General features: G+C 38.1%; 3 protein-coding genes, 1 long non-coding RNA gene and 1 pseudogene across 9 annotated transcripts; 3 read left to right on the top strand and 2 right to left on the bottom strand.

The window, feature by feature from the left end:
• The first annotated feature begins 930 nt into the window (after positions 1–930).
• LOC145099752 (uncharacterized) lies at positions 931–1,548 on the top strand. Its single transcript, XM_079037265.1, has one exon. It carries the CDS (start codon positions 931–933, stop codon positions 1,546–1,548), a length of 618 nt encoding a protein of 205 aa, XP_078893391.1.
• Positions 1,549–20,176: 18,628 nt separating this feature from the next.
• LOC145099751 (UDP-glycosyltransferase 83A1 pseudogene) lies at positions 20,177–21,620 on the top strand (annotated as a pseudogene).
• Positions 21,621–28,218: 6,598 nt separating this feature from the next.
• On the top strand, positions 28,219–30,292 carry LOC145100762 (UDP-glycosyltransferase 83A1-like). Its single transcript, XM_079037905.1, has 2 exons — positions 28,219–28,792; positions 29,234–30,292. Exons 1-2 carry the CDS (start codon positions 28,312–28,314, stop codon positions 30,118–30,120), a joined length of 1,368 nt encoding a protein of 455 aa, XP_078894031.1. The 5' UTR covers positions 28,219–28,311; the 3' UTR covers positions 30,121–30,292.
• A 5,827-nt stretch (positions 30,293–36,119) lies between these two features.
• LOC145097691 (UDP-glycosyltransferase 83A1-like) lies at positions 36,120–37,815 on the bottom strand. Its single transcript, XM_079035326.1, has 2 exons — positions 37,234–37,815; positions 36,120–37,099 (listed from the first exon to the last, which is right to left on the bottom strand). Exons 1-2 carry the CDS (start codon positions 37,718–37,720, stop codon positions 36,216–36,218), a joined length of 1,371 nt encoding a protein of 456 aa, XP_078891452.1. The 5' UTR covers positions 37,721–37,815; the 3' UTR covers positions 36,120–36,215.
• Positions 37,816–41,970: 4,155 nt separating this feature from the next.
• On the bottom strand, positions 41,971–45,277 carry LOC145097690 (uncharacterized). Of its 6 annotated transcripts, none has more exons than XR_013704469.1 (5): positions 44,984–45,277; positions 43,001–44,433; positions 42,723–42,840; positions 42,451–42,524; positions 41,971–42,363 (listed from the first exon to the last, which is right to left on the bottom strand). It is a non-coding gene; the product is annotated as an uncharacterized LOC145097690 (long non-coding RNA). The 6 variants fall into 6 exon arrangements; XR_013704467.1 differs by lacking the exon at positions 44,984–45,277 and adding an exon at positions 44,558–44,594; XR_013704468.1 differs by lacking the exon at positions 44,984–45,277 and having other exon boundaries at positions 43,001–44,038; positions 44,134–44,551.
• Positions 45,278–72,089: the final 26,812 nt, after the last annotated feature.

The raw sequence follows: 72,089 nt of genomic DNA, 5'->3' as shown, positions 1-72,089 counted from the left end.
TACCCTCTCAATATTTTTAATATTTGCAGGCAATAAGCATCCAGTATAGCTTTATACTGTCGGAAGTAATAGAATAGTTTATATTATTAATTTTGTATTTAAGTTTTAGTATGTATAAAATTTACAATATCATGGGTAGTTATGTAATATATAACTTTTTGTAATAGACCGTTTGTATCCAACTTTGTAACCGTATTATCAATATAAAATATTATTTTTTGAATATGCATGTAGCATTTTGGAGTAATATGGTATTGGAATTTATGAAAGTACCGAGTTTGGGTCTTTCAATCATGGTATCAGAGCGGTAGTTTAAGTGAACTAAATTCCATGGATTTGAATTTAGACTTAAACTATTGGAAGTTCAATATATGAACTAATTCATTGTTAATATATGGATACAAACCATAGGAAAGACTTAAGTAAAGTATTAGGTTACGATAAATCCTAATATTCTAAATTATAATATTACTCCAAATTTTCAGAGTAATGGCTGAAGCAGTAACTAGTCATACACTAGAGATGGGTGGGGATCATCATGTTGATGAAGCAGAAACTCCAGCATCCCCTCGTGAGGTGCCACTCATGGATAAACTAACCGGTGTTATCCGACAAACTCTTGAAGAGAATAAGAAGGATAATAATAAAGGCAAAGAGAAGGTCACTGGAGAATCTTCTGGTGAGAAAGCGAGACATCCCTCTTTCAAAACTTTTAAGAGCAGCGGTGCTACAGAGTTTGCTGGTGTCCTAAATCCTATAGTAGTTCTTACTTGGATTCAGAACACAGAGAAAGTATTCCGTATTTCCCATGTGGATAACGAAGACAAAGCCAATTATGCATCCGCAATGCTCATCGGAGAAGCCTTGGTCTGGTGGGAAGCAACATATGATGCTCTCAACGGGTATGACCAGGAGAACATATCCTAGGAGATGTTCAAAGCCCGTTTGTTAGAGAAGTATTGTCCTCTGGACATGAGGAGGAGATTGGAGAAGGAGTTCCTTGAAATCAAGCAGGAAGGAATGACGGTATATGAGTATGAGACTCAATTTAATCAAAGAGCACGATTTGCTACAAAGTATATACCAACTAAAGACGATAAAATCCAGTTATTTCTGGAAGGATTACAATATGAAATCCGCGATTTCGTGATAAATCGGGATGTTCTATCATTTAATAAGACTGTAGAGTATGCTCGAAAGCGTGAGCATGACTTGGAAATACGTAGTGCTACTCTTTCTGTTTCAAAGCACCCACGTATTGATCAATTTGTTGTTGTTTCTTCTATGCCACCACCTCGATCTGTTCGAGCTAATTCTAATTTAAGAATGCAATCTCAGGGTGATTTTCGTGGTCGCGGTCGATCACAATCTTTTTCTATGCAATCGCAGTCATGTCGCATTTGTGGAAGGAGTCATCCGGGTCCATGTAAAATTGAAAAGGGATCCGTTGTTTGTTTTGGATGCGGAGAAAAGGGTCACATAAAGCCATCTTGTCCTAGGAAAGATGTTACTTGTTTTGCATGCGGTATTACTGGCCACAAGAAGTAGCATTGTCCTACTCTTACTAGACAAATGATGAGGAGTCAAGCTTCTGTTCAACAACCTAGGAAGACTCCAACTCAAAAGGAGGAGGTGCCAAAAGCTAAAGGCCGTGCATTCCAGATTACTACTGAGGAAGCACATGAGGACCCTAATGTTGTGAAGGGTACATTTCTTGTCAACTCTAGACCTGCTCACATCTTATTTGATTCTGGTGCCTCAGATTCTTTTGTATCTCATGAATTTGTGCATTCTTTCCAAATTGCTTGCTATGCACTTGCGCAACCATTTCACGTAGATACTACGGAAAGTATATCATTACTTGGTGATAAAGTCTATACGGATTGTGTCATAGAAATTGAAGGCCATAATTTTATTGCTAATCTGATTCCTATCTCCTTGCCCAACTTCGATATTATTCTCGGCATGGCTTGGTTGTCAAGGAATCACGCTGAACTCTTATGCTATGAAAAGATGATACGCATTCCTATCGAAAAGGAGGATCCTATTTATGTCTATGGTGAGCAAAGACTTAAGGTCTTGAAGATAATCTCTTTCCTGAAAGCTCGTAAATTTATATCGAAAGGATGTTCTATCTATTTGGCCTATACAGTTGATACCTCGAAAGAGGAGAAGAAAACTGTAAATTTTAACGACGTAAATTTTCAAAACAATTTTTCTTTTTTAAAATGTAATTTCATTTGAGAAAAAACCATAAATCCAATGTAATATGGTCATTATACAAAACATATCAAATCCCAAGATCAAAACATATCCAAATCCGTCTGTGTGTACGAGTCATGCCGGTGCCTTCCCACGGTCCTCACTAGTACCTGAAACACATTACACATAAACACTGTAAGCAAGAAGCTTACTGAATTCCCCATATACCACATACACATATACGCCTTTCCAGGCCATACTCTTCATGACCTTCTGGTCCATGTGTCTCAGGGGACTTCCGTCCCAGTCTCGGTAGACCTTCCGGTCCTACCCATACCGAACTTCCGGTCCATGACTCCCTGACCTTCCGGTCCATGTCATAATGCCTTCTGGCCCATATCATACATAGCATACATATCACATACATAACGCAATCAGCACATGCAACACATAACATACATTACATTCATCTTATAGCATATAAGACCTTCTGGTCACACATAGGTACCCTTCCGGGTACAGTATAATGAGAAGACTCACCTCGGGTAAATCTCGGAAATCTCGGACTCTGTGAGATAAGATCTAGACTCCGCCTAATCATAAAAAACACTTCTCATTAATACATTTCCCCCAAGGCTAGACTCTTTCCTTTCCTATCATTCTCAGAAGGGTAAAAGACCATTTTACCCCTAACATGGCTCAAATACCCTAAAGTTGACCAAACCCTAAAAGTCAACCTTCCGAGGTACGCGACGCGTACCAGACCTATACGATGAGCGTACCCGGAGGCTTCACAGAATCGGGGTACGTGGCCCCTTACGTTGCGCGTACTAGGATTACACCCAACGTAACTCCCAGCTTTCTCCTTCTTTTCATTCAGGTCCTAATCGGTTAAGACTTGAGTCCAAAATCCAGATCTGACTTCTCTAGTACGACTTAATCCATAAAGTTGGTGACTTTAAGCCTTTGCATGGTTGTGGAAGTCACCAACACCCAAAACATTCCATTTCAAACCTTAAAAGGTCCATATCTCATGCATGAACAAACTTTAACAACCAAGACTGGATTTTTATCACATAACAACACTAAATGAGATACTATGGGACAGATCTCGGCTTCTATAAGCTCAACTACTCAAAAAGCTATGAACTTGGGGACCAAAAACCCTAAAACTTCTCTCTACAAAGCATGAACAGAAAAGATGCAAAGCTTGAAGCTTTTTACCTCAAAATGAAGCTTCTTTCACTGCTAAACTCGGATCCAAAAGCTTGAGCTCCAACCCTTCCTCTTCGAAGGCTCTCACTTTGCTCCAAATGGCAAAGAACACAATACAAAGCCCTCCTAGACACTCCCTTGCTATATGAACGAGATTTATGGTTTTGAAATGGTAAAGCTCTGGAAAAGGTGGCCAACAAAAGGGCCTTAAGGTTGCTTAAATAGGGAGGCTCAACATATTAGGGTTTCTCTTCTGGGCCGGGTACGCCCCGCGTACCTGGCGACCCATCCCGATCAAGACGCAGACGAGTACTCTGAGCGTACACCCCAGTACGCCCCGCGTACTCGCCAAGCATGCATTTCCTTAACAAGGGCCAAATGTTCTAACTGCTCAAAGATGAAGGTTCATAAGGTATACCTGATTTTTGGGATGTTACAATTCTCCCCCACTAGAACCAGACTTCGCCCTCGAAGTCTCATGCTGTGAACAACTCCGGATGCTGCTCCCGCATCTCCGACTCCGGCTCCCGCATCTCCGACTCCGGGTTCGAGGTCAGCTCAGACCCTTTCCGATGTTGCCACTGGACTTGCACCAGGGGCACTTCCTTGTTCCTTAGAACCTTGATCTTCCGATCCAAGATTGCAATCGGCTTCTCAGCATAATTCAGACTCGCGTCCAACTGGATATCCTCTAATGGTACCACTGCCGACTCATCGACTATACACTTCCTTAGCTACGACACGTGGAAGGTATCATGAATTTGGTCTAACTCCGCAGGTAGCTCCAAACGGTATGCTACTCTGCCCACCCTCACGATCACCTTAAACGACCCAATATACCTGGGCCCCAGCTTGCCCCTCTTCCTGAATCGAATCACTCCTTTCCAAGGAGACACTTTTAGGAGAACAAAATCCCCAACCTGGAACTCGAGCTCGGATCGTCGCCTATCCGTATAACTCTTATGGCGACTCTGAGCGATCAACAACCTTTGTCTAACCTGCTGTATCTGCTCTGTCGTCTGAAGCACTATCTCCGTACTCCCCATCACACACTACCCTACCTCACCCCAACAAATGGGAGTCCGACACCTCCTCCCATACAACAGCTCAAAAGGTGGTATACCAATGCTCGAGTGATGGTTGTTGTTATAGGAAACCTCACCCAAGGAAAAATATGTGTCCCAGCTCCCTCCGAAGTCCAATACACATGCCCGAAGCATGTCCTCGAGCGTCTGAATCATCCGCTCACTTTGTCCATCCGTCTGTGGGTGGTATACGGTATTAAAATGCAGCCTCGTACCTAACTCCTCGTGAAACTTCTTCCAGAATCTGGAAGTAAAACACACATCTCGGTCTGAAACAATCGAGATCGGTACTCCATGCCGCGATACCACCTCCCTCATGTACAACTCTGCCAACCTCTCAGTAGAAGAACTCTCACTGATAGCAAGAAAGTGAGCGCTCTTCGTCAACCTGTCCACAATCACCCAAATCAAATCGACACCTCTCGCAGTCCTTGGCAATTTGGTGATAAAATCCATGGTAATCTGTTCCCACTTCCACTCGGGAATCTCCAATGGCTGAAACTTACCATGGGGACGTTGATGTTCGGCCTTAACCTTGTGACAGGTCAAGCACCTCTCCACGAATCATGCGACATCTCTCTTCATACAGGGCCACCAATATTCCCTTTTCAGGTCCAAAAACATCTTAGTGGCCCTGGGATGGATCGAGAACCTCGATCTATGTGCCTCCTCCATCAAGATGGTACGCGTTCCGCCCACAAACGGTACCCAAATCCGACCTTGAAAGGTCATAAGTCCTCGACTATCGGTAACGAACTCCGATACCTGCCCGATCACCCGCTCCCTTTTGCGGTTCTCCGGTCTCACGGCCTCTGCCTGGGCCCCTCGGATGGTGTCCAACACCGGAGTCATCACTGTCAATCTCATGCAAACGTCTCGTATCGGGGCGCTCTCCGCCCTACGGCTCAAGGCATCGGCTACAACATTAGCCTTGCCTGGGTGGTACAGGATCTCACAATCATAATCCTTTACCACATCCAACCATCTCCTCTGGCGCATATTCAGGTTGGGATGATCCATCAAGTACTTCAAACTCTTGTGGTCTGTGTATATGGTACACCGAACCCCATACAGATAACGACGCCAGATCTTGAGGGCGAGCACCACAGCCTCCCCAGCTCCAGGTCGTGGGTGGGACACCTTGTCTCATGAGGCTTCAGCTGCCTTGATGCATATGCTATCACATGCCCGCTCTGCATAAGCACTGCTCCTAACCCGGATATCGATGCATCACAGTACACCACAAAATCCTCCATCCCTTTCGGGAGTGTGAGCACCGGAGCTTCGCACAATTTCTGACGAAGTGTCTCAAATGAGGTCTACTGCTCCGGACCCCAGGAAAAAGGGACACCTTTCCGGGTCAACTTGGTGATTGGCACGGCAATCTTGGAGAAATCCCTAATAAATCTCCGATAATAGCCTGCCAATACTAGAAAGCTCCTGATCTCGGTGGGCGATCTCGGCACCTCCCACCTCATGACCGCCTCAATCTTGGCCAGATCGACCAAAATCCCACTCTAATTGACGAGATGCCCCAAGAACTGGACCTCTCGTAACCAGAACTCGCACATGGAGAATTTGGCATAAAGCCTCTCCGATCTCAGAACCCCAAGGATCTCCCTCAGATTCTCCTCATGCTGCTCTCTAGATCTCGAATACACCAAAATATCATCGATGAACACGATCACTGACCGATCCAGCATCGGCCTACACACCCTGTTCATGAGATCCATGAACGTTGTTGGCGCGTTGATGAGCCCAAAAGGCATCACCATGAACTCGTAATGCCCATAAAGAGTTCTGAACACCGTCTTCTGGATATTTTCATCCCGAACCCTCATCTGATGATAACCCGACCTTAAGTCTATCTTGGAGAACCAAGACGCCCCCCGAAACTGATCAAACAGATCATCGATCCTCGGTAACGGATAACGGTTCTTGACCGTCAACTTGTTCAACTCCCGGTAATCAATGAACATCCAGTGTGAACCATCCGTTTTCTTGACAAAAAGGATCGACGCTCCCCAAGGCGAGCTACTCGGTCGAATAAACCCCTTCCCTAGCAACTCCTGAAGCTGCGAGGATAACTCCTGCATCTCTGGCGGCACGAGGAGGTAAGGCGCCTTGGCGATAGGTGCTGATCCCGAAACCAAATCGATACGAAACTCCACTTGCCTCTCGGGAGTCACACCCGACAATTCCTCAGGAAAAACATCTGGGAACTCGCACACTATTGGAACCTCATCAATAGAACTTGGCCTCCCAACGGCCACTCGCGTGTCCATCACATAGGCTACGAATCCCCTGCAGACTTTGCCTCGCCCTGGCAGCCGAACAAAATGCTGAACCACATCGGGTTCCCTTGCCATACACTGTAAGTACTCCCCCACAAGGGTCTCGTATCGTCACCAACTGACGCTCGCAGTCTATGACAGCTCCAAATCGGCTCAACCAATCCATGCCCACTATAACACACACGTCTACCATCGCAATCGGGACCAGATCTATCGGGAACTCCACACCGAAGATCTCAAGGATACATCCTCGAATCACATCCGTAGCATACACCACTCGCTCGTCAGCTATAGAAACTCGCAGAGGTCGACTCAACGCCTCTCGACGGATACTAATGTGCTGACTAAATGCCAAAGAAACAAATGACCGACTCGCACCCGAGACAAATAACACCAAAGCAGGTACAGAACTCACAAGAAAAGTACCTACGCATATCATCATATAACCACAATATCTCAACACAAAAAAAGATAAATACAGAATACATACCAGCCACAACATCGGGCGCTGCGCGGACCTCCTCCGCAGTCAACTGGAAAGCTCTCCCATGAGCCTTCGGAGCCTTGGCCTTCACTGGCCGAACCTCGGTAACCCTAGCAGCATACACAAATCCCTGTGCTGACCCCTGATGCAACTGCGGACACTCGGCCTTCCGATGGCCAATCTGGTTGCAATGAAAGCAAACCATAAATCCCTTGGGGAAATCCTTGGCGATATGCCCCTCCTTGCCACATTTGTAGCAAACACCCGATCGACAGACCCCCTCATGTCCCTTTCCGTACTTCCCGCAAGTGCGGCCCTTCTGGCCTCCAGTCCTCGAATCAGCGGACTTGGTCCGCTTGGCTGCTAGCTGAGACTAAGCCGGCCACCAATCTATCCTCTGAGACTCGGCCTCCTCCCTGTCCTGAGTCTCCAACTTAATCTCCATCTTCCGGGCATTTTCCTGGAGCTCAGCAAATGTCCGGTACATCGAGTTCGACACGAACTCCCAAATGTCTCTCCTCAGAACACCCAAATACCGGCTCATACATGCCTTCTCAGTAGACACCTGCTCAAGGCAGAACATCGCCCTCTCATGAAACTTCCTCGTAATCATAGTGACTGAATCAGTACCCTGCTTGAGGGTGAAGAACTCCTGAACCAACCGTTCCCTCTCCACCAAGGGAACACACTCATCTCTGAACATGGTGGTGAACCTCTCCAAGGTCACCTCTGAGATCTTTGCAACTGTAAAGCTTGTTGTCACGAACTTCCACCAGTCCTTCGCTCCCAAGCGAAGCTGGTTCAATGCGAACCGAACCCTCAGATGCTCCGAACATGAACACGTATAGAAGCATCCCTCAATATCATCAATCCATCTCATCGCAATGATCGGATCCTACGTCCCATCAAAATCAGGTGGCTTCGTGTTGCTGAACTCCCGAAACAACAACGAGTCACCTCCCTAAGGCCTAGCAGCAGCCACAGTTGCGGTAGCTACAGCGGCTGCAACCTCAGTCACCACGACGTACCGCTCATCGAAAGTCTCAATCAGTGTGGTCTTGATAGACCCAAACATCTCCGGAATCTCGGCCCTGATCACCGCCGCTACCTCATCGTGGATCATCTAACGAAGCTCCTCGTCATCACACCGCTCGCCTCAGGTTTGTGGCGTGTCCCAACCATGATGTCTCTGAAATATAACATAATAATATCAAAGACTCATTCGAGCATGCTCGCACTCGATAACTCAACCCTACTTGTTCTTTAGTACCCAAAGGATTCTTACTTAGAGTGCGCACTGCTCCGGTGTCTTTGGTAGTACGGGCCCTTATACTACTGCCTACACCGCATTAGTATTCATCCTAAGTCCTCCTCCTTGGATCCCAGATCACAAGTACTCTATGTCTCACCGGCATAGGCTACCCTTCGGTAGACCTCTTATCAGCCCCTCACTGCTACCTACTCGCTCTCAAGCATCACATAGTAGCACAGTCCTTCCTAGGCTAAGGCATCACAAAATCAGGCCACTCTAGTCCTAATATGAATACATAGGCAGTTCTAGCATGCATAACATAACATGTCATATCTCATAACACATAACGTAAGGGCATTTTGGGGATTCACCGTCCGGGCGCTGGCTGACCGTACACACTGCTCCGCTCTGGTTGTCTCAAAATTTCTTGCTTTTTAGAAAAATTAGTTTTGATCGTTTGAAAATTTTCTCAAATTCTCAGTTTGAGTTCAGATACGCCCGAGGGTGCATCCGAGTCCCTCAAACCAAGGCTCTGATACCAACTCGTAACGACGTAAATTTTCAAAACAATTTTTCATTTTTAAAACGTAATTTCATTCGAGACAAAACCATAAAATCCAATGTAATATGGTCATTATACAAAACATATCAAATCCCAAGATCAAAACATATCCAAATCCGTCTGTGTGTGTACGAGTCACGCCGGCGCCTTCCCACGGTCCTCATTAGTACCTGAAACACATTACACATAAACACTGTAAGCAAGAAGCTTAGTGAGTTCCCCATATGCCACATACACATATACGCCTTTCCAGGCCATACTCTTCATGACCTTCCGGCCCATGTGTCTCAGGGGACTTCCTTCCCAGTCTCGATAGACCTTCTGGTCCTACCCATACCGACCTTCCGATCCATGACTCCCTGACCTTCCGGTCCATGTCATAATGCCTTCCGGCCCATATCATACATAGCATACATATCACATACATAACGCAATCAGCACATGCAACGCATAACATACAGTACATGCATCTCATAGCATACAAGACCTTCTGGTCACACATAGGTACCCTTCCGGGTACAGTATAGTGAGAAGACTCACCTCGGGTAAATCTCGGAAATCTCGGACTCTGTGAGATAAGATCTAGCCTCCGCCTAATCACAACAAACACTTCTCATTAATACATTTCCCCCAAGGCTAGACTCTTTCCTTTCCTATCATTCTCAGAAGGGTAAAAGACCATTTTACCCCTCTCATGGCTCAAATACCCTAAAGTTGACCAAACCCTAAAAGTCAACAAAAGTCAACCTTCTGAGGTACGCGGCGCGTACCAAATCTGTACGCTAAGCGTACCCGGAGGCTTCACAGAATCGAGGTACGTGGCCCCTTACGCCGCGCATACTAGGATTACACCCAACGTAACTCCCATCTTTCTCCTTCTTTTCATTCAGGTCTTAATCGGTTAAGACTTGCGTCCAAAATCCAGATCTGACTTCTCTAATACGACTTAATCCATAAAGTTGGTGACTTTAAGCCTTTGCATGGCGGTGGAAGTCACCAACACCCAAAACATTCCATTTCAAACCTTAAAAGGTCCATATCTCATGCATGAACAAACTTTAACAACCAAGTCTGGATTTTTATCACATAACAACACTAAATGAGCTAGTATGGGACAGATCTCGGCTTCTATGAGCTCAACTACTCAAAAAGCTATGAACTTGGGGACCAAAAACCCTAAAACTTCTCTCTACAACGCATGAACAGAAAAGATGCAAAGCTTGAAGCTTTTTACCTCAAAATGAAGCTTCTTTCACTGCTAAACTCGGATCCAAAAGCTTGAGCTCCCACTTGGCTCCAAATGCCCAAGAACACAATACAAAGCCCTCATAGACACTCCCTTGCTATATGAACGAGATTTAAGGTTTTGAAATGGTAAAGCTCTAGAAAAGGTGGCCAACAAAAGGGCCTTAAGGTTGCTTAAATAGGGAGGCTCAACATATTAGGGTTTCTCTTCTGGGCCGGGTACGCCCCGCGTACCTGGCGACCCATCCCGATCAAGACGCGGACGAGTACGCTGAGCGTACACCCTAGTATGCCCCGTGTACTCGCCAAGCATGCATTTCCTTAACAAGGGCCAAATGTGCTAACTGCTCAAAGATGAAGGTTCATAAGGTATACCTGATTTTTAGGATGTTACAATTCTCCCCCACTAGAGCCAGACTTCGCCCTCGAAGTCTCATGCTGTGAACAACTCCGGATGCTGCTCCCGCATCTCCGACTCCGACTCCCAAGTCAGCTCAGACCCTTTCCGATGTTGCCACTGGACCTGCACCAGGGGCACTTCCTTGTTCCTCAGAACCTTGATCTTCCGATTCAAGATTATGATCGGCTGACTAAAAGCGCACATTTTCTTGCTATGCGTGAAACGGCTCCAATGGAGAAATACGCACAAGTATACTTAGATGAAATCGTCGCGAGACATGGTGTGCCATTAAAGATCATTTCCGATTGTGATACTCATTTCACTTCTCATTTTTGGGCGAGTATGCAACGTGAATTGGGATCTTGAGTTGCTCTCAGCACAGGTTATCATCGCCAGACAGATGGTCAGACGGAAAGAACAATTCAAACTGTAGAAGATATGCTTCGTGCATGTGTCTTCGAGTTCGGTGGTAACTGGGATAAGTATTTACCGCTCGTTGAATTTTCATACAATAACAGTTACCATGCTTCAATCAAAATGCCACCATATGAAGCATTATATGGTCGTAGACGTCGTACTCCATTGTGTTGGCGTGATGTAGGACATAAAATCCTTGGAGGCCCTGAAATGATTCAAGATACTACTGATAAGATCCAAATTATACGTGAAAGAATGAAAGCGGCCTAGGATCGACAGAAGTCCTATACGGAAAAGAGAAGACGACCAATAGAATTCCAGGTGGATGATTTCGTAATGTTGAAGGTATCCCCGTGGAAAGGTCTTATGCGATTTGGAAAGAAAGGAAAACTAAGTCCACTACAAGAAAAAAGGCCTTTTACGACGCTCATTGCGCGTCGTAAATGGCTCAGACGACGCGCAAATGCGTGTCAAGGAAGGCCATGTCATAAAGATAGACGACACGCATTTGCGCGTCGTCTAGAGACGACGCGCATTTACGACGCGCATTTACGACACGCATTTACGACGCGCGGTTACGACACGCAATGCGTATCAAGGAAGGCCCTGTCATAAAGGAAGACGACACGCATTCGCGTGTCGTAACCTTACGACGCGCGTGTTAATGACACGCAATGCGTATCAAGAAAGCCCCTGTCAAGAAAGGCCATGTCATAAATGAAGATGACACACATTTTTGCGTATCGTAATTTTAAATTTAAAAAAAAATTATTTATAGATTTACTTATTTTCATATTAAATTTGCATTTTATGTCACATAATGGAAAATAAAATACCATATAAAAATAATACAATGCATTGCACAAAAGTTAATGTTATACAAATAATCATTCGAATAGTAGACAAATGTAATACTACAAATAATCATTCCAAACACACTACCTTATTTAAAGTAACTATGACAGACTCATCACTTCACTCGGTAAAAATTGTACACAAAACCAAAAAGCTCTCTTACTTCATCTGAACTGTCTTCTAAATCAGACGCATCACTTCACTTGGCTTTCTTGGTGGCTGCAGCAGCACCATTCTTGGCAACAGCAGCTGGCTTTTTTGGCGCCTCCTAAATTACATAAAAGAATACTTAGAAAAGTGGAGAACAACATGTTTCATGTAGAGAATGCTGCTAAAAAGTGACAAAATTAATGTGAAATTAGACAAACTGTATCCAAGTGCCAAGAGATTTACACTCTGACTCACTTCTTCATCTGATGAATCACTATCATCCGATGATTCAGATTCAAATTCAGATTCATCTGAACTACTTACAGGTTTACTAACAGTTTTTTTATTCGATCCAATTTTAGCTGTAGGAGCGGACTGTTTCTTAGGTTTAGGTTCCTGCAACATGTTAAAAAGGCTTGTAGAAGGGTGAAGAATAAAATAAACGAATTTTTTACAACATGTGATAATGACTTCATATTCAACTTCCCTTAGCTGATCAATGGCCTCTGAGATCTCTTCTTTTAAGTTCTAATTCGCGACTCCATCACTTGAAATTACAAGCTATCCACCAACAGAAGATAGCTGAAGATCATGAATAAATAAAAGTTGTTAATAAAACACACAACATGCAAAACATGATATGAATTTGTGTTGTGTGTTTCTTTGAGGGTAGAAGAGTAATTTTACACATACCGTGCCGACAAGTGCGTAAGCTACAACCAAGGGAGGTGAAGCCAGGTAGTTGGCTCTTGTTAGTGGGTGAACACGCCCTTCAAAGTTTCTATTTCCCGAAAGTTTCTATTTCCATAATTTAAGTCAAGTATGACAAAGGGTACAACTGTTAATAATAAAATAAGACACATTAAAATTCCCTAAATGGATGTGTTCAAAATTTTCAAATCTATATTCTCTTAAGAATAATAATATTAATTACCTGCTAACAAATCCAATTGTGTAACTCGATAGGATTACAAGCCTTAGCAAACTCTACACTTTGAAATTCTCCAAAAAGATTTGTTCTCATTTTGATGAGAGACTAACTCTCTTCCCTTCCACAATAAACTTTTCACTGCGTTCAAGCTATAGTAAAAAAAAAATAACAGAAATTATTAATATCAGAATCAAATGCAACCATATTCTATATAGTGTGACCAGAAAAAAAAATCATACCTTCTGTCTCAAAAATTCAAGATTATCAGATGCTTCCACCAGCTGTGCTTCCACCACTAAACCATAAAAATAAAGCATAACATGAAGTACATAATTACCTTGTGTTTCAGGATTATCAGATGCTTCCACCAGCTGTGCTTTATTATAAATATGATCCCTATGATTTCTGATTTTTACTTTGTTTCACTCCAAAATTGGAACTTGGAACATTTTTTTTCAATTTTGGTCCCTAGAATGTTGAAATAAGGACTAAAACTGAAAAAAGGTTTCATGTTTGGACTAAACAAGGAAAAAGCAAAAATTACAGGGACCATTTTTGTAATTTACTACATATAGTGCAGCCATGGCCTACTATGCTGAATCCCTACTAGTCCAAGTACTTTTGCAGGCAACTGTATACATGAGGAAAGTTATAAAAATGGAAGGCAAAGAGATTAAAAGATAATCAAGGACAAAATCATAATTTTACCTCTAGAGCAAGTATTTTGTGACAACCCCTGAACCAGGCAAATAGATGCCCACCTGCCAATAATCATTGTCACAAATTATTATATAAATAAATAACTAAGCCTACATCTCATAAAACCACTATAGTTTAATGAAAGAAAAAAGGCTGAAAGAAAAAAGATAAAGAAAGGCTGAAAGATGGGTTGGTGAGAGGTGAGCCAATTGTCAGTAAATCATCTTCTACTTGATTTCCATATACATTTATTGCATCAAAAAGGCTGAAAGAAAAAAGATAAAGAAAATACAAATGAATGTTGTTTTTTTTTCAAATATTGTTAAGATAAGAATCAGAATATAAGATATTTGGTAGAATAGATAACTGATAACCTGCTGCCTCTTGTCATGATAGAGGCGGGATCAAACCGAAATCCATCGACATGCATCTTTGTTACCCAATATCTGTAGGAAGGTTTCATAAAGAAAAACTTAATTTACCAAGAATCAGGAACACATGTATGATTGTAAATTACAATTTTGGTCCCTGAGTTTAGCACTCTTTTTCGGTTTTGGTCCCTAAAGGGATCTGTTTGCAGTTTTGGTCAAAGGGCAAGATGGTCAGCTGAAAAAATATCAACAACTGGGTGTTAGATTAAATGCTCCAGATATCAAAATTATTATGAAACAATAAAATAAGGGCAACGTCTTCCAAACAAATTCCTTTTGGGACCAAAACTAAGTAAGTGCTAAACTCAGGGAGCAAAATTGTAATTTACTCTTGAAATAATAACTGAAAACAGGGGATAGGTAAGTAGCAACTTATATACCTCAAGGAATCTACTATGAATTGGCGTACAATAGGATGGTTGCAGTTGAAGGTGTTTCCACATCCTGAATAGTTGTAGAACTCTCCCTACAAGATCATAAAATAAATGGTACCTTAAAGTGAGAAAATGACCATCATACCCCCCTTCAACTTCATGAGAGAAACGGGTGTTGGTTGGATGGAATTAAACGATGAAGAAATGCAATATATAGGTACATGGTAACGGAATAAGCAAGATAATGGAATTATGCAATGTAATCAACAATTCCAATACATTTGTCATCATATTCAATCCAACCAAAATAGACCCTTAGTGTACCATAAGTATTAAGAAAGATTGCATCACTTACCTTGAGCCCCTACATTTTATGGAAGCTGTTATAGGTGAAGCTTCATCTTCCAACTCTTCCTTTGGCAAAAGCAGCAGCATGCCATTATTTACAGGAGGGGGTAGGTTCATTTCGGAACGATCCGGTACGGTATACAATTTAGTATGGTACAGTGTACCAAATTCCAAAACCAAAACATGAACTTTGAGTAAATTCGGTGAAATAAAAATAGAACAAAAACAAAAGAAGAATAAGAAGAATGAAGAAGGAGAAGAGTAGAAGTGTAGAGCAGATTTGGATGATGGAATTCAATATGTATTTGTAGGTATACATACATGTTAGTGCTAGTCTGGTACGTATAGACTTTGTAGAAATTGGGAATTGGAACAGTGGTATAGAATACACAAACAATCATTCTAGAAGATGATTTCAAATTGAGTAATATATACACAATTATAGTACCTAGAATAAGAAATTGAACATTAGTGTGTAAGATGGTTCAGTGAATTAGAAGAATTAAGAGTCGATGTGGAAACAGTCGGCAGTTTCGCGCCATTCCAAAAAATCGGGATACCAATATCAGAAATTGACGTACTAATTTCAGAAATTGAACCCAAAATCGTGTTTTGGAACTATTGGATTACTGAATCAAACTTGTTCTAGATTTCGATTGGGAACTATCTCGACACCGTACCGGTTTGCGATCCAGGTCACGTTCGGAACGCTTTCGTACCCGATTGGGTACGAAACGATTTGGTACGCAATTTGTGGCCTTCTGAGCGAATCTAAGGGGTAACTATGAGAGAAACCTTTTCATATATATAAGCATCTGATTTAGGTAAAACCTACACTGGAAAGAAAAAGAGGTCATCGTGATCAAGATCTTGTAGTTTTTTTTGGGGGAAACCTAGAACTGTAAACTGAAAAGTAATAGAAAAGCTATATAGGGGCAAAGAGGAAGGAGATGAGAAACGCGAGGCCATAGAAACATATAGACAAAAGGGAGAGAAAATAATCGTTGATGATAGAGCCTTAGAAGGATTAGAAGCGAATCTAAGGGGTTGACCCCAACCATCGTTGCATCTTCATTCCCCACAACCACCGTCTGGCGTCTTCCTTCATTGGAGCCACCGTCGCCGCCTCTTCTTTCCCTCAAGCCAACATCTCAAACCTTTCTCAAGCAATTTGATTCTTGAGAGAGAGAGAGAGAGAGCAATCACACCGACAACTGTTTTTTTTGTGAAGGACCTGAATATCATACACAATAAAGCACCCACACAAAACCTTGATTAGGGTTTGCACATAGAAGGAAGTGAAAGTCGATCGGAGAGGAAGGGGTTTGCAGAGAGAAAGAAGGGAGAGAATGAAGTCGATTTTGGCGGGTGTAGAGAGTAGAGAGGAAGAGGAAGCGGGTGTTCAAAATTTTAGGGGATTTAGTTTCCCCCCTTACCTATCAAGGAGTCCAGAAACGCGCGTTTATTAAAATTATAAAGCGACATTTGTAGAGGACGCCCGTTTTATTATAGGTGCCCTCCGTGTTTTTAATATTTTTACATGAGACACTAATTTAAGGACACTCAGTAATGCGCGACCTAAATTCTTCAAATTTTTTAAGAGATGACACTTTTTTAATGTCGCTCTCTAATGCGTAACATAAATCAAAGAGCGTCGTGTTTTGCGCGTCGTAAAAGGCCTTTTTTCTAGTAGTGGTCCCAGATTTGTTGGTCCTTTCAAGATTATCCAGAGAATTGGTAAACAAGCATACCGCTTGGAATTGCCTGAAGATTTGGCAGGTATTCATGATGTGTTTCACGAGAGTTATCTGCGCAAATTCTTAAGCATATATGATGAGACGGTTCCATTTTCCGAGGTGAAATTGGATAATAAGTTAAGATACGTTGAAGAGCCTGAAAAGATCATTAATGAAAGAACGACTGAGCTACGTAACAAAGAAGTAGAATTGGTGCTTGTCAAGTGGAAACACTATCGAGGCCCAAATTATACTTGGGAAAATAAGAATGAAATAAGAGAGAAATATCCCCATTTGTTTTAATCGATGTAATTTCGGGGACGAAATCCTCAAAAGGAGGAGGTATTTGTAACATACACGTTTTGAAATCGTGTATTGTAAATTATAAGAGTGAATAATATTATGATATATTATATATTATTGAGTGTTGAGTTCTAACTATTGGTTTTTACTAGAAATGATGTAAAACTATATTTAGAATCACTCATAAAATATTGGAAGTCTTATGAGATTCCGGTTAATAGCTAAATAGTGAAATTTAGCTAAAGTATAAATTTTCAAATAAGTAAAATTTTATCATTTGATGTTGTAGAAAATCTCGTTAGAAACATTTAGACGAAAACCTCGTAGAAATCCGAGTTATAACGAAGAAGTTATGACCAATTGAAGATCCGTAACAAATCCGACAAACGCTATTTCACGTAAAAAATGAGTTTTCGATAAACTACTTTTTAGCCTTAGTGATCTAAATGAAAGTTGTAGAAGTCGTAAAAATAATAAACTTTCATATAAAGAACTTTTAAATCTGAATTCGTATGAGGAAGTTATGATTTTTCTAAGTTTCGGAATACCGGTAGACAGGTAAGAACTCAAAATAAAGATCGAGCGATATTTAGCCAAAACAACCTAAAAGAGAATTGAATGTCTCGTAAATAGTAGTACAACGGTAAAAAGACTGACGAAAACGGACATTAGATGAAGAAGTTATGAATTTTTAACAGACTTTTCATGTACCGGTCTGTTAAAAATATAATAATAAAAATGAATTCAAAATTAACCGATGAAGTCTAAACGAAAGTTGTAGAGTATATTCTTATCTACGCGTGCATATAAAGAACGTCAAAAACAGAGTTCATATGTGAAATATATAAATTTTTGAAGTTATTAAATAAAAATAAATGAAAAATCGAAGTATTATCCGGAGCCATACGCCCCGCGCACGTGAGAGTTACGCCCAACGTACTGCGCACATAGATGATCCGGTGTCAGCCACGTCTACCTGTCTTCGGATGATCGCCACGTAGAAGCCCGAGATCCGAGCTGCTGCCACGACTCGTACACCCCGCATACATGAAGACTACGCCCAACGTAGTCAGCAGCTTCGGACTCCTATAAATAAGGTGCGAGGCTGCCTGGTTTTGTTTAGAAAATTTTACAATCTTTCACCCTCTACTCCCATTTTTAGCCACTTTTAACCCCCAGAAGTCCCGTTATCATTCCTGACATTTGAAGCAAGCTGTGACGCCCCGAAGTTCCTGAGAAAATCTTATTTTCAAGTCGAAACTCTGCCCGAGTAAAGTCGGGTTTTCAACTAAAAACCCCGGTTTCGCCCCACAAAGTCGTATTTAGAGCTGAAGTGCTGCTCAAATTACTATGTTAACCCCCAGTTATTCCAAGGTGAGTTCAGTACATAGGAACAATTGTATGTTATGTGTTATATGTGCTATGTGCTTTTCAGTATTATTATTCCGGGTTATTTTCCCGTGTTAAATTTTATTCGCTATTTTGCTAGCAATTGTAATACCTTTGACCATGTGATCATTGAAAGGACTTAGATTCACATTGGTACTGGTACGAGCCTCTGACAATGTAGAACAGGTCTCCGTAAGAGAATGATTTATATTCTATGATATTGACTGATGGTTAATCAGGGCGTGAATACCTGAAATCTATAACCAAATATTTATCCGAAATTGTATGTCTTCTGTGCCATTTGGGTTGAAGCGTTATTGATGTTTATCAAATATTGAAATTGTTAAGTCTCTTGACTGTATATCATTGAATAAAGTCTTTGATTGATAAGAATGCCTATTCAAAGTCTTGGATTGATATGAACGTCTATCACATGATTCACATACATCTTTGTTGTTTCTCTTTACTTCTGTCATATTGATGTATATATATGGCATAACGTTATATTGTATCTATTATTGAACTCACTAAGCGTCACCGCTTACCCTCTCAATATTTTTAATATTTGCAGGCAATAAGCATCCAGTATAGCTTTATACTGTCGGAAGTAATAGAATAGTTTATATTATTACTTTTGTATTTAAGTTTGAGTATGTATAAAATTTACAATATCTTGGGTAGTTATCTAATATATAACTTTTTGTAATAGACCGTTTGTATCCAACTTTGTAATCGTATTATCAATATAAAATATTATCTTATGAATATACATGTAACATGTTTTGGAGTAATATGGTATTGCAATTTATGAAAGTACCGAGTTTGGGTCTTTCAAATTACGTGCAATACATTTACAAATTGAATTCATTGGGATGATGATACCAGTCTCGGTAAGAATAGGCTTTCTTTTGCTGCATTGGTGCTTACTATGATTTGGAACTTCCGTAATGAGATGTTTGGATCACAAAAGCCGAGTTTTTTTTGAGAAAATCGTCTCCCAATCAATTTTTTGGATTTTTTATGGGGAGTTCCGAAGTTAAAACTTAATTGAGTTGGTTGGTTACAAGATCCCACCTTTTTATTTCCTTTTCGTAATGTTTTTATTTATTTATTACTATTATTTAACACCTTACTAGTTTAATAAAAGTTTGGTGAATCAATTTTATTTTATAGGATTTCCCATTTTCAAATCGTTTATTAACCAACTTGTAATGTTTGAATAAAATGATACGGTTCTCAATATCTATTTGAAGACAAATAATTAGTTAGCAAAAATCAATTTGGGGGTAATTACAACAAAATTGATTATTGTATTGAAAACAAAGGGTTATAATATTTTCCATTTTTTAAACTCTAAACCAATGGCTTCTTAAAGAAACTAATTCAATGATATATGAAAATGTCATTTTAACCATTTTATCTATTAATTTTTCTAACAATCAGAATTCGCGAAATCATTAAACAATTGATAGTATCTGATTATTAGAGCTTGAAATAAATTAATAAAGCATACACAAATGTAACAAAGTGACTTGCGTCATCACATAGACAAATGATACAAAACAATGAAACTAATGTAACTAACATCAAGACAAGAAAATAAGACAAATGTATGATACAAACATAGTACGCCTGCTGTATAAATCTAACACAAGATAGAACTAAGAAGATGATACGAACTAAGTAGGCTACATGTAAGAATCTAAAAGGAGTAGGCATGACAAACATGAACTACAAAAACTTAACTATATAAATAACCATAGAATCATAGATCTTAATACGTACAAATTAAACAAAACTAAATATGGGAAAGCCACATGCAATTCTCGTACCTTATCCAGCACAAGGTCATGTAATCCCCATGATGGAGCTCATGCAACGACTAGTCAAACATGGAGTCAAAGTCACATTTGTGAATACAAACTTCACTCACAAATTGGTTACAGACGCATTGTCTGAAGATGATAAGTTGAATGATTTAGCAAGTCTTGTGTCAATACCTGATGGTTTGGAAGCAGGAGATGATAGATTTGAGTTGGGTAAGCTATCGGATGCAATCTTTCGAGTCATGCCTGGAAAGCTTGAAGAGCTGATTGAAGAACTTAATGGAAAAGGAGATGATTGTGAGAAAGTTACGTGTATTGTTGCTGACACGTGTATGGGTTGGTCGTTTGGAATTGCTCAAAAGATGAAAATAAGAAGTGTAGCTTTTTGGCCTGCTTCAGGTGTGGTTTTGGCCTCATTGATTTGCATCCCAAAGTTGATTGAAGATGGATATATAGATGAAAAAGGTTAGTTTCATTTAAGCTCTAAAGATTCAGACTGTGTGATATAAATTTATAATTGAAATGTTTTGAATTGCAGGGACTCTGATGAAGAAACAAATGGTTCGACTATCACCAACAATGCCTGCCATAAGCTCTTCAGACTTCACATGGCTTTCAATCGGCGACTTAAAGACACAACAAAGTCTTTTTGACTTAATACAAAAAGCCAATGAGTTCATGAAGCTTGCAGACTACTTAATTTGCAATTCAGCTTATGAACTCGAGACTTCAACATTCACTTCATTTCCTGATATTTTACCAATTGGCCCATTATTAGCAAGTAATCGAGTAGCCAAACAGATTGGCCATTTTTGGAAAGAGGACTCCACGTGTCTGACATGGCTTGATCAACATCCAATTGGGTCAGTCATCTATGTCGCATTTGGTAGTTTCACAGTTTTTGATTCTAGACAGTTTGATGAGCTGGCAGTTGGACTTGAAATGACGAATATGCCCTTCCTGTGGGTTGTACGTCCTGACATGTTTGAAGATATGAAGAACGAAGGGTTTGATGATAGAATAAGCAAACGTGGGAAGATCGTGGGGTGGGCCCCACAGCAGAAGGTTTTGAATCATCCTTCGGTGGGTTGCTTTGTGAGCCATTGTGGTTGGAATTCTGTGTTGGAAGGTGTTAGTAGTGGTTTACCATTTATGTGTTGGCCTTATTTTGCTGATCAGTTTATCAATCGGGTGTATGTTTGTGAAGTTTGGAAGATTGGGTTGGAGTTTGATAAAGATGAAAGTGGGATCATTACAAGAGAAGAAATCAAGAATAAACTCGAGAAGCTTCTAGAAGACGATGAATACAAGGTTAGGGCTGTGGATCTTAAAGAAATGGCTGCGGTGGCTGTTGGCACAGGTGGCCACTCTGATAAAAATTTCAGCAGCTTCATTGATTTGATAGAGGAGAGAGATACTTAGTCCGTATCGTCGACTAAAAGTGTAATGAAACAATGAAACAAGGACCAAAAATGAAAAAGTATTCCTTTTTCCACCATATCCAAAAAAATTGATATAGCATAGAGACCAAAAGTGTAATTTTCTCTAAAATCTATATCAGTTTCTATGCTTTCGAAGTGATGCATATCATACTGTCATTGTGGATGGTTTGAGCCTCCCTAATTCCAAAATGATCAAAGATCTCACATTTAGACACCGACAATATCTATAAAACTAAGGCCTATTATAAGGCGTATAAAATTCCCCTTAAAAGATTTCATTGTATTCAATACTATATATAATACTGAGAGTGCAAAGATAACATAACATAATATGCTAAAATACAAAGACTAGATAAATACAATAAATAACTATGCTTTATGGCTAATACCCCCCGCAAGCGCAGAGGTGGGGGACCAACACGCAGCTTGGCTCGAAATTTCTCAAATAGAGGCTTTGGAAGACTTTTGGTGAAGATGTCCGCTAGTTGTAAAGAGGTGGGCACAAAACGTGTGTATAGCCGTCCAGAAGAAATGAGCTCACGAATGAAGTGATAGTCAATATCAATATGCTTAGCTTTTTTGTGTGAAATTGGATTCTGACCGAGAAATAAAGCACTTTTATTGTCACATAACAACGTAGGTCGATCAGGAGGAAGAGCAAATAGTTCACGTCATAAATGAGTTATCCACACTATTTCAACAGTTGTGTTTGCCACGGTCCGATACTCAGACTCACAACTAGACCCGGAGACAGTAGGTTGTTTCTTAGCACTCCAGGAAACAAGATTACCACCAAGAAATATTGAATAGCCATAGGTGGACCTACGAGTCTCAATACACCTAGTCCAATCCGCGTCCGAATAGCCAAGAATTGAAGATGATTGTGGATGAGTAAAGTACAGGCCGTAAGTTAGAGGGTCATTAACATGTCGTAGAATTCGATTAACTGCTTGAAAGTGATCGATAGTTGGAGCATGCAGGAACCGATTGACTTGATTAGCAACAAAGGACAAGTTTGGACAAGTGATGGTGAGGTATTGTAGGGCACCAACTAATGATCGATATGTAGTAGGATCCGAAAATGGAGAGCCAGTGGAGACAAGTGCCTCGGAAGTGGCTAAAGGCGTAGAAAATGGCTTAGAGTCAAGCAGGTTGGCTCTAAGTAAAATATCATGGGCATACTTGGCTTGTGTCAGAAATAAACCATCATCTATGTAGGAGACTTCAAGACCCAAAAAATAATTCAAAGTTCCAAGATCCTTAACAGGAAATTCAGAGAGTAATTTGGAAATGAATTTGTGAATGAGAGAAGGATCATTACCTGTGAGTATAATGTCATCAACGTATACCAACAGGTACAAAAGATATGAGTCACGTTTAAAAACAAAAAGTGAGGTATCTGCTCGACTGCAAACAAAACCAAGGCTGATAAGAAAGGAGCTGAGACGCTGAAACCAGGCACGTGGCGCTTATTTAAGGCCGTGGAGAGCTTTGTGAAGTTGACAAACATGATTAGCCGTGCGTCAGAGAAGAATCCTGGGGGTTGTTCCATGAAGACTATTTCCTTAAGCCTCCTATTTAGAAAGGCATTGTTAACATCTAATTGGTGTAAGGGCCAACGATGCATGACAGCCAAAGAAAGAACAATGGGGACAGTTGCGGCCTTAACCACAGGACTGAAAGTATATGTATAATCAAGACCAAAAATCTAACTGAAACCTTATGCAACTAAACGTGCTTTGTAACGTTGGACTGTGCCATTAGAGTTATACTTAATGCGATATACCCATTTTGATCCAACTACATTTGAGTTGAGTGGACGAGGAACCAAAGACCAAGTGTTATTAGAGTGTAGTGCATGCATTTCATCTTCCATAGCGGATAACCAATGTGGATTTTTAGAGGCAGACTTAAAACCACGACGCTCTTTAGCAGAAAAAAGTAATTGATGCAATGGTGATTGTTGGAGATAAGCAAGATCAACGAAATGCTTAGTTTTGAAAATACCTTCCCGAGATCGAGTCACCATAGGCGGTGTGGAAGATGAAGGTCTGAAAGTCACCGTGACTAAAGGTTGGTCTGCGTTAGCAGGATGTACAGGTGGTGCTTCATTCTCTATCGAGGATGAAGGTTGTGACGGTATGGCTACAACAAGTGGAACAGTATTCGAAGGAGTGGGGGCCGCTGATGGAGAGCATAAGACACATGGAGATACCGGAGCAGAAGAAATTGTAGCCGATGATGGTTGTGAAGTTGGTTCCTCGGGAGGTGGATCTAGAAAAAGTGACGAGGCAATGTCATCAAACCGAGAAAATACCAAGGTGGCCTTATCAAATAGAGAAGTGAGGCCACTAAATGTAAATTGGGTTTCATCAAACATAGCATGGCGTGTGGTATAAATTCGACCAGATGTCGGATCCAGACATCAATATCCTTTATATTGAGAACTATAACCGATAAAAATACATGGATAACTTCAAGGTTGCAATTTATTTGATGCATAAGGACGTAAATAAGGAAAGATAATGCACCCAAAGGCTCGAAACACATTACAGTTTGGAGATGAACGATATAGAAGCTCAAATGGGCTCTTATAATCAAGAATCTTAGAAGGCAGTCTATTGATAATATAGGTTGATGAGCTGAAACCATCAACCCACAAAGTTGTTGGAGCTTGTGCATTAAATAACATAGCGAGACCCATTTCAGTAAGATGATTGTGTTTCCGTTCTGCTTTGTCATTTTGTTGAGGAGTATAGGCACACGAGAGCTGATGATGAGTGCCATTAGTGGCAAGAAGTAAGCGGACCCGATTATTAACAAACTCAGTCCCACCATCACTCTGAAAAACATTTATTTTGCAAGAGAACTGAGTTTGTACAAAGGCTAAAAATATGGTAAAAGCATTGAATAAATCAGACGTTAACTTTAGAGGATAAAATCACGTAAATCTTGAGAAGTCATCAATAAAAATGCAATAATATCTATAAACATCTGCAGATTCTGTGGGTGCAGGTCCCCAAAGATCACAATGGACTAAATCTAGTACTTGTAGTGATCGTTTGGGATTGATTGGAAGTTGTAGTTGTTTGCTTTTAGACAAGTGACATGAAGAACAAACATGAGGTGTAGGTCATAAAGATGAAATAGACAAAACACCTGATTTATTAAGTAAGGAAATAATGTCAAATGAAACATGCCCTAAGCGATTGTGCAACAATTTATATGATGCACTTATTTTGGAAGATTTTAAAGTAGAAAGAAAAACTTGAAGTCCTTGCTTCAACATATATAATCCGTTCTCACATTTTCCCCTTGCCAGTATTTCCTTTGTTACCCGATTCTGAATTACAAAAAATGGATTAGAAAATAAAACATCAAAAAGAGCATCATGAGTAAACTTGCTAAGGCTTAGGAGATTCTTGGTTATATTGGGGATAACAAGCACACCAGATAACTTGATGGCTGGAGATAGAGTTTTTGTGCCACTATGGGAAATAAAGGAAGAGTTACCATTTGCAAAGATGACCTAATTAGCACCAGCATAAGGAGTAGTGGAGTCAAGATTCGTGGAATTGGATGCCATGTGTGATGTTGCCCCAGAATCGACATACCAATCAGGAGAATTGTTGGCGACAGGACATTGAGCTTGAAAAGCTTGAGCAAGATTGGTAAGTCGATCCTTGATTTTCAAAAGTGCTCAATTGGGGACAAGAGTTGGCATACTGGTCATTTGTCCTACACAACTAACAATGAGGAGGGCGACGCCCCCTTTCCTGACCACCATTTTGAGCATCCCTTCCTCGTCCTGAGTATCAGCCACCAGATAAGTTACCACGAGAGGAAGCAGTAGAGGACGAGGACTGGCGAGTGGCATTGAAAGCAACAGTGGGAACAGTAGTTCCATGGATCGTTTTTAGAGATAATTCATGAGATTCAGCTTAGGATACGAGGGTATGAAAGCTTGGAGCTGGTTTGAGAGCACGATAAGTAGTGGAGAAGGTTTCAAACGAAGCTCCAAACCCACATAAAAACCAATCAACAGGGCTGCCAATAGCGGCTAGCTGATCACAGATGGATTTGAATTTTGCACCAAACTCTTAAACAAAAGATGATCCTTTTTGAAGTTGATGCAGGCTGTCACGAAGAACATGCATACGCTCTTGAGAATCTTGTCGATAGGAAACTTGAAGAGTATTCCATACTTCATGAGATGTGGTAAGACCTAGGGTTTTGGCCATTGCAGCTTTGGTGAGAGAAGCTTGAATGATGAGGAAAGCTTTCTGATCTGCTTCGAGCCAGGAGGCGTACGCAGGGTTTAGGTTTGGGCAGAGACACCAACAACATCAAGGGCTGAAGTTTTTGAAGGTGCGACTGTGGTCCCATCGATGTGGCCCCATAATTTTTGATAGGCGAGAAGGGTGAGAAGCTAATTGTGCCATAGTAAATAATTTGTGGGGGATAGTTTGACAGTGATCATGTGGATAATGGTGTTAAGAGAAAGAGAAGAAGAATAAGAAGATGGGTTGCCGCCGGTCATGGTGAGATAAAAAAGACATAATCTGATACCATATAAGGCATATAAAATTTACCTTAAAAGATTTCATTGTATTCAATACTATATATAATACAGAGAGTACAAAGATAACATAACAGAATAGGCTAAAATATAGAGACTAGATAAATCCAATAAATAAATATGATTTATCGCTAATACCTATAGTCCTAACATTAGCTTCAGACCAATTTAATAATACTAAGAGAAGCTATCGTGAATGTCAGGTTTTCATATGACAAACACATAACTAAATATGCAAACAAAATAAAGATGACAAAAGATTTATGTTGTTCATGCGCAGTAGGATAATCATGCTGTGTCTAGAGGCAAAAACTGACTAATATAGATTTTGACCACAAAACTGTATATGGGCCTTGGCCATAAAACTGCATATGGGCCCGGGCCACATGCAATCAATCTACAAAACTTAATAATGAGTCGTTTCATGGCGAGAACAATAATATAACACAAGAGGGATGGTTGGGTCTAGTGGTGCTGGTTCAAGATCCGAACCGGTCAAAGAACCGGTAAACAGGTTTATGCTGAATCGGTCCACAGTGAATCGAACCGGTTTGAGAACTGAACCACTGGTTTACACCCGTTCGAGAATTTTTTCATTGAAACTGGTTTAGAACCGGTGTATGTCGAGTGAACCGGTTTCGGTATAGAACCAGTCGAACCGGTTTAGAACCGATTGAACCGGTTTAGAACCGGTTTATATAGGTTCGATTAATTTCTTGAGTGAACCGGTTTGAGGCTGAACCGGTTTTCCTTGGCTATGGAGTGAACCGAATCGGTTCGGTTTGAAAAAAATTCTGGTTTGTGCATGCCTAGTTGGGTCTATAGAAATTTAATTTGGTGATTGTAAGATCAAATGTCTATGTTCTACTTCCTAGGGTCATGATAAATTATAAATTTTTAGATCTTAATCCTTGATGTAAATCATATTTACTAGGTCAGTGATGTTCATATAGTATGAATAAATGGAAGGAAATATTATTCTTCTTTGAATTCCTTTTTATCTTCTTTGTATTTCTTCAATACCATTCATCATTATAGTTTTGGTTAGAATTTTTGTGCTTGAGGTTATTGGCAGTTTTAGGTCAGACAACTAATATTTATATCACTTGAATTTGTGAAAATCGTAAACAGGATCATAAAGGGTGTCAGAGTAACTCTCTCTCTCTCTCTCTCTCTCTCTCTCTCTCTCTCTCTCTCTCTCTCTCTCTCTCTCTCTCTCTCTCTCTCTCTCTCTCTCTCTCTCTCTCTCTCTCTCTCTCTCTCTCTCTCTCTCTCTCTCTCTCTCTCTCTCTCTCTCTCTCTCTCTCTCTCTCTCTCTCTCTCTCTCTCTCTCTCTCTCTCTCTCTCTCTCTCTCTCTCTCTCTCTCTCTCTCAATTAACATAGCCGATCACGTGTGAACCACATAAATAGCATGTTCTTATTTTTAATTTCATCAATTACTTAAAATCGTTGAATCATTTGTTGAAATGCTTAAAATCCTAACATCATCATCATCTTATTTTCACTTTAGTAGTTCTTGTGGGTACCTGTTTAGCTAAACGTTGGTTAAAACTAATTAACCTTAGCTGGGGTAAGTCATAAGTCATAACATGATTATCCCCCAAAAAAGTTATCACTTCCACAAGTGAGCCACACTCATATGCAAGGACGTCATGGGTAGAATTTTTTTGGTAACATTGGTTTTGTACTAGACCTAAACCATAGGTAACTAAAACGATTTATACAATGGAAGAGCACATTCAGAATACATATATACTAACCTTGGTGGTGATATTAATTAGCTAAAATCCAAGAGTGTAGACACAAGTTGATCCCAAGAAGACAAAACAGAAAACTAGTTATAACAGATAATATGAAGCAATTGGCCATATGTAGTACTAAGTACTAGCCTCAAGGAAAGCGTAGCAATAAAGATATAGAGACAAGAAAATAAGACAAATGATAAAAACACAAAGATGATACAAACAAAGTAGGCCTGCTATGTAAATAAATCTAACACTTAGGCATTAGAAGTCTTGAACAAACTCGAGCTTCAAGAGCTTAGCTATAAAAGCTCACTAGATATTAACATAAACAGATGAAAAAATAGAGATGGGAAAGCCACATGCACTACTTATACCATATGCAGCACAAGGTCATGTAATCCCCATGATGGAGCTTATGCAACGATTAGTCAACCATGATGTAAAAGTCACATTTCTTAATACAGATTTCACTCACAAACTGGTTACCAATGCTTTCTCCACAGATGAAAACTTGAATGATTTAGCAAGCTTTGTGTCACTACCAGATGGCGTGGAAGCAGAAGAGGATAGAAAGGATGTTTGTAAATTAGCAGAAGCAATCTTTCAACTCATGCCTTCAAAACTTGAAGAGCTCATTAACAAACTTAACATAAATGAGGGAGAGAAAGTTACATGCATTGTTGCTGACACGTGTATGGGTTGGGCCTTTGAAGTTGCAGACAAGATGAGAATCAGAAGTGCAGCTTTTTGGACTGCATCCGCTGCAGGATTGGCTTTGTTATGGAGCATCCCAAAGTTTCTTGAAGATGGAATCATAGACAATAAAGGTTAGATTCACTTATTAGATTAATACAGTTTGTTTTTGAAGAGGAAAAATATCTTCAGTCTTGTATAAGGAATAAGATATGGACTAAAAGTATTTTTCCATGTCTTAGTCTTTATAAAAATATTGTTTGGTTTTTAAAGTCTCCATAAAAAAGACCGATGATGTTGATGTTGGTAGAAAAAGAAATATCACATCAAGTTAGAACTTCGAAAATGTCGTTTCAAAATCAGTGAAACAAAAGTTATTTTTTTTCTTCTAGAAAAAGAGGTCAAAAAGACTTTTTAATATCTTGTTTTTTTTTAAAAAAAAGTCTTTTTTTTCTACACAGACATAACTACATAAGAGGTCAAAAAGATTTTTTTGATAAAAAACAAAAGCCACCATATATAGTGTTTTCATGTCATTAGATAACGTTAGTTGTTTCTCAAACCTTTAAATGTAGGGATTCTCATGAAGAAACAAATGGTTCAGTTATCACCGACAATGCCTGCTATAAATTCTGAAAACTTTATGTGGACCCGCATTGGTGACATGAAGACGCAAGAAACTGCTTTTCATTTCGCAATAAAAACCAATGAGTTTGTGAAGCTTGCAGACTGTGTAATTTGCAATTCAGCTTATGAACTCGAGACTTCAACATTCACTTCATTTCCTGATATTTTACCAATTGGCCCATTATTAGCAAGTAATCGAGTAGCCAAACAGATTGGCCATTTTTGGAAAGAGGACTCCACGTGTCTGACATGGCTTGATCAACATCCAATAGGGTCAGTCATCTATGTCGCATTTGGTAGTTTCACAGTTTTTGATTCGAGACAGTTTGATGAGCTGGCAGTTGGACTTGAAATGACGAATATGCCCTTCCTGTGGGTTGTACGTCCCGACATGTTTGAAGATATGAAGAATGATGGATTTGATGATAGAGTAAGCAATCGTGGGAAGATAGTGGGGTGGGCCCCACAGCAGAAGGTTTTGAATCATCCTTCTGTGGGTTGCTTTGTGAGTCATTGTGGTTGGAACTCTGTGTTGGAAGGTGTCACCAATGGGCTACCGTTTTTGTGTTGGCCTTACTTTTCTGACCAGTTTATTAATCAGATGTACATTTCTGATGTTTGGAAAACTGGATTGGAGTTTGAAAAAGATGAAAGTGGTATTGTTTCAAGTGAAGAAATCAAGAATAAAATTGAACAGGTATTAGAAAACAAGGAATTTAAGGTCAGGGCTATTGATCTTAAAGAAAAGGTTGCAGTTGCTGTAGGCGCCGAAGGTAGCCACTCTGATAAGAATTTCAGCAACTTCATTGACTGGATACAAGATACAAATAATTAATATCACTCTAATATTGGTGTTTTTGTTTTTATTTATTAAGATGTAAAATAGTAAACACTAAACTCAAGTTTGTATCATATTTTAACTTTTATATTCTTAAAGTTGGCTTAATCTGTTTGTATTATATTTCTAATTTTATCTTGTGTCATTTTTATCTAATCTCAAGTTTGTATTAGGGCAAGAGTGTTTGGTTCATATAGCAGGCCTTCTTTGTTTGTATCATACATTTCTCTTATTTTCGTGTCTCTATGTCTTGTATTGATGCCTTTTTAGGTGAAATTAGTACCACTTAAGCTCCATTGCTTAATATTTGTTCCCGATAAGATTACCCATCTTCTTTCTTCTTCTTTTGTAAGTTCAGCTAGTAGACTACGATCTTGTAATGTAGCTAGTATTACCACCAAGGATTATATTCTGTGAGGGCGCTTGGGATTACTTTTCAAAGTGATTTTTTTGGATTTTTCAAAAACTCAAAAGTTTAAAAAAATGCTTGGCAATGCCAAAAATCCTTTTAACAAAGGTGTTTTAAAAGATAGGAATTTGTGACTTTTGGCTTTTTGACTTTTTTTACTCTTAAAAGTTAATCCAAACACATTTAAAAACTCATTTTAGAAAAAATTCATAAGTCAAAAAGTCATTTTGTCAAAACAGACTTTTTAGGTTAAAAAGAATCCCAAACACCCCCTGCATTTATGCTTCCATTCTATAAAACATCAGGCTCCAACATTCGGCTCCTGTCTCGTTTCCACGAATCATACAAATCCGGCCCATACAAAAAATGGGACATCAATCCCGAAAGTACTTACATTGAAGGCTTAAATTCACGATTAAAAGACATGGGTTGGGAGAATTTAGATGAAGAAAATTTGCAGAATTGTCAATAAAAAAGAAACTGGTAGATTGAATTGTTAGGGACCAAATGTTCCTGTTTTTTGTTTGTGATTGAGTGATCTGTGTTTGATTTTGAGTTAAATGTTTCTGTCTTTTGATGTCTAGCATGTAACTTTTGTTGTTAAGTGTCTAAATTTAATGAATGATATTTGTTTTTGGTAATTTGCAATTCTGCATTTTGCTAACTGTTTACAATATGTTGCTGATGGCTCTTGGTCATTATGTGCATATTTTATACCTTCATGGTGTAAATGTCCATATTCTTGATGCAGTCATTTTTCTAAATATATGTGTAAGTTCTTTTATCAGAGACTACTTTCAAATTTCATCCCATAGTCCATATTTAATGTAAACTATACCACATATGCAGGCCTTAAAAAAAGTTTTATCAAATTTTTTGCAATTCTGCATTCTGTTGACTTGCTGGTAATATGCATTGATATTCAATACAAATCAAATATTTATATTGAATCTGATTTTGAATTTGCAATCAGGTACATTATACCTGGATATATCCTCCCTCTGTGAAAAATGTCTTCAGGCAACCCTAAGTGAGAAAAGTCCATTTTAAGCCCATAAGAGTGTTTTGTGGGTATGTTGGAAAAAGAAGAAGAAGGTGGTGAGAAGAGATTAAAGCTTGGAAGCATTTTGGATATGAGATTCCCTTCTTGTTTGCAACCTCCAGAAGGTATAAAGCTTGTAACTTTATCACTCCATCTTGTAAATCTAGACATTTCATTCCATTAAGTTACTTTTTGTCCCTAAATGGTGATTCTTAAGCATGGCATGTTCTTGACCCAATAAGTCGTCCTTTTAGACCTCAGGAAGGGTTTTAAGTCATAAAAATGTTGTTTTGATGGTTAGTTTTTCTCCATGCATTCTTTAGATGGTCTTAATGCATTAAGATGTTGTACTTTGGGATATTGATCACTTGATGGACATGCAAAGTCATGACTCTTGAGGATAATTTAGCCTTCGATCTGAAAGTGGGACGTAAGAGCTTAAGACATTAAGCTCTTAATGAAGATTTGAGAAGTCTGGGCGTACGCCCTGCGTAACTTGGAGTACGCAGTGCGTTCGCGGTCAACATTCTAGTCTGCGGTCAAAATTTGAGTACGACCCGCTTACGCATTCTATGTCGACTCAGCTGAGTTGACTCGGTTGGGTTGACTCAGTCGACTTGTTAATTCTGACCAAGTTTGACCAATGGTAGTTTAGGAAATTGTGATTATTTTATTAATAGGAAATGTTTGGATATTTAGGACTTGGGTGGAGCCAGTATTCGTGATCAGAGTATTGACCAGTTTTCGTCAAGCTGTGAGGTGAGTCTTCCTCACTGTACTTATGGGTCAAAGGCACCAAGGCCGGCCTATTAGTTTCGATATCATGTCATATGATAGTATGCGATAGATATGTTTGATCGGTATCCTAGTATATAGGATATTAGCATGCGGTAGTGATCTGTATATTTGCCTGTTTTCTGTTAACTGGTTATATGTTTATCTGTTATGTATATGTCGACATGTTATGGTTGGTTGGGTTGAGGCGGTCCTATTTTATGTTGAAGGCCATGATACTTGGGGCAGTCCGGATAGACTATAGGCCCTGCGAGACGGTCCAAGCAGGCCGAAGGCCCAACGAGCGATCAGGATAGGCTATAGGCCCTACAAGGTGGTCCAATCATGCCGAAGGCTCAGGAGCAGTCTAGATAGGATGTAGGCCATGCAAGGTGGTCCAATCAGGTTGAAGGCTTAGTTTTGTATAGTGTTTGTTGTTATGTTCATGTGGTGGTACTTTAGGGGAAACTCACTAAGCTTTGGCTTACATATTTTAGTTATTGTTTCAGGTACTTCTGATGATCGCGGGAAGGCGAAAACGTGACCGTACACATCCTTTGTTTATGGCTTTTATGATTTTGGGATACTCTGATATGGATAAACAAATTGCAAACAATGATTTATAAACATTTTATGACTATGAGTTATTTTTAGAAGTTTAAATTTGTTGTGATTTCTGAGTTGTCACAGGGATGATGACATAAAAGACTTAGAGACAACATTCATATAGGTCCCCGGTGTACCATATATTATCATCTCTTATCTACCATCACCGAATACATATTTATAAGTGGTCCTATCTACCATCACCCAATACATATTTATAAGTGTACAATACTTGTATGACTAAATCAATTAAATATCATCTCATAATATTTTATCTAACACACAACATTTTCGGCATAAATAATAAGAAAATAAAGCATGTAATTATCTAGATACTTCGAGGGTGTTTGGGATTACTTTTAAGCATCAAAAGTCCTTCTTGTAGAAAGACTTTTTGAAAAAGAAGGTTTTTAAAATGTGTTTGGATTGACAAAAGGACTTTTGATTTAACTTGTAAAGGTGAAACAACAAAAAGTTACAAAAAGTCATGATTTTGTGACTTTTAGAAGCTCCTTATTTTCTTCTTACCAAAAGTAATCTCCAAAAGATCTTTTGAGCTATCCAAACATCTTTTGATATTTTTTAACTTTTTGAAAAAGTTAAAAGCCCAAAAGTTATTTTAAAAGCAATCCCAAACACGCTCTTCATATGTATGTGTAAGATGAAATTAACTATACACTCACTTGATGAAAATGGGTAACTAACAATTTCGGCAATGCTTCACTTAGTACTTTGAAAATTCCTAGACACATTAAGTACTAAGCCTTAGTCTAGTTTGGTAATTGTGGTGACTATAATAATAATAGTCTAGATTCCCCATTAATCCTAATGTCTACATTAAGATCTGTCAAGTAAGGATTAGCCAGGCATGACAGTTGGGAGGCAAGACCATTTCGACATGTAGCATTTCTGAAATCCAACAACCCAGCTAACATGACCATTATAGACACCTCTCCCATAAATATATCAATCAATATAACGACATGAAATTACTTATAAATTTTATTTATAGGCTTATAATAACGACTATGACTATAAATATAAGTTACATTGAAAAGACTAGAGTGTAGCTTAACTTACAGGTGTTCTTATTAAAAAAAAAAAAAAAAAAAACCCCAGATTCTAAGCGGGCAGAATACTAAATCGGGAACTCCTATTCGAAGGTTACAACACGCTAAGTATTCAGGGGTGTCGCAGGGCTTCCCTGCAGGCCAGAAACGCAAGAAAATAGGCTAAAATTGAGTAAAACTCGAGAAAATCGATTTGGAAGATGTGGGGAACAAATGGAGGCTCAATGGCTAGTTATAGGAAGAAAACTCGGGATACGTGTCATGCAAGGGTTATTCGTGCCACACACATGATCGATGTGGCTCCTCAGGTGCGCTGACATGTGGCACATATATAATGTCAATTTAAAAGTACCTCATCATTGGGATGTTACAATCCCCTATATTTCCAACATCATTCATAAAGTTCACAACTAGAGTGTCACTTGTATCATTAGAATTGTCCTCAATATTTCTAAGTGACATGCTACTAAATTCTGAGTTGGGCTCATCAACTCCAAAGTCAATGTTTGTCTCACATATATCATCATTAGGCAAAGGAAATGGTACTTCAAAATTACGGAAGAGATCTACATAACCATTGTTTGTAGGTGGTATTATTTGTTCTACGTCGGCATAAATTTGGCCACAATAATTTTCATCATTCTCAACTAAATAATACATCATGTCTAAGGATGAATCATTTAAGAGCGGTGCCATATTTGATCTCCTATAATATTTGTAACATAGTGACAAATTCAACTATAAGCAGATTTTTCGACTCCAACATGTATATAAATCAAATCTTTAAATTGTTCATATTGTATTGTGCCTAAGAAGTTAATCTGATGTAGACAACGTTGATTGATCACCATCCCAATATAAAATGATCACAAAGGGACAGTTTGGCACCATAACAAAATATTAGAGAATTTAACTGCAAATCATAAGACAAATGACACAAATTAATATCTTAAATTTAATCTTGACATCATTTATATATGCAATTTATATAGAAATAAATACATACTTATGTTTGATATAGGAAACAAAAACTAATAATACAAAGATGAGAGAAGTATGGAAATTGATGATGCAAGGAGAGAAGAATTTGAAGGATTGATGAGAAAAACTCAATTCGGTAACCGGAATTTATAGGATAAAAAAATGAAATGCATTTGATTATAAAGAAGTGACAGGACATTTCATTCACGGTAGAGTATGAGATGTACAATGACATTTTTGGATTCTTCAATCATTTTGAAATTGCTTTTACAGACATTATTATTGATTGGACAATTCCTATATAAAATTTGTACATTCATTTATTTTATGTCTACTTCTAATAATATCCATATAATATTTTAATATACATAATTTTAATAATATTTAATACTGATGCTAACTGGAGTTGCAAGAAAATTTGTAAGTGATAAAAATTATTAAGGTCTTTGTATAAAATTCAATAACATATTTATAATAAAAAATGTTATGTATAAAGTTGATGAAGGTAGAAAATAGAAATAGAAAATATAAAAAGAAAAATATATAATTAAGAATGGTAATGATATAAAACTAAAGAACCCTTTATGTAATTACAACTCCATACACGTGTATGGATGAAGTGGGGCTAGAACCCCTTTTTACAAGTTAATTTGAAACAACCTTATTTTTAGGAACAAATTTGAAAAGGAATTTTGGAAGTGTTCGCTTCTCACTTCTATACACAATCATATAATATGTAGGCGTATCTTCTCTTGGTGCTTATAGGCTTTGTGTGCTATTATCATTTGTTAAGTTCTATATATTAATTTAGTTTGTAGCTAATGCAAGGCCTGTAAGCTTCGGTTACTGCTCTTTGAGTCTTTGTTACCCATTTCTTTGGACCCTTCTAATTGTCTTTATGATTGTGCGAGCATTCAAGATGACAAAATTTCTTTGGAAGCATCGAAGCTGATATAGATATTTTAGTAAATTTAACTTTTGGTCCTTGTGCTAATTTGTATAACGTCCAAAAAGAAATATATTTTTTTTCATTTTTTCTTTCCGTTTCACTATTTCATAACGTCCAAAAAGACTCATACATACAAGCCATAATAGAGAACAAAGATAAACAACCTTTAATACTCCAAAACCCTTTACTATAAATAACTATATATATTTCTAACTGGCACTAAACCCATGTAAAATGACCATTCTCTAAACCTCCCACAGATTAAGTACCTTTTTCCTGTATCCAGTCAATGAAGTTGCTGAAGTTCTTATCAGAGTGGCCACCTTTGCTTACAGCAACTGCAACCTTTTCTTTAAGATCAATCGCCCTAACCTTGAATTCATCATTTCCTAGTAACAGCTCGATCTTATTCTTGATTTCTTCTCTTGAAACAATACCACTTTCATCTTTATCAAACACCAATCCAGTCTTCCAAACATCAGAAATGTACATCCGATTCGCAAACTGATCAGAAAAGTAAGGCCAACACATAAATGGTAAACCACTACTAACACCTTCCAACACAGAGTTCCAACCACAATGGCTCACAAAGCAACCAACAGAAGGATGACTCAAAACCTTCTGCTGTGGGGCCCACCCCACTATTCTCCCACGACTCTTTATTCCATCATCGTATCCGTCATTTTTCATATCTTTAACCATGTCAGACCGCACAACCCACAGGAAGGGCATATTGGTCATTTCAAGTCCATGTGCCAGCTCATCAAATTGGGTACGGTCAAAAAGCGTGAAGCTTCCAAATGCAACATAGATGACTGAACGTGCTGGCTGTTGGTCAAGCCATGCCAGGCACGTTGAGTCCTCTTTCCAAAAGTGGCCAATCTGATTGGCCACTCTATGGCTTGCCAGTAGTGGACCTACTGGCAAGATCTCAGGATATGAAGTAAATGTTCCTTTCTCCAATTCATAAGTTGAATTGCAGATTGTGAAGTCTGCCAGTGTCACAAACTCACTGGCTTTTACCATCAAATTAAAAAGTATTTCTTGTGTCTTTAAGTCGCCAATTCCCAGCCATGTAAACTCTAAAGAGCTTATAGCAGGCATGGTTGGTGATAGTTGAACCATTTGCTTCTTCATGGGAGTCCCTGCAATTGAAATTTCACTTCATATCATTTCTTGAATTTATGTATACATATAATATATATCATGGCTTTTAAGCATAAAAAGCATGTAGTGTTATGTATCGATATGGAAACATATTAGGCTAAATGAAGCTAACCCTTGTTATCTATGATTCCATCTTCAAGCAACTTAGGGATGCAAAATAGTGAGGCCAAGCTTATAGCTGCTGCAGGCCAGAAGGCTGCTTTTCTTATTTTCATCTTTTCAGCAACTTCAAACACCCAACCCATACAAATATCAGCAACAATACATGTAACTTTCTCAAAATCATCTCCTTTTGCATTAAGTTCTTTGATCATCTCTTCAAGCTTTTCAGGCATGACTCGAAAGATTGCATCTGGTAGCTTACCAAAATCGTTTCTATCCTCTCCTGTTTCCAATCCATCTGGTAGTGACACAAGACTTGCTAAATCATTCAACTTCTCATCTTCAGAGAACGCATCTGTAACCAATTTGTGAGTGAAATTCGTGTTAACAAATGTAACTTTGACACCATGTTTTACTAATCGTTGCATAAGCTCCATCATGGGGATTACATGACCTTGTGCTGGATAAGGTACAAGTATAGCATGTGGCTTTCTCATCTCTATTTTTTTTATCTGTACACATTACTATCTACCGTTGTTTTTATAGGTAAGTTCTTGAACCTCAAGTTTGTAGTGCCCAACTCCTTTTATATTTTTATAGCCGGCCTACTTTGTTTGTGTCATCTTGGTGTTTTTCTCGTGTCATATTTATCTAAGCTCCTTGTCCTTAGTGTTATATTCATATAGTAGGCCTACCATGGTTGAATTATAATTTACACATTTGTCTTATTTTCTTGTCTCTATCTCTTGTATTAATGATGCTTTTTGTGAGGTTAGTACTACATAGTACATGAGTTGCTTGCTTCATATTTTGTATTACATAGCTCAAAACCAAGAGGTTGGGTTGTTTATGTGAATTAATAACAATATAAAGAGAACTAATAATAATATATAGAGAGAAAACAACTAAGATTACATTGTTGATGGAAAACGGCTAGAGTTACATTGTAGATGGAAAACTTTGAAATACAAAGAAAGGCAAATAAGACTATAAATAGAAAAGTTATCTACGATTAACCTAACTAATAGGCTAAACATAAGGCCGAATACAAAAAGATCCCAAATAAGTTATTATGTTAACGCCAAAAACATGGCGCGAAATACGAATACCACCAATAATTGAAACCCTAAAAAAAGTCAAAATCAAACAAATAAAACAAAATAAAATATAAGAAAATCGTACCCAAGATTGCAGCAAGACTCACAAAATATCGATCAAAATGTATTTTTGCGGCGCGATAGGACCTATCGCGGCGTGAAATCATCGAAAAATAAACAAATCAAATCAAAAAGTGACAAAGTAACAACAACTATACTCTCAAAGCGACAAATTCGAACAAATCAAACCAAAAGAAATACAAAAACAATTAAGAAAAACATACACGACTCTGATACGTGTGAACTAATAACAATATAAAGAGAACTAATAATAATATAGAGAGAAAACGAATAGGGTTACATTGTTGATGGAATCGGCTAGGATTACATTGTAGATGGAAAACTATGTAATACAAAGAAAGACAAATAAGACTATAACAAGGAAAGTTATCTAGGGTTAACCTAGTTAACGGGTTAAACATACGACCTAATAGAAAAAGAGTCCAAATAACTAATTATGCTAGTAGTTTAATTAATCGGATCGACGTGTTTAATTATATGTAAGCTTTAATCAAGTTTTTTTTTCCCATCTAGTACCTAGTTAGTTCAAAACATATAATGTTCACTTCCGATTATCTATATATATATATATATATATATATATATATATATATATATATATATATATATATATATATATATATATATATATAATCACGATGCTATTCTGTGAGAATTACTAAAAGAATAAGTAGATGAACAACTATTGTGTGGACACATGCACGATGCTATTCTATGAGAATTACTAAAAGAATAAGTTGTTTAGTAATGTGAATACGTTCAACCTCACTCAATTATTGTCATTTCATGCATTCTCACTAATTCTTATTCATTTTTGTTTTCACACATCGTTTTTCATTCATTTTCATTCTTACAGAATACGACTCAATAAATTTCCTGACAACATTCTGACAGAATGAGAATAATAATAATAATAATAATCTATAATAACCTTATAGAAGATTTAATTGGTGACAATGCATGATAATAACAATAGTTATGTAAAATTGAACATATTTACATTATCAAACAACATATTTTTTTGTCATTCTCACATAATAGCACTGTCCACACGTCCGCACAATAGATATCAATCCACATTTGAACCTAGCTCTCTCTCTCTCTCTTTATATATATATATATATATATATATATATATATATATATATATATATATATATATATATATATATATATATATAAAAGCTTCCTTTTAAGTTTGTTCCGCCAAATGTACCCTAAATCGGATTACAACTACCAACTAGAATTACCTCCCCTTAGGACAATTTCGTCCCCCAAAATCATAATATCAAGGAACAAGTATTTTATCTAATCTTTGTTTTCCACAAAAACGGTTGTCAAATAAAATATGGGTCTAATTCTCTGTATTTCTACAAAAGTGGATAATTTCTTGTCAAGAAATACTTTATAGTTAGTCTAATCGCTCATTTTAATATATACTATTTGATTCTCTAAATTCACATAATACTCTTGACGGTATGAATCAACATTCTTTGTTCGTACATGAATTTATAGGTCGTTGATTATACCAACCTCTCTTATGAGTGAAGCAATGGTCACATTAGGGCAATAAGCCGAAAACACCTTTTACTTTTATATATTTAATCTTGCCTACTTACAACATCGAGCACCAATGAAAGGTGTGTACTTATTAGATAACGAAATGCTCATATTTACATGTCTTCAAAAGACCCAACACTACACCATAGACTAATTCTCACATGCATCCTACGGTGACTTTACATCTCGACTCTTGTTATATATCATTATAAAGCCAAAGAGTTTGTCCTCGAAATCACATAGTATATACGCAATTTATCTTACACCTAATTCCTCCCTAAATTCAGGACACAAATCCTAAAGAATCTTCAAAATAGTCCAAAACACCTGGTACAAATCCTTAAGTCATAATGTGATGTTCAGGTTCGTGACTAGGGTTTAGGCAGAAGTTCCTTAGGGTTTAGCCATTACGATTTAACTATTCTATATATATTCCTATGTAATTATCATTTGAGTAATCAAACAATCTGAGCCAATATCTTTTACACATGTACCTTAGTATTTAAGACTTATACACATTTGGTACTCAAGTACTTCTCTCAATTGTTTCTCTCATCTCCCTCAAGCTTGACTATACCTATGTCTATATCTTTATATCTATATCTATATCCATATTTATATTTATACTAGGTGTGAGACCCATGTATTACATGAGTTTATTTAAAAAAAAAATTAAATATAAAATTTTAACAATTTGAAAAGTTTGAATTTATAAGAAAAATAAGAAATTTTTTGAATTATTAAACTTAATGAGACTTTAATGTATTGGATATATTACATATATAAACCCTTTCTAATAAATACCTTACATGTATATTTACCTTACATATTAAATGTGGAATTTTAATTTAATAAAATGAAAAATACAATAAAATGACAAGTGGAAAATAGAAAATTTAAAAATGTTAGAAAATAACATATGTCCAAATGAAGGAGAAGATGACATGTGGCAAAAAAAAACCTTCATTTATTAAAAAAGATTTATATTTATGTTTGTATTTATATCCATTTAGGTTATCCAGGTAATATGGTTCCAGATAGTTCTCATTCATGCATCACATTCATTTAAAAACCCCCAAACATTTCAACTTATCTATTAATTACTACATCTTAAATTTATTTATTTATTTATTTATTGTAAATAATAACACTAGAATTTTTAAAATGAAATGTGTTATTGGTTATAATATTTTATTTGAGTTATTTATATTTATAAAAATACTTATTAAAGTTATATAATATAATCTCTACATAACGATAAACAATATACAAATAAAAATAATGTAATTAGTTTAATTTAATTGTATAAATATCTATATTATAACAATTATACTATATGGGTTATTTATTTAATTTGTTTGTTAGTTATTAAAGTAATTATTAGTTTTTAGAATCTAAAAATCATTGAAAAAAAGATTACTAACATACTATTTTGTTAAAGTCGATTATATAATTTTAAAAAGTTTTAAATTCAAGAAAATTTAATAAAAAGAATGCCCTATAATTTAATGTAATTAAATCACACATCAAATAACACAATTATTTTAAAACTATAGTTAGTTGATACTTTTATATATCAATTAGGGCCTTTAATCAGTCGAGTCAACCTAGACAATATTAGGATCTTAACGTGGCTAACATGTTACATTAGCATTCTACATATTATACAACATGTATAACACCTGACCTTATGGGTAATTTAAAAAGAATTATTTGACATATTTTGAATTTTGATCATAATGATTATTTCAAATAAAAAATGGTGTTTTTATTGTAACTAGATAGGAAACCCCGCGCTGCTAATGTCAAACAAAACTGACGGAAGACATTATGTTAAAGATGGTGTCATCGTTTACCAGTCGTTCGTCATGCAAGTAGGATGCTATAGTTGGTTGACTATAAACGTATGATGCCTAAAAATGAAATAAAGTAGAAGTAAACTGAGATCTATTCTCTTTTTAAAACACATATGTTGGATTCTTAAAGCTACACAGATAAACAAAAACACATTCAGAATTTAAGTATCATGATTAAATAAGGAATCATTTGAAAACAAAGAAAAAAGCAAAGTATAACACGAAAATGACACCGAAAATTAGCCTCATTTACACACTGTGGGTATGTTGCTCATCTTATCCTTGTTCTTCTATCGTTTTTGAGCCTTCTTAAAAAAAATTCTCAGAAACAAACAAATATGTACCAGGATTGAATTTATGCTGTGTTTTAATATTCGATGTTTGTCATTGATCTGTGATGGTTTAATTCAGATCAATCACTATCATAGTCTTGTGTTCATGTGCTTTAGGTCCAAACCATTGACCAACAATTTCTGCAATCTCCTTTGGTGACTTTGAAAATTTCCCACATCCATTTTCCATTACATAGGGTACATTTTCAACTTCCTGTACAATATCAGATTTCTAAGGTGTTGAGACAAAAATGGCCATTTTACCCTTGAATTCTGAAATCAACTTTAATAACAAAATTACCTGGTCAACAATGTAATCGTTTAGAATGATGGTGAGATCGGGATCATGGCTTTTGTAATTGTGCCTCGACCAGCCTATGAGAAATAAAAAGGTCAATGGAAAAGTCAACGTTGACTTTTGAATTTTTAAGTGTCAAAAAAGTAATATTATAAGTTCGAAATTGGAAAGAATTATCTTATCTGTGCATAGACAATTGATTTGACTAACGGTTAAATGCTTATTTATGCAACGATATTTCACTTTTTTACCGGTTTATAAAACAACGATATTACCTTAAACCTTGGTTTTGCAAGTCATTTCAGCATACCCGAACCATGGTTTTGCAATTCAATGCATGGATATGAGTCCTAGAAACACATACAATTGTTCCAACAGCATCCAGATGTAAACCTAATAAGAATAATTGATAGTCAAGTTGGGATGCAAATTGAACAATTACATATCAAATCCAGAAACCATGGCATGCATTGGAAAATAAAAAGTGAAATATATTTTAATGGCTAGTAATGTTCAAATAAAATGGGTTTCAATAGATCCATTAAAATGTTACCTCCATTTACAACCAAATTCATGAGGTGGAAGCCATACTCAACAATTCTAATTTCAATCCATACTGAAAATACATCCAGTAGCATAATTAATCATCAATAAAAATAAAAGGTTCTAATAAACCATAACAGCTATTTTTTCCCATTCTAACCCTTCAACATCTTTTAGAAGGAGGCTTCTAGTCTATATATTACCATCACTCCAAAAAAAATTCTCATATCTGTCAAGATCAACTCTTTTACTCCAACAAAGCCATGATAACAATAAAAAAAACTCATCAAAGTGCAATTCTATAATTTATAGAATAAGTCTGCTAAGTTTTTCTCATTAAAGACACACATGCATCACTATTTTACCAATTTTAAAAAAATACTTAGACATTACTGTTTGTGATAAAAAGGAATATTAAAACAAAAAAGGTATATGATAGTTTAAAAACAGGGAAAAATCTTTTTATCATAAACCAACGATTATTTTATCCAACCATTTTTCAACTTCATCCTTTCAATTCAAACATTTAAAAATAAGTAAATAAATATGTAAATCAAATAATAAAATTAGCTGTAATATGAACTCTTAGCAGAACATAAGAACAGAGAAAAAACAATAATGATGTAAATTAGGTATGAGTTTTTTACATACGGTCCCCTTCCATCCCTTATTCACCTGCAGGAGTCTTTCAATTATACAAATCATAAGTGAAACTTGCTTAATCACAAAGAACACAAAAATTCAAGAGATAAGAGTAAAAGAATAATTGATCTCGGCTAGCTTTAAAAAACAAAGAACATAGTCAAAATGGTGATGTTTGAGAATCTAACAAAAGAATTAGCAATCAAAAACTCACTATTGAAACACACACATACACACTAACATATTTGACTATAAGAAAACAGATTCAAATATACAATGAGTATGAAAAAGGCAAATCTTTTTGTCAATTTGTTCAGATTCATCGTTAGTAGCCTTGGAATCTACTCTTTCAGCAATCAATTAGCCTCTTAAACACAAACCTTCATCTCCTTCAATCTTTTTATCACTGAAATAAGAAACACGTATCTCATTTTAATGATATCAGAGATGAGAGAGAGTAGATTTTGGGATCAAGATGAAAGAGTTGCTAAAGAAACTAACGACTACTAAAAACGAAAGCCCTAATTTTGAGAAAACGGTAATTCGAGGAACGGGGACCATTTTTGGATGTAGGGCTTATAGAATCGAACCGGATTCTACAATTTGTTGTGTGCGACGATGGAATCTGTGGTAGAAGAGCGTTGAGGCACCGATCATGGAAGCGGATTCATGACGAATGGGTGGGAATGGAGTCGATGATCAGCCGGCTTCGAATACGTCGCAGTAGATGTTTCCCTATGGATGGCCGATGAAATCCAAATGAAGAAGAAAAGAGAGAAGCTGTCGAATGTAAAGGATAGGCTGCAATAACGTTGAAAAGGAAATAGAGATGAGAGAAGAAGAATCGAGTAAGTTTGATTATCCAACGGTCGTCATATGGTGAAGAAGGATGCTAAATCAAACTCAAATAGAAAGAAAATCATACCGCTTCAATGAATTTAGAAGACCTTACCCCTTGTTCCCCGGTTTTACTTAAAAGGAGTGAAATGGGAGGATACGGAGGGAAAGTGAGGGGTGTAAAAAAAAAAATCGTGTTTCCGAGTTTCATTAATGGAAGTAAAGTGAACGGAGGGGAAGGATTTTAGAGTCATATTTTCCTTCCAAATTTTCCTCCCAAATTGGGCGGATTTGGGAAGAAAGTGAGGGGAAGGAAAATTTTATGCTTTATATGCTTTTTCCTCCTAACTCGGGAACACAAAAACTTAAAATTTTTCTTCTATTTTCTTTCATTTCCTTCGAACTCGGGAACACAGAATAATGAATATTTTGCTTCACCTCCCTTTCTTTCAGTCAAAATTTTCCTTCCCTTTCTTTTAATGAATTTAAAAAAAACTCGGGAACAAGGCGTTACAGTAGATGGAAGAGATTGATGAACTGTGGAAAAAGAGGTGGGGTGATAAATTCATTGGTGCCTCTAGGTTTCGTGTCTCCGTTTTCTTGTTGTGGGTTCTTCAATGCTTTCGGATAGAGAGACCACCGGTGAAGTTAGGGATAAAAACAACGGTCGGGCGACGTAGATGTCAGAGGAAACCGCCGGTGACAAAAGCAAAGACCGGTGAGAAGGAAATGCGAGGTGGGGTGGTTCTCTAAAGAATCGAGAAGCATCGAATGGAGCCGGTGATGGAAGGTAGATTATTTGAGCGGTGGACAGCCCAAAAGGAAAAAACGGTTGACATAACCGTAAAGAAACACATGTCAACAACTGACCATAAAAAATAGGAAAAATGACATAACCAAGGTTCACTTTAACAGGCGCTAACTCCATAGTCACTAAGGTTCACTTTAACATGCGCTAACTCCATAGTCACCAAGGTTCACTCATACCATCTTTCATTACAAACCAATTATTCCATCTACCCATGTTCTACCCAACATATTTGTAGATCTAAAATACAAATACATGTTAACTCATTTAGAACCTATATGAAACATTTTCACGTCCACCTTAAATAAACAAACAATATATAAACACATAGCACGTATTCCATAGCACCTCGTCTCTTAAAGTAACCACACACTCACTTGATAAGAAGATGATCGGACAGCACCTCATTAGAAGAAAGTAAACACACACTCACTTGATAAGACGATGATCGGACAGCACCTCGTCTCTTAAAATAATCTTTTCTGATAAAACCGGGACATTTCTCCAAAACCGAGCTTTATGCGGTCAGAGTTTCGGCTCATAAACTTTACTTCTTGAGATCCTCGGGGCTTCAGGACTTGCTTCGGGTGTTGGGATGATACCGGGGATTCAGGGGTATAAATTGCACACAAAACGAGGCAATAAGGAGTGAGAGAGAGGAAATGAGCAACAAATCTTGGCTGCTCAAGCGATCTATTTATAGTGCTGAAGTTAGCCACGAACGCAGAATGCAGCGCGTTCCACACGAATGCAACGCACAGGAGAGGGGTTCCGATCCTATCCCTTATCCGCTAAGTCAGCATCGACGTGGCCAATCCGGAGCCATGTACTGAACGCGAGGCGTTCCCTCTTTGTGATGTGCGCCTCGAACTTTAGAAAAAAAAATCATAGCTTTCGCATACGATCTCCGTTTTTGACGTTCTTTATATCCAAGCGTAGGTGAGATTATCCTCTACAACTTTCGTTTAGACTCCGTCGGCTAATTTTGAATTTTATTTTTATTATATTATTTTAATAGGCCGGGACAGAAAAACTTCGTTAGAAAATCATAACTTCTTTATCTGACGTCCGTTTTCGTCTGTCTTTCTATCGTTGGACTACTATCGACGAGATCTTTGATTCTTGTTTAGATTGTTTCGGCTAGAAATCCCTCGATCTCAAATCCGAACTTCGGGCTGCATACCGCTAAGTCGAAACTTAGAAAAATCATAACGTCCACATACGATGTCAGATTTAGATGTTCTTTTTATGCACGCTCTCAGTTTAACGTATTCTATGAATTTCGTTTAGATCGCTAAGGCCAAATATCTCTCTACTGTAAATTCACTATTTACATCGCGCTATGTCGTGTCGGATCTGTCGCGAAACTTCGACAGGTCATAACTTCTTCGTTATAACTCGGATTTCGGCGTTCTTTATATGTACGAAATCCTTGTAACATATACTAAAACTTAGTTAATATCACTCCTTGTAAATAATATTCCATCAAAAAAGTCATTTTAATGCTTATCGTCTCTAAATTGACTAAGCCCGGATCTACGGGCGTTACAATTATCTGCCTCATAGGATGATTACGTCCCGGAATCATCAACGAAATAGGGCTTGTATATTGATTCCATACTTTATCTTTCCATCCTAAGTAATAACCGTGATGCTAAATCTTGCACCTGTTCTTCGTACTATGTTGGACTTTCAATCGTAACCTACAAGTTACAAAATAAATCCTTATTGAGGACTCCTTCTTCTTAGGATAAGTACTTCCCCTTATCTATTGTAATAGATCGATGGTTCATGTTCTAATGACCTCTCATCGTATGATGCTATGCTTTGACTCAAGTCTCTTAGAGTCAAATTCCAAAATGGAATATACCTTCCTTTATAGTCTAATGTGATATAGTCACATTTTAACGTGTAGCATCTCTAGCTACTAACGAGCGCGATGCTATTGGTCACATTGATTTCAATCTTCTGACTTAAGTTAGATGCTACCTCGAACTTGGTTCTCCGAACTACGTAACAAAATCATTGTAGTCAGACTCAATTCGATATGACCACTAGGGTCGGAATAGCAACCATCTTACTAGTCATTACGGAAACAATGGTAATGACATACTTATATAAAACAGAATCAATTACTGGCTTCTTGGTAACCTTGTGACTTTCCCTGATCCAAGCGTGAGTCCTGTGCTTCTAGTTATATAGATCTCTACTACTATTCACACCTACTCATACTCATCCCAAGTATTGTCTCTCAGTCTAACCAAGTCACCATACAAAAATCACACAATCATTTAACACATCAGATATCAAAACCATCAATATCACATAGATATCAAAACCAGGGTTTATATTATTTCTTGAAACGATTACAAAAAGGTTCAAGTTCACCCTATACTATGCCTCTAATAGGCTAAACCACAAGTTACTAATTGGCTTGCTACTTCATAACTTGGTCTTTGGATATAAAATCCTCATCATTGATTCCTCGTGTGATTGTCTGCTTCGTCGAGGATCATGTGGAATGCCCTTGGCTATGGCGGTGTGTTTTTCTTTGGGCAGTATCTAGAAATATGTCATTCTTCGTTACATCTGTAGCATGTCTTCTTGATAGGTGCGCACTTGTTGGCATAATGCCATGTCTTCCCACATTTGTAGCAAGTCATCTCCTCGCTATATTTCCCGAAGTGTTTCTTCTTACACTTCTCACACCACTTAGCTTCATCTCTTCCCCTAGATTTCGAGAATTTTCTTTCTTTGTTGATCACTGAAGATCCCTCTTGCTTCCTTTTCTCTCAAACTTCAGCTCTCTCCAGACCTTTCTCTCTTATCTGAGTCTCGACATTCCTAGTAGCCCAAATGGTGGATTTCAGAGTGATCGCTTGCTTAACCATCGGACCAAAGTCCACTAGTAATCCGAGGGCAAACTTGTTGACCTTGGAAAGTTCCGTTGGAAGTAGGTAGGGAACAAGCTTCATTTTCTCCGTAAAACTAGTAGCGTACTCGGTGGCGCTCAACCTTCCCTTTTTCAGATTCTAGAAATCATTATTGATTTCCAGAAGATCCTGCTCAGAAAAGTATTGCATCTTTAGTTGCACCCCAAAATCTTCCCACATCATCTTGCTAACTTCGCCCTTGGGCATAGAACCAGCCAATAGCTTCCACCAACTCAGCACTCCAGATTTTAACAGAGGAATTGCAAGAGCGGTCTTCTGTCTGTTGCTACACTCGCAACTTTCAAACAACGTCTTCATCTCGGAGATCCAGTCCATAACCCGCACTGATGTCGGGCTTCCAGCTAGACACGGTGGTTTGCATGCCATGAAATCCTTGTACTTGCATCCACGTCTGTCATTTCCTCCATCCAGATTGTTCTGTCGAACTAACGGTGGTTCGACTTGACCAATAATCCCACTTAATTTTCCTCCTTCTGAGCGCCCTCCATTCACTTCGGGCTCTTCAACTTGTATTGAAATTTCTTCATGATTCTGCCTAAGCAGACGTCTCGTTTATTCCATCTGTCAATCCAACAGTGTTTGAAACATCATTTGTACACCAACCATTGTCATTGGCTCAGGTGTTGCTGCTGCCACAACTACTGGTTCAATCACAAGTGTTTGATTCCTGTGTTCATCAGCTTTTCCAACTCCACTTCTCGTTCTCACCATTGTTGATCTATACACCGAATAAGGTGAATTTAGATCCTCCTTGATGATAGATATTCAAGTCATCCTTATTTCTCCAAAGCTTTTACATGCTAGTTCTAATACTGTAGTCATACTCTTAGAATCCTAAACACATAAGGTTTCCAGATCTGGTTGGCAACAGACCATAGATCCGAACAAACAATATCATATATAGAAAACATATAGCATTTTAGGCATTTTTCCTAAAATATACTAGTGCTTGTGTCTAACATATGGTGGGCACTCATCTCACAATCATAGCTTAGCAATTTAAGTTTAAGTCTAGAAATCCTACAAATTTCCTAGTTCGCTTAAACTAATGCTCTGATACCAACTGTGACATCCCCAAATTCATAGCTAGAAAAGACCGATTTGTTATGCTTTGTTTTATAAAATCGGAGTAATCCTTTGATTAAAAGTGTTGCGGAATTTGTTCCCAAAACAAAATATGATAAGAATTTATCAAAGCATTTCTTTAAAGAATTGTATTTTCATTAAATAACAAAATCTCGGGATGTCATGTTCCAATACATAAAAAAAGCATAAACAATATAAAATAGACCTTACAACAGTTGTTTATAACTATTGATCTATAATCCAAATTCTCTCATCAAGTCCGCCAACTTATACTCTTGTGTCATTACCTGTAATGCAAAGAAAACTAAGTGGGTCAGGCTTGGGAGCCTGGTGAGCATATAGGGTTTTCAACCCAGAGTAAGATATTATATTATATTTAATCATCAGACAATCAACCCAAATTACCCATCCCCATTATCTCTTTCTGTTTCTTAAAGCTTTACCCTAAGAGTCAATTATCCTTCATTCATTAGTTCCTAAGGATTGACCTAAGGAATTGACATAAAGTCCATTACTGCCAAAGTTTATCTATCAGGTACTAAATCCATAGCTATCAGGCGTTAACTCCATAGTCACCAAGGTTCGCTTAACAGGTGCTAACTCCATAGTCACCAAGGTTCACTTTAACAAGCGCTAACTCCATAGTCACCAAGGTTCACTTTAACATGCGCTAACTCCATAGTCACCAAGGTTCACATTAACATGCACTAACTCCATAGTCACCAAGGTTCACTCATACCATCTTTCATTACACACCAATTATTCCATCTACCCATGTTCTACCCAACATATTTGTAGATCTAAAATACAAATACAGGTTAACTCATTTAGAGCCTATATAAAACATTCATTTCACGTCCACCTTAAATAAACAAACAATATATAAACACATAACACGTATTCCATAGCAAATACTTCATATTTATGTGTTAGAAGAAATTAACCACACACTCACTTGATAAGACGATGATCGGACAACACCTTGTCTCTTAAAATAATATTTTCTGATAAAACTGGGACGTTTTCTCCAAAACCGGGCTTTACGTGGGCAGAGTTTCAGCTCGGAAACTTTACTTCTCGGGATCCTCGAGGCTTCGGGACTTGCTTTGGGTGTCGGGATGATACTGGGGCTTTGCGGGTATAAATTACACGCAAAACGAGGCAATAAGGAGTGAGAGAGAAGAAATGAGCAACAAATCTCGACTGCCCAAGCGATCTATTTATAGTGCTGAAGTCGGCCTCAAACGCAGCGCGTTCCACACAAACATAGCGTGTAGGAGCGGGGTTCTGATCCTATCCCTTATCCACTGAGTCAGCATCGACATGGCCAATCCGGAGCCATGTACTGAACGCGGGGCGTTCCCTCTTTGGGATGCGTGCCTCGAACTTCAGAAAATCATAACTTTCGCATACAATCTCCATTTTCAACGTTCTTTATATCCACGCGTAGGTGAGATTATGCTCTACAACTTTCGTTTAGACTCCGCCGTCTAATTTTGAATTTTATTTTTAAGATACTATTTTTAGTAGGTCGGGACAGGAAAACTCCGTTAGAAAATCATAACTTCTTCATCTGACGTCCGTTTTCGTCTGTCTTTCTACCGCTGGACTACTATCGACGAGATATTCGATTCTCTTTTAGATTGTTTCGGCTAGAAATCCCTCGATCTCAAATCCAAACTTCGGGCTGCATACCGTTAAGTCGAAACTTAGAAAAATCATAACTTCCACATACGAAGTCAAATTTAGATGTTCTTTTTATGCACGCTCTCGGTTTAACATATTCTATGAATTTCGTTTAGATCGCTAAGGCCAAATATTACTCTATCATAAATTCACTATTTACATCGCGCTATGTCGTGTCGGATCTGTCGCGAAACTTCGACAGGTCATAACTTCTTCGTTATAACTCAGATTTCGGCGTTCTTTATATGTACGGAATCCTTGTAACATATACTACAACTTAGTTAATATTACTCCTTTTAAATAATCTTCCATCAAAAAGTCATTTTTAATGCTTATTGTCTCTAAATTGACTAGCCCGGATCTACGGGCGTTACAACTGGCTAAGCTTTGTGCTTACTCACAAGTTAAATTTTTTCAGATTGTACTGCACACACATCTTGTCTGTGATTTGTTTTATACTTCTATCATTTTATGATGGTTCTTCTACACTTTTTATGATATTGTTTTGTGGTGATGAGACAATTTGATACTTTAGTTTTTATGAAAATGGTTTGAATTTTTTTATTATGTCTTTTAAAATAGAAAATTTTGGTTTGAAAATTTAGGACGTTTGATGCATAGTATAAAATCACAATGTTAGATATTTGTATGTCATCTAAAACATAGCATCGTTTTAAACATTCATGTGTCAAACCGAGAGAAGAAGGGATAGATGTAATGGAACGGAAGAGAGGAGGTAGAAAAAGAGATGGGAAATTAGCTTCTTGTTGATGTTATTCGACTTCTATCAGGTAAGAATCAACATTGGACACTTCCTAAAGCTATTTTATACGTTGAGGTCGTTCCAAACTGCGTCTATACGACTGAGAATTTCATTTTAGCGGGATAGTTTACTATATCGTTGTAACACCATAAATTTCAAAACAATTTTTCATTTAAAAATAATCGTTAATTCTTAAAAACACTTTTCTTAAAATTCCAGTCATAACGAATTACAAAAAACATAACTCCATTTTCACTTGCTTAATAAACCAGGATCCTCAAAACATGACTCTTTCTCTGGTGTGTACAATCGAGCCGGTGCCGTCTCGTGATCCTGAGAGAAACCTAAAACACATAACACAAAACACTATAAGCACGAAGCTTAGTGAGTTCCCCAAAATACCACACATAACACATATTAGCCACTCAAGGCTATAACTCTGTGGGTCCGTGGACCCTACTCTATGAACCCTCTGGTTCTAACTCTGTGAACCTTCCGGTTCTAACTCTGGGAACTTTCCGGTTCTAACTCTATAAACATGCACAACATAAATCACATAGAAATAATGCAGTACAACACATACATAGCATACAAATACTCTGTCACATAACTCCGGTTACCTACTCAAGGTAAAGTACAGTGAGAAGACTCACCTGGCAAGCAGAAAGCAGATATCCCCACACTTGAATCTTGAACTCGCCACCGCCTAACACATAAGGCAAATACTCTCATGAATATAACTCTTGAGACTAGAATCAACCCTCTCTTGGCACCCTCTTAAGGGTAAAAGACCATTTTACCACTCTCTTGGCCCAAAGGCCACATCGCTAACCAAACCCTAAAAGTCAACAAAAGTCAACGGTTAACTTTGACTGGACTCGGCGAGTGCACTAGGGCGACTCGGCGAGTCTATACGCGTCCACTGACTCCCTTGGATCCTCTCTTGACACGTCGAGTATTTCTCTGACTCGACGAGTTTCACCTGGCATAAATCGCGGGTCACCACGACTCAACTCGCCGAGTCTCAAGAACAACTCGGCGAGTTCCGGCTTGACTCAGTTCCCCCTGACTCTCCCTAACTCACTGAGTCGACCCCTCAACTCGACAAGACCACTCGCTGAGTGGTTACGGGCAAACTTCATGCTACTCGCCGAGTCTGTTCTTCAGACTCGGCGAGTCCATGCCATGCATAACTCAAACTCACTTTTGAGGTCAGATCTGTTCCATATAATCATAGATATGGCCTCCCCAGGCATGATAATCATGTAAAGTCCAAACCTTGGTGCTCAAACAACAACTATTTGCTCCTAGATGATGTTTTAGCCCCATATCTCATAACTCTAGGTCAAAACTCCCATGAATCCTCATAAAGCTTAAGGAATAAAGCTTATCTGGACCTCTATGGATCTCATCCCAAGCCTCATCAAAAAATAGGGACGAAATGGACATCAAATCTAACCAACAAAGGGGTCAAGAAACCCTAACACTCATGTTTATCAGGACAACAGAAAAGGAAGCCAAAATATACCTCCAAGATGATGCTCTGAGCTCCAAAATCGAAGGATGTCCACCTCCCTTGCCTCCTCTAAGCTAGAATCTCCTTTGCCTTGCCAAACAAATCTTCAAAGGTCAACAATGGCCTCTTCTCTCTCTCAAAACGCTCAAAATATCTTTAGGGTTTCTCTCTGGGGTTGGTGGCTGCAAATGACGACCATAATCCCCTTTAAATAGGTCTCAAACCCTGGAAATTAGGGTTTCATTAAACAGCGTGGACTCGCCGAGTCCAGACACGAACCCGCGCACAAAACCGCGATCCTACTAGGCGAGTTTGGACTCTAACTCGCCGAGTCTCCTCACACTCACCCAGAAATAAGAGAATAAAATAATACTTGGGAATCCGGGGTGTTACAATCCTCCCCCACTAGAATTAGACTTCGCCCTCGAAGTCTCGCTCTGCAAATAACTCCGGAGGCTACTCACGCATCTCACACTTCGGCTTCCAAGTTAACTCTGACCCTTTCCGATGATGCCACTGGATCTGCACCAGTGGCACCTTTTTATTCCTCAGAACCTTAGTCCTTTGATCTCTGACCACTGCTGGTCTCTCAGTATAATTCAGGCTCACATCCACCTGAATATCCTCTAGTGGCACTACTGCTGACTCGTCGGCTACGCACTTTCGCAACTGCGACACGTGGAAAGTGTCGTGAATTTGACCCAACTCTGCTGGCAACTCCAAACGATAGGCTACCCTGCCTACCCTCGCGACCACCCTGAATGGACCAATATATTGGGGCCCCCAACTTGCCCCTCTTCCTGAATCGAATCACTCCATTCCAAGGAGAGACCTTCAGGAGCACAAGGTCGCCGATCTGGAACTCGAGCTCGAACCGGCGCCTGTCCGCATAACTCTTCTGACGACTCTGAGCGGTCAATAACCTCCGCCTGACCAGCTGAATCTACGCAGTCGTCTGCAGCCCAATCTCCGTACTACCCATAACACGCTGCCCGACCTCTCCCCAGCAAATGGGGGTCCGACACCTTCTACCATACAACAACTCAAAGGTGGCATACCAATGCTCGAATGATGGCTGTTGATATGGGAAAACTCTACCAAGGGTAAATACGTGCCGCAACTCCCTCCGTAATCTAATACACATGCCCGAAGCATGTCTTCGAGCGTCTGAATCGTTTGCTCGCTCTGAAGTGTCCTCAGACATCACCATGATAAGCTCTAGCTCATTTCTCATATCCCTCTTCGAGACTGAGCACCAGGTCAGCTTTTGACTTTACATCTGAGCCTCCAAAGGTTACCCATATCATGATCCAAATATCCCACTAACTTCCTCCCTGTGACCACTATCCCGGCCCAGTGACATGCAAGTCACGAAATTCTCTTTTCTTTATGCGAAAAATACAATCCAACCGAGGATCGTCTCAACTCTGATCTCTGGTGTCTGCTGCGCATATCCCTTGCGCATCTCGCCGCATCTCCCAATAGAGACGGAGACCCCAGTCTCGCCCTCGGTTCAACACCCAGGCTCGAAAAACTCAATACTAGGGCTACTCAAGCCCAAAACTCTTCCACATCATACACTGATCGGAGAACACTCCATCATCACATTCTCTTGCCATCTAGTGAGTACTATGGCTCCCCGCAACATCATGATGACCTCTCAATGACTAGCGAGTACTATGGCTCCCTGCAGTATCACAACATTCTCTGACTAGTGAGTACTACGGCTCCCCGCAGTATAACAACACCTTCTGACTAGTGAGTACTATGGCTCCCCGCAGTATCACAACACCCTCTGAATAGTGAGTACTACGGCTCCCCACAATATCACAACACCCTCTGACTAGTGACTACTACGGCTTCCCACAGTATCACAACACCCTCTGACTAGTGAGTACTATGCCTCCCCGCAGTATCACAACACTCTCTACCTCCACTAACTCATGCTCCGCAGACTATCATAGGTAGCTACCCATACTCGACCCGATATGCATCACAGACTCTGGGGGCAATCGACTTAACAAAATGCCTACCCTTGCGTAGATCCACTCTCTTAAATAATCCCTCTGGATGCCAATACTCGAAGGGCTCCCACTCGAACCATAGATACTTGATATACCACAAGTCGTCTCAACTCAAGATTCACGAATAACTACGAAATCAAGATATCATACCCAGATACCTCGGAACACCCCAATAGAACATCACAAGATCCTGCCACAACCACTGATCTCCTGCCCCAAGCATCATATAGATACAATAATACATTTCCTCTGAACCCCATAATTAGATCTTCGTTTTTCCCAAAGTGCAACTTCGGTGTATCCAATTACTCAATTGGAATACGAGAAAACGCTAACGCTACGGATTACACTGATAATTCTCCGAAACCCTTTTTCCTACCGCTCAAAATCCAAGCAAGAATACGCATACCGACCCGGGAGTTGGCTGCCCAATCATTCTCTACCTACTTGCAACAACACTAACCACTACCAGGTTCCTGACCATTAACCACCGGCCGTGGAGACATTCATCCTTCTCAAACAAGTACTTCCTGCATTAACTCCCTCTGACCCCTTTCCTCGATCACCAATATCTCTGGTGTCATGAATTCTTACCGCAGATCTCTATACTCCACTTATAACCGCTCTTGACAAATCTCTACTTTCTTCCATACGGTACCCGGTTCTCCCCCACCCAGGGTTCGAACCATCACCAATTGGCACACAACCATCCCACAAATTATTTTCACCAGCAAAATCACACCTGCCCCTGGAAAGTGCTACACAACGCCCGATAATCCCTTTTAAGGAAATCAATCGACCTCATATACTCTGAACCTCAGATGAAATCCTCAAGAACTTCTCGTCACGACTACCTCTAGTCGCTCCAAGTCTCGTACCAATCCAATACCAAACAACTCAACTGTCCAATAACATCACTGACTCATAGACTGAACCACAAAATCATCGTACTCCCCACCTCAACTCATCAACCAACGTTCCAACACATGGATCATCCCAAGAACAGGGACCCACTCCCATATTCAATACCCAACATAGATAGAAAACCCACTGCACTGCTAAACTCGACTGAACTCCCCACTGATACCACTACAATATACCCTACTATACTTAAGTAGGTGTAATGTGGTCCTCGACTATCTCAGTCCCAACTGACTATCTGTTCATGATAAATTACTGCCTCACGGCACACATGCTACCTGATACTCTGGTGGAAAATCATCATCAATGACAACCTGCAGGGTGTACCCCCAAACCCAAAACTTAAACATCATGCTTCTCATGTTTTGCACACGAACATAATTAGTACCACCCAGATCATAGAAGGTGACATCTCCTCTATCGATTGATTGCTCAACTCAGACCGAAATTCTCCCTTCTCTCTAACTCCTTACTAAAATACTCTGAGAGGTTCTCGATCTCCCTCTCAAGGGATGCCTCTTTGAACTCAATCATGACCGGATAACCGGAGAACCACAAGCATCATTCACTACGAACCATGGTACTCATTCCATGACATATCTTCTTAATATGCTCCGGTGTATGGTACCTGAACCATAACATCACTCCTTAATCCGCTCCGATGTATGGTACTCGAACCATAACATCACTCCTCAATCCGCTCCGATGTATGGTACCCGAACCATAACATCACTCCTCAATCCGCTCCGATGTATGGTACCCGAACCATAACATCACTCCTTAATCTGCTCCGATGTATGGTACCCGAACCATAACATCACTCCTCAATCCGCTCCGATGTATGGTACTCGAACCATAACATCACTCCGCAATCCGCTCCGATGTATGGTATCCGAACCATAACATCACTCCGCAATCCGCTCTGATGTATGGTACCCGAACCATAACATCACTCCTCAATCCGCTCCGATGTATGGTACTCGAACCATAACATCACTCCTCAATCCGCTCCGATGTATGGTACCCGAACCATAACATCACTCCTCAATCTGCTCCGATGTATGGTACTCGAACCATAACATCACTCCTCAATCCGCTCCTTAGAACCTCCAGAAAACTCCATGTGTCAAGTATGGGTCCTCTGCTTTCAGTAGTACGGGCCCATACTACCTGCCACATCTATCCATACTTTCCACACAGACTATCCCGGAGCTCCTAAGTAGCTGCTCGACATGTTCTCTCACCAATCCCATTGCGCGTGCTCGCTCCCCAGCGAAATTCTCTACTCTGCCAGCGCACTCATCTGGCTAAGGTTACTCCCTAGGCTCTTCCTAGATTCCCACACTTCTCTACCATCAGTTGCTGAATAGCTCCTAATGATGACAACCATCTACCTCCTGAATATCGTCATAATCACTTAGTAGCTGACTCCCATCATCGAGAGTTCCACAAAGCATGAAGCAAGAAACATTCGGGCATTGAAGCGTCCCCTTCAGCACGAAAAACCTTCTTAGGTTATTATCCACTCACCTTCCTCATTCGTGATGGATATCACTGAACTCTAACAACTCCGCCCCACGTGGGCATCTGGCTACCCTCTCGACAAGCTCCTCATATGCTCATATAGATACCTCTTCCATATTACTTCCCTATTCAAATCCCCTAAAAAATTTCCTGCTGGACACTCTCGCTCAGCAAATACTCAAAAGCACATCACATATATCAGCAACCCTAGGCTAAGGCATCACAAATTAGGTCACTCTAGTCCTAATATATGAATTCCCTAGCCTGCCTCTAGCATGCACACTATCACATAAAATATATCACAAATATCTCATAACACAAAATAAGGGTGTTTTGGGAAATCACCGTTCGGGCTCTGGCTGATTGTACACACTGCTCTTTTTGCTTTCTCTTTGAAACTCTTATTCTCTTTATAATAACACATTTCTTTTTGAAAATTTTTCTTAAATCCTCAGTTTGAGTGCAGATTTACCCGAAGGTGCATCCGAATCCCTCAAACCAAGGCTCTGATACCAACTTGTAACACCGTAAATTTCAAAACAATTTTTCATTTAAAAATAATCGTTAATTCTTAAAAACACTTTTCTTAAAATTCCAGTCATAATCGAATTACAAAAAACATAACTCCATTTTCACTTGCTTAATAAACCAGGATCCTCAAAACATGACTCTTTCTCTGGTGTGTACAATCGAGCCGGTACCGTCCCGTGATCCTGAGAGAAACCTGAAACACATAACACAAAACACTATAAGCACGAAGCTTAGTGAGTTCCCCAAAATACCACACATAAAACATATTAGCCACTCGAGGCTATAACTCTGTGGGTCCGTGGACCCTACTCTATGAACCCTCTGGTTCTAACTCTGTGAACCTTCCGGTTCTAACTCTGGGAACCTTCCGGTTCTAACGCTGTAAACATGCACAGGATAAATCACATAGAAATAATGCAGTACAACACATAACATACATAGCATACAAATACTCTGTCACATAACTCTGGTTACCTACTCAAGGTAAAGTATAGTGAGAAGACTCACCTGGCAAGCAGAGAGCAGATATCCCCACACTTGAATCTCGAACTCGCCACCGCCTAACACATAAGGCAAATACTCTCATGAATATAACTCTCGAGACTAGAATCAACCCTCTCTTGCCACCCTCTTAAGGGTAAAAGACCATTTTACCCCTCTCTTGGCCCAAAAGCCACATCGCTGACCAAACCCTAAAAGTCAACAAAAGTCAACGGTCAACTTTGACCGGACTCGGCGAGTGCACTAGGGCGACTCGGCGAGTCTATACGTGTCCACTGACTCCCTTGGATCCTCTCTTGACACGTTGAGTATTTCTCTGACTCGACGAGTTTCACCTGGCATAAATCGCGGGTCACCACGACTCAACTCGCCGAGTCTCAAGAACAACTCGGCGAGTTCCGGCTTGACTCAGTTCCCCCTGACTCTCCCTAACTCACTGAGTCGACCCCTCAACTCGACAAGACCACTCGCTGAGTGGTTACGGGCAAACTTCATGCTACTCGCCGAGTCTGTTCTTCAGACTCGGCGAGTCCATGCCATGCATAACTCAAACTCACTTCTGAGTTCAGATCTGTTCCATACAATCATAGATTTGGCTTCCCCTGGCATGATAATCACGTAAAGTCCAAACCTTGGTGCTCCAACAACAACTATTTGCTCCTAGATGATGTTTTAGCCCCATATCTCGTAACTCTAGGTCAAAACTCCCATGAATCCTCATAAAGCTTAAGGAATAAAGCTTCTCTGGACCTCTATGGATCTCATCCCAAGCCTCATCACAAATAGGGACGAAATGGACATCAAATCTAACCAACAAAGGGGTCAAGAAACCCTAACCCCCATGTTTATCACGACAACAGAAAAGGAAGCCAAAATATACCTTCAAGATGATGCTCCGAGCTCCAAAGTCGAAGGATGTCCACCTCCCTTGCCTCCTCTTAGCTAGAATCTCCTTTTCCTTGCCAAACAAAGCTTCAAAGGTCAACAATGCCCTCTTCTCTCTCTCAAAACGCTCAAAATTTCTTTAGGGTTTCTCTCTAGGGTTGGTGGCCGCAAATGACGGCCATAAGCCCCTTTAAATAGGTCTCAAACCCTGGAAATTAGGGTTTCATTAAACAACATGGACTCGCCGAGTCCAGACGCGAACCTGCCCACAAAACCGCGATCCTACTCGGCGAGTTTGGACTCCAACTCGCCGAGTCTCCTCACACTCACCCAGAAATAAAAGAATAAAATAATACTTGGGAATCTGGGGTGTTACAATCATGATGTTAATTATATTATAAAAAATTATATTAATTTTTCTAAAAAAATCATATCTATTTCTATTTTCATTACAATTCTTTTGAAAGGACCATTGCAAGGCTTGGAGCTCAATGCTTATCTAAGTGAGTGCAATTTGCCTTTTTTTTGTATTGTATGACTATAATTTGTTTTCATTGCATGTTTATTAATAATGCTGTTTATTTGTTTGTTTAGAAAAGGCCCACCAAGAGAATGAGAATAAGGTTACGAATTAATCAAAAGGAAATCAAGTTTGTCTTTGTCACTTACTAATACCATCCCCAAATAATTTGTAAATATGCCATTAACACTTTCTAGAAAAGCATGTATGATGGTAAGATCATTTTCTTGTAGTAATCCCATTTCTAAATAGCAAATATTACACAAAATAACAACATACTTTCTTCATGTTAAGCTAGATTTGATCAGTTGTTGGCGCAAGATATCACGAGATCTATGGTGTTTTATGACGTGAGGCCAATGATTTTATAGTTGTTGAAGTCAATGAGGGTATCGGACCATGGTGAGGATGGTATATTACAGATACGACTAGATGACATGGTCGACGAGGAGGGTGTAGCTGAGCCAGAGCCTGATAGACGAGGGAGGTGTAGACCTGCTCCATGAGGATCCCATCAGGGATCACAGCAGGAGATTGATCTTAGTTACTTATCTTAGCGCATGGATGTCATGTCTCTATATATAGATGATCGGTTTGATTATATGGAGACTAGGCAGCAGTGGTTTGAGTGGGCATTGACTGGATTCTTTGCTTCACAAGGGTATCATCATCTAGTTCCCTTTCATCCAACATATGGACAGAGGGGTGATGGAGCAGGAACATCTGGGGCGCAACAGCATGACAACGAGGAGGATGAGTGATTGAGTTATCCTTTTTATTTTTATTTTATTTTATTTTTATTTTTTGTTTCTTAGTATTAGTGTTAGTTTTATTTTATTTTTGTGTGTGTAAATTAGGATGTTTTATTTTTGGTTTATGTAATTTTGTTTTCCGTGTTGATGCTCTTTTATTGTTTTAGATCTTTGCCGAATTTTCCCCTTTAGAAAGGTGGCAGTAAGTTCAGCCGCTAGGACCGACTGATTTTTTTATCATGAGAGAAAAAGTTGTGTGAGAGTTTGAAGTATATAATTGAGAGCCACGATTATTAATAAGTATGGGGTGCATTTCGATTTCGTGAGAGATTATTATTTAGAAGAGTGGCGTTTTTAACTATACATTGACTCATATGGCATGGAAGAGTTGTTCCCACACCATGGAGTTCTATTTTGACAAAAAGCAGAAGTATCATCCCTGCTGCCATGACATGGTTGACACTTTCGTATGTCTTCGAGGAGTTTTTCATCACTAGAGGAGGCTGCCATTTTAGATACCACGACGTGGCTACCACTTACCACGTCGTGGCCATGCTATTATTCGCGATAAATATTTTTCCTTACTCGACAACACGACATGGTCGAAACTTTCCAACGTCGTGGTCACTATACATTGCATAAGTTTGCAATCCTTTGCACCACATTTCAAAAGTCGTTGTTCTTGATTTTATTTTCTGGCACATTCAGAAGCTTCAGTTCCAGTTTCCATCCTCCAGCAAATTTTTGGAGCAACTTTTAGCAATCTCATTCGATCACACCACTACTACCCCAGGGGAGTCTGTTTCTTTTTCTCATTTTTTACTGTTTATGTGCTTAATTAGTTTTATGCATACAATGAGGGAATTGTATGAAATAAGTGTGGGGTAGGGGGTCGAAAAAAGAATATAAATTGGAAATTAAAAATTGCTAGATCAAGAAAATTTAAAATTTTAAAAACTTGAAATAATATTTTAATTTAGGAAAATCTAGTCAATTAATTTTTTTTGCTAATATTGTATGGGATGATCCGATGAGAACCCAAATGTTTACCTGAGCCAACACATGTTATAGTGTATTTGTGGCTTCCCATTCTTAGTGAAAAGCCATGGGATATGAAAGATAATCTGGTAGTTTATATGACATAATATGTTTTGCAGCCTGTACTTGAAATCTATCCAGGAGAGTTTATGTAGTCATTGCACTTAGACTAATGCCTCTAACCAATAAAGTTTGAAGTTAAATCCCTTGCTTAAGCATGTAGGACTTGAGAGAGAAAAAAGGTGATATATTTAAAAAAAAAGGAGAGAAATTACCAAAAAGTGTAGTAATTTGGGAGCTATTAAAGTATGAAGATCAAAAGATCAAAAATTCTGAAGAAATTCAAAATTTTGAAGATACCAGAAATCAAACAAAAAGGTGGTGAATTCAAAGAAATCAAAAAGCAAATATCAAAGAAGTGAAGAATTCCAAGAGCTCCGTTATGGTATAAAAGTTGTAATTTTTCTAGATTATGTATGCTTGGGTAGCTTAACCAAATATACATTAAGGTTAAGAAAGATTTTCGAGGATGGATTCGGAGGGTTGCAAAAATGAGTGTCGTATAAAATAAGGGTGAAGGCTCAAAAGGGTTGTGAGTATTTAGGAATGGTAAGTTTTTAGGAATTATAGACACAAATACATGCATTGCGGTCTTAGGATAATGGTTTAGTTTAAAATGGATTGTTTTATGCTATATTGGTAATTTAAAAGTTAGTTTGCTTGGGGGCAAGCAAAGGCTAAGTGTGGGGAATTTTGATATGTGTATTTATATATATATATATATATATATATATATATATATATATATATATCATATCTTAATATTTTAGCCATATTTATTGTTATTTAGAACTAAAAGGTACTTATAATGTTTAAATTTATATCTCATAGGTATATTGTTTCTAGTGTGGAAAAGAAACAAATGGAGTGTAAATTCGGCTTAGAATGCAAAAAGAGGAAAAGGTGGCTGAAGGAAGCCCACTACGCCCAATGTAGTGGGGTTACACCCAACGTAAAGTGGAGCTGTGGACTTCGCCCAACATAGATGTTGGTACGCCTAATATATTGGGCTTAGGCTCCATAATCAAATCGCGATGAATTCCTTATAACGCCCCGCGTACACCGACTTATGCCCAGTCAGTTCTAACTCTTATAAAAAGTGATTTTCGGCCAACCAGAAGGAAGAAATCGAATTCCATTGATCCTTAGTAGACAAGTAACCTCTATTCTGCCGTTTTGATGGTCTAAAAGGAGACTGAAAGGCCGTTAAGCTGATAGGAGCGAAGATCTAAGGGATTGGAGAGTGGATTCATGTTAGTAATCATGTGGTTTGTTATCATTACCATGTTTAGCATTCCAATGTGATACCATTATGTGTTTACTTTTTGGTTTAGGTGTTAAAACCTTTTACTTTGTGTTTATGATTGAAGAATCTTTGAATTTATGGTTTAATTTCTATTTGGATTGATTATTCTTATTTGATTTGTTTTGTAAAGTTTGATTGAAGTTCCATATGCGTTAAAGATTGTTGTTTTGTTTCCTATTGCTGAATCAATAGAGTTTAGATGACCATCTAGTTGTGTTAATTTGAATCATAGTTGTCTGGTGACCATTGGTGATTATGGCTAAAGTTTTGACTAAATCCTAGGGTTAGGGAATAAAGTAATGAACTTTAATGTGTGTGCATGAGTAGAATGACCATTCACTACTAGAAAAAAGGCCTTTTACGATGCTCATTGCGCGTCGTAAAACGCTCAGACGACGCGCAAATGTGTGTCAAGGAAGGCCCTGTCATAAAGAGAGACGACGCGCATTTACGACGCGCATTTATGACGCGCAATTATGACGCGCGTTTACGACGCGCAATGCGTATCAAGGAAGGCCCTGTCATAAAGGAAGACGACACGCATTCGCGTGTCGTAACCTTACGACGCGCGTGTTTATGACACGCAATGCGTATCAAGAAAGCCCATGTCAAGAAAGGCCATGTCATAAATAAAGATGACACACATTTTTGCGTATCATAATTTTAAATTGTAAAAAAAAAAATATTTATGGATTTACTAATTTTCAAATTAAACTTGCATTTAATGTCCAATAATAGAAAATAATATATCATATATAAAAAATATAATCCATTACATAAAATTTAATGTCATACAAAAATACAATACATTGTAATACATTGGTATTAAGGGGACCTAATTGTACATTGCTATTAAGAGGTTTTCCCTAACTATATAACCTATTTGTATAACCAAGTCCAAATGAAAGTATCCACAACCTTCTTCCAGCTGTGTTAGATTCCGAACGAATTAACCTATATATTAATAAAAAAAATAACATTAACATATAGCAATAAATAATAATAATAATAATAATAATAATAATAATAATAATAATAGCCATATTAATAAGTGCATTAAGTCAAAAAGAAAACACAACTACGTATTTGTCTATTTTGTTGACTGGATGAACTATGTGAATGTGAGTAAATGACCCTATTACCCTTCTGTACATATGAATTCAATAAGAAACACCCCTATGTCCCTTTCTTAGGCTAAATGAACTGTCTAAATGTGCGTAAATCAAATGACTATCTTACCCCTTTGTATGTACTATGTCAAAAAGCATCACCCCCTAGTGAACTATCTGAATGCAAGTAAATGACCATTCTACCCCTTTGTATTTGTTAGGTCAATAAGAAACACACCTATATATATGTCCCTTTTTTTACTAAATGAATAAACTGTTTGAATGCAAGTAAATGACCATTTTACCCTTCTGTATCTATACCCATCAAAGTAAAAGATGTTGAATGATAAATGATACATTAGTGGATGATATGTCACATAACACATACCTAAAAAAAAGCAAGAAATGGCTTCATTAACTTTCTTTTCAGTAGAACCCCATGATGATTGAAGATGTGCTTGTGAAAGAAGACAACAACCAAGAAGGTGAAGAAGTGTGCACCATTCGTTGTTTACACCCTGCATACCACTAGATGTTTTCTCCTTGAGTGTATTTTGGTTCACCATAGCTAGAAGATGCTTCAAAAAAAAACAAATATACAAATGAAAGAGGTGGGATTTGGAAGGTGTTTTGAATCAACACGGTTTTGATGTTTGAAAAAACTTTGATGATGAAGTAACAGATTTATCTGCATATGTAAATTTAAAGAATAAGCCTCTAGCTTTGTTTTGACATTTTTATTGTATGTATTTATGTATGTATGTATGTATGTATATATGCATAAACATTTCTTTTTCTAGAATAAAACATCAAGTGCTTACCTGGCCACCCAACTTCACCATGTAGCTCAGCAACAATAGAATTCCCACTGCAAGAACAATATATTTATTACTTGTCCTAACAAAACAAATTGGATGCATGCATGTTAATTAGTGACCTTCTGAAACTGACCAAATTAGTTTGATTGTTTGTGCCATTACACACCTGTTGAAACAAGAATCACAAAATAAATGGCACTAACAGAGATTGTCAAAACTTTGAGTAATGAAACAAGGGCTTCTGATAAGATCCTGCTCGTAAATGTGAAACTATTCATAAAATGAAGAATAAAAATGTGAAACTTACTACAAGCATCATGAGTACAAATCCGGTCAAGGCCATTACAACTCCTGTAAATGAGTTCAAGATTACCAATTCACAATTAATATTAAGTGTTGTTTGTATAAAAAGAAGTATATAAATTACATTTTGGTTCTTATGTATAGCTGATTTTTTTTTCAATTCTAGTCCCAACATGTTTTCTTTTGTAGTTTTGGTCCTTATTTTGAGGTTTTTAGTTTATGTTCCAACTAAAATGACTAAATTTTTGGGACCAAAAGTAGTCATTTACTTGGTACAGGGACCGAAAATGTTACAAGAAACCTCAAGTAAGACATAAAACTACATAAAAAAAAGAAACAACTTTAATCAAGGACGAAAAATGTAATTTAGTTTTAATAAAAACAGTCCGTTACCAAAATATGGAACTATTAAAGCTACAAGTAGTGTGAAGAACACCAAAATAGAATCACAGTTGCCAATGTTACAACTCCAAAAGTTGCTCAAAAAAACCTCTGGAATTAGTCCCTTTATCTCAGTCAGGGGTAAAAAAGGAAAATTACTGAAGGATATAGAAATTAGAACCTGTAATATAGGAGAGTAACTGAGGTTTCTCAGCCAAACTGTTGGAAGGATAACAACGGTGGATATAATGGCACATAAGTAATGAGAATCAAGATGTATACCACCAATATCCAATTGAGCTAGTGGGAAAAGTGATGATAAATTGTCATTCATCATTATCAAATATTCCACACAAGAAGACTGCAGTATTAATTAGCATACAATTAAAATTTTTAATTAGATATAATCATGCAATGGAAATATGAAATTAATATTCACAATTAATATTCACATATGAAATTAATAGTCACCACATGCTTGTTCTAGTGATAATTGGTAAGAATTCATACCAGAGAACCCAAGGGTGGCATTTAACCTTTGTTTTTACTTGTTTAAATCAAACCTTTAAGTGCTCTACTTAAATGCAAATGTGTTCTTTTTCTTTCTAAAACAGTTTGGTTTACACATTTAAAACAAGAAAACAAAGTAAAAGAGGGAGGAAGGAGTCAAAGGTACTCTCATTGCTATTGACAGATTTGGTCTACCCCTAACCTGTTCTCCCTAGGCCTGGTCTGAATGCCCCTTTAGTCTGGCTTTGTTGCTCACATATTTTTCTATTGATTGTTGCTAAGAATGACATACATGATAGAAGACTGAGATATCTACTCTTCAAGTGAAAATTTTATAGAATCATGGATATTTAAAAATAAACAGTATGAATTTTTCGTATAAAATAACCACCTCCAGTTTGTCAAGGAACACCTCATCCTATAAACCAAATAAAAAAAAGAAGCTAAAATTTGGTTCACTAAATAGAAATATATAATAACAGAGTTCGGGAGATGGAATACTTGTGTTTCTTGAAGTTCAATTGCCCAGGATAACCATGAAATCTAACGACCATACTTATACACATCTAACAACCCTGAAATCAAGATGCATAATCATCCAAGATTCCTGGAGCTTTTGAAGGTCCTTTCCTGAAACTGTGTTGCAGCCTTCTAGATTGGGAGTCGTAAAGATTTTCCTTTATGAACACCAAAGATCTCTTTGCAACCTCCATGTACTCGTGTGGCTAAATTTACAAAAATAATTAATTTAAAACATGAAAAATAGTAAACTTTTTCATCTTTATTTCAAGATTCAATCTTACATCAGTTCCAGCAACAGGAAAATTGAATTTTGTTAAATCAGGTTCGTTGTTGAGGATCTTGGATGCTCTAGCAAATGATGAAACTACAAGTCCGTTCCAAGACACAATGACCTGTGGATTTGGTCTGTTAAGCACAAATGACAAGAATACCCTCAGATAAATATTTTCTTCCTTATCAGTTTTAGGGTTCCTCCCTAAAAAAGACAACGAACAAATGACAAGAATACCCTTGCGATAAATATGTTCTTACTTGCGATAAATATTTTCTTCCTTTAAGCAGTACTACTGTATCTGATGAATGAATATAGAGTAATACCTCTTTCCAGATGAACGAATAGAATAAGTAGAGAACCTAGCAAGTTCCCAAGAGAGATCAAACTCCAATGTCGTAAGTACAAAGATCACAATTGACAAGACTCAGCGAAAAAAGACATTTTTTAACCAATGGTAATGTACAGGGTCAACTGAGATGTAACTGAATTAGCTAAAATACCTTCCCAAATAGAATGATATTGCCAGCATTAGAGCCAAAAAAACTCCTCATATGCATCGAGCATGTAGAAAGGAAGAGATCCATCAAGTTCCACCACAAATGGTGGTTTTTCATCAGAATATACACCAGGAACGATCTCAGCATTCAAATAAGAGCTTATGTTCGTCTTCAATCCCAATGTTGCACTGAGAGTTGGATCCTTTTCCACTTTAATTTTAACATTTAAAGTCCAACCGTCGGCCTCCTTCATCACTGGCTCAACTTTCAGTTCACTATTGTCCTTAGATGTTTCAACTTCACTTGCCACCACCGGTGGCTCCTCCACAACACCCAAATCTGTTTCATTTTTAGGAAATTCTAGCACTTCCTCCCTTCTTCTATTACGTCGTGTTTATGCAAACTATTTGATGATGGAGTATTCACAGCCACCACACTTGGAAATCTGAAAAGACCAAAACTTGTAGTAAGATGAAATTGAATACAGATCGAGCTCAGATTGGTACGTGTCTCTTCAAAATATGCTTCCCCGTTACGCTAATCCCACCGCTATTCCACCAATAGCTCCGACAACAGCCGACTGTTGTCGTGGTGGTGGTCGTTTATGATGCGATTTGAAGATAACGGTTGGTAAGACATGTCGTAGTTAGGGCTACAATTAAGGTTTCGATCTTTCAAGAATTTGATTCCAAGAGAGAGAGATGTTTGATGATACTGAAGATGAAGATGAGGGATCTAGGGCTTTTTCTTGCTAAGTAGAAGAGGCGGGGGATTAACTTTTTGGGATTCAATAGGCGGGGGTAATTTTCGTCGATTTCATTTCCCGCCTAAAACGCGTGTTTCACTTAAAAATTATAAAGTGACACATTTACATGACGCACATTTTATGAAAGGCGCCCTCCGCATTTCTTTTTTTTCTTTTCTGACACTAATTTTAGGGCGCGCACAAATGCGTGCCCTCTATCCTTCAGATTTTGCAAAACTGACATTATCTTTTAGGGCACTTACAAATGCGCATCGTCTATTAGCGAGTGTCATTGTTTGCGCGTCATTAAAGGTCTATTTTCTTGTAGTGATTCACTGCATGATTTAAATCCTATGACCATAAGGGTTAAATAAGATCAAATATTGCTTAATACGAACCAAATACTGATTTGCATGATTGTTTGTTCACCTGATCAATGAATTAATAATTGTGTTGAAATCAAAGGATTAGTAGTCGTGACCATGACACTAGTAATATTAGGAATCGGTGAAGAATGAATAAATATCCATTGTATCAGTAGTTAGCCATCAATTTGAGATGTAACATATCTAGACCAAAGTACCTAAAGAAATTTGTCTTCCAGTCAGTTTATCAATATTTGATGGTATTTAAAATATTTAATAAAACTCTTATTATTACTTATGTGTTTTGTGTAACCTATAATCAAAAACTCCAAATTAATTCACCGTTGTTCCCTTTGTGTTCGACACCTGTTCTTACCACATCTATACTATTACACGATTATGTCAACTACCTAGTATGTGTGTTAGTCCAGTTGCAATAAATTTAGTTTTATAAATTTAAAACTTGAGCAATTAATATATATATATATATATATATATATATATATATCACACATCAGATCATCACAAAGTGTGAGATCCTCATCTTGAATGCTTTATTTCTTTTTTCTTCTTTTGGGATTATACCATTCATTGTTAGTTGTATTGAATTCATAAATAATTGACTGGGGTAGGATGTCCCCCTGTGGCGATTTTAGTATGATCCTAAGGCCTGCTCCACTAAAGTTGGATGATCCATCAGTAAAGAGTATCAACTCCCCCATGTTTTCTTCTTCTTGAAGTCATTGAATTTCGAACTCTACCTTAGGTTATAGATCATCACTAACATCAACCATAAAATATGCTAATTCTTGTGACTTTATTGAGGATCTTGGCTCATATTTAATGTCATATGTCATAAGCTTCACTGACCACTTAGTCATGCTTCATGACATTTTTAGTTTTCTCATGACATTCTTAATAAGATAGTGTGTTTTGATATGTATAGCATGAGTTTCAAAATAATATCTTAATTTGGTAGAAGTTGTAACTAGTTTAAGTATTAGCTTTTCAAGGAGAGAGTACATGGTTTCAAGATCCAATATACTATTACTTACATAGTAAATAGGTTGTTGTTCGCCATGAAGATCCTTGGCCAGAACAACATTTACAACATCCAAAGATACTGAAAGATATAGGAGGAGTGGTTCACCATTCGAAGATCCTTGGACAGGTGTAACATTCGAAAAATCACAATAAATTTAAACTTTTCAAAAACACCCCATTTACTCATTAAAAGTTTACAAAACCATAGTTCCCAAAAATATTATTTAAAATCAGAGTTTCCCAGAATTCAACAACTTAAAACCCAAGGATGTGTATGGTCACGCCTTCACCTTGCCACGGTGCTTTGAAGTACTGAAAGAAAACTAAAACTATAAGCCAACTCTTAGTGAGTTCCCCAAAGTACCACCACATAAACATAACAAACAACATAATGCATATAGAACCTTCAACATGATTGGATCGCCTCACCAGGCCTTCAGCCTATCTGGATCGCTCTCTGGGCCTTCAGCATGATTGGACCGCCTCATAGGCCTTCAGTCTATCAGTAACGCCATGGGTTTCTTGCCCTTTAGTATCTGTTGGTTCACCTCAACCCAATAAACCATAACATATCGATACATATCATTATCAATCAATAACAACAAACACAGGTAGTCCTACAGATCTACTAATCTAATCATATAACCAGTACCAGATAACTCCGCATAACAGCATAACACAAATCAGGATATCTAATCCAATGGGCCAGCCTTGGTGCCTTCAATGCATAAGTACAGTGAGGAAAACCCACATATCAGTCTGAAAACAATCTGAAAGAATCTCTACTTCGACAACCAACTCTATACAAATCCTAATAATAAAAATATTTTCTAATCTAAATTAATATCAATTTTCCAAAATACCATTTATCAAATTCGGAAAAAGTCAACGTAATCAGCCGAGTCAACTCAGGCCTTGTACGCGGGGCGTACTCTTCTGTATGCAGGGCATACTCGATGGTTGACCAGGATTGGGATTTGACCGCATATGCGCATCTTACCAAATGGTACACCTAACATACATAGTTGGTCCTCAACCTAACCCATTAAGTACTTAATACTATCACACCCCCAAACCATAACGACGGAAACGTCCGGGAGCGGATGACCTCATGCTCAGTATCACAACAAATGTAGAATAGTAAAACAAGCAACAATATCCATTGTATTAATATTAAAGTGTTTACATTGTATTCAAATCACATTTGATTGACTCCAAAAGTAAATAACTAAACATAGACATGAAGCTACTATGCTCCATTTTCTGAATCCCTGTGCATGTACCTGTCTACTAGTTTCTTGAAAATACAACTAATTTTGAAAGTGTATGAACATTTAAGTTGGTGAGTTCATAAGTATTTTGTTTTTGAAAGTATGTTCTTTGTTCCTTGAAAAACTTTAGTATGTTCATCCAGAAAATCCAATATTTTCTAGTGTAATCTAATGTAAGAAAAATGTGACCTTTAAATTCCTTCTACAATCACCTAGTAGATACATGTTATATACAATACAGATCGAACATACAGTCAATTGTGTGGTTCTTCCCTAAGCCCACAACCAAACAAGGAACATATAATGAGGCGGAATCCACACATTCCACTGTTTGTCGGATCTACATTGTATGTAACCCTGGCGTATAAACTACGTAATTACAGAGTTAACAGTGTTGGTCCTTTTTGAGTGACATCTACATTGTACTTGGAAAGTCATGTAAAACTGTTGTGTTTGTATGAAATGCATTGTATATGTATGTACTTAGTTAAACGTCCCATCCGAAAAGTATGTTTTTGTACTAGAAAATAGTATGTTGTACTTGTATGTCATGACATGACCCTTACTTGTTTCCCCGTATGATTACTTAGTGTCAACGAACTATATATATATATATATATATATATATATATATATATATATATATATATATATATATATATATATATAATAACAAGAAATGAAACGGAAAGCACACATTTTATTGCCTATTGGATCCTATTAATATACAACCCTAAAGTATAAACCAAGGAATCATAGAGTTAGCATTATAGGCCCCTATCAAACTGTATGATCATGTTACTAGAAAAGTTGTGTGGTGTAGTTTTATTGTTTAGTAAAACTACTTGAAGTTATGAAATCACATAATCTAAACGCCTCAGTTGATACCACTGTGAGTTTTATATA

Source organism: Lactuca serriola, chromosome 4, assembly GCF_051521515.1.
Source record: "Lactuca serriola cultivar US96UC23 chromosome 4, Lser_US96UC23_V15, whole genome shotgun sequence".
Classification (NCBI taxonomy): Eukaryota; Viridiplantae; Streptophyta; class Magnoliopsida; order Asterales; family Asteraceae; genus Lactuca; species Lactuca serriola.
Note: the sequence above shows the minus strand (reverse complement) of the source record. Positions and strands in the feature narration are given on the sequence as shown.

What these genes read in the sequence shown, in the direction of transcription:
- LOC145100762 (XM_079037905.1), top strand. Translation starts at nt 28,312, where the DNA reads ATGGGAAAGCCACATGCACTACTTATACCATATGCAGCACAAGGTCAT. An exon ending in TGGAATCATAGACAATAAAG is followed by an intron (nt 28,793 to 29,233) that starts GTTAGATTCACT and finishes CTTTAAATGTAG; the next exon opens with GGATTCTCATGAAGAAACAA.
- LOC145097691 (XM_079035326.1), bottom strand. Translation starts at nt 37,720, where the DNA reads ATGAGAAAGCCACATGCTATACTTGTACCTTATCCAGCACAAGGTCAT. An exon ending in TGGAATCATAGATAACAAGG is followed by an intron (nt 37,100 to 37,233) that starts GTTAGCTTCATT and finishes TTTCAATTGCAG; the next exon opens with GGACTCCCATGAAGAAGCAA.
- LOC145099752 (XM_079037265.1), top strand. Translation starts at nt 931, where the DNA reads ATGTTCAAAGCCCGTTTGTTAGAGAAGTATTGTCCTCTGGACATGAGG.